General features: G+C 37.2%; 4 protein-coding genes and 1 long non-coding RNA gene across 10 annotated transcripts; all 5 read left to right on the forward strand.

Moving 5' to 3' along the window:
- Positions 1–372: 372 nt before the first annotated feature.
- Positions 373–1,819, forward strand: leap2 (liver-expressed antimicrobial peptide 2). The gene is made up of 3 exons (XM_062993226.1): positions 373–561; positions 784–953; positions 1,186–1,819. Exons 1-3 carry the CDS (start codon positions 487–489, stop codon positions 1,223–1,225), a joined length of 285 nt encoding a protein of 94 aa, XP_062849296.1. The 5' UTR covers positions 373–486; the 3' UTR covers positions 1,226–1,819.
- A 7,071-nt stretch (positions 1,820–8,890) lies between these two features.
- LOC134311581 (uncharacterized) lies at positions 8,891–10,886 on the forward strand. 2 transcript variants are annotated; one of them, XR_010011449.1, is made up of 4 exons: positions 8,891–8,934; positions 9,725–9,767; positions 10,067–10,110; positions 10,284–10,886. It is a non-coding gene; the product is annotated as an uncharacterized LOC134311581 (long non-coding RNA). The 2 variants fall into 2 exon arrangements; XR_010011448.1 differs by lacking the exon at positions 8,891–8,934 and having other exon boundaries at positions 9,647–9,767.
- Positions 10,887–15,604: 4,718 nt separating this feature from the next.
- On the forward strand, positions 15,605–45,395 carry phka1a (phosphorylase kinase, alpha 1a (muscle)). Of its 3 annotated transcripts, XM_062994197.1 has the most exons (33): positions 15,605–15,890; positions 21,257–21,415; positions 22,342–22,389; positions 22,995–23,163; positions 24,071–24,153; positions 24,257–24,337; positions 26,168–26,266; positions 26,499–26,645; positions 26,746–26,799; positions 27,366–27,488; positions 28,044–28,139; positions 28,247–28,354; positions 28,500–28,578; positions 28,668–28,802; positions 29,153–29,262; positions 29,911–30,055; positions 31,224–31,302; positions 31,387–31,547; positions 34,673–34,843; positions 34,972–35,060; positions 35,141–35,286; positions 36,609–36,762; positions 36,904–36,983; positions 37,148–37,226; positions 38,654–38,783; positions 39,682–39,783; positions 40,890–40,996; positions 41,151–41,189; positions 41,561–41,605; positions 42,233–42,394; positions 42,498–42,551; positions 43,538–43,738; positions 44,582–45,395. In XM_062994197.1, exons 1-33 carry the CDS (start codon positions 15,813–15,815, stop codon positions 44,753–44,755), a joined length of 3,687 nt encoding a protein of 1,228 aa, XP_062850267.1. In that variant the 5' UTR covers positions 15,605–15,812; the 3' UTR covers positions 44,756–45,395. The 3 variants fall into 3 exon arrangements, with proteins under 3 accessions (XP_062850267.1, XP_062850268.1, XP_062850269.1); XM_062994198.1 differs by lacking the exon at positions 41,151–41,189; XM_062994199.1 differs by lacking the exons at positions 42,498–42,551; positions 43,538–43,738; positions 44,582–45,395 and having other exon boundaries at positions 41,151–41,184; positions 42,233–42,322.
- A 4,179-nt stretch (positions 45,396–49,574) lies between these two features.
- Positions 49,575–60,549, forward strand: LOC134311582 (calpain-5-like). The gene is made up of 12 exons (XM_062993227.1): positions 49,575–49,739; positions 52,310–52,441; positions 52,892–53,103; positions 54,149–54,341; positions 55,084–55,277; positions 55,420–55,497; positions 55,633–56,107; positions 57,999–58,121; positions 58,211–58,407; positions 58,525–58,643; positions 59,942–60,078; positions 60,164–60,549. The coding sequence occupies exons 1-12, from the start codon at positions 49,575–49,577 to the stop codon at positions 60,326–60,328; spliced, it is 2,190 nt and encodes a 729-aa protein (XP_062849297.1). The 3' UTR covers positions 60,329–60,549.
- A 2,947-nt stretch (positions 60,550–63,496) lies between these two features.
- LOC134311583 (transmembrane protein 272-like) lies at positions 63,497–70,568 on the forward strand. Of its 3 annotated transcripts, none has more exons than XM_062993231.1 (6): positions 63,497–63,594; positions 64,142–64,295; positions 65,445–65,551; positions 67,822–67,872; positions 70,014–70,205; positions 70,304–70,568. In XM_062993231.1, exons 3-6 carry the CDS (start codon positions 65,485–65,487, stop codon positions 70,519–70,521), a joined length of 528 nt encoding a protein of 175 aa, XP_062849301.1. In that variant the 5' UTR covers positions 63,497–63,594; positions 64,142–64,295; positions 65,445–65,484; the 3' UTR covers positions 70,522–70,568. The 3 variants fall into 3 exon arrangements, with proteins under 3 accessions (XP_062849301.1, XP_062849300.1, XP_062849299.1); XM_062993230.1 differs by having other exon boundaries at positions 65,465–65,551; XM_062993229.1 differs by lacking the exons at positions 63,497–63,594; positions 64,142–64,295 and having other exon boundaries at positions 64,582–65,551.
- The last annotated feature ends 1,107 nt before the right edge of the window (positions 70,569–71,675 follow it).

Here is a 71,675-nt window from a genome sequence, read left to right on the forward strand (position 1 = left end):
TTATGAGAAAATGTCTTAATTAATCTATAATTTCTAAGACTGGGTTTTAACACTAATTCCACAGCCAAAAGATGACTTTGTAAAAAATTAAAAAGGATGATGTAAGCATTTTGCACATGTATTTATCAGTAACATTTTCTTGTCTTGCCTGCTTAAACAACCCTTGGCCTCTTGATAAGCCTGTGAATGCTGTATTGCCCCTCCATTCCGTTCTGCTGGTTCATCTCCTTTCCATAACCTGGAGAGCATTTTCACCCAGGCCTCTAGAGATCTGCTTATCCCATGTCACAAATATTAAGCAAATATGTGATGTCACACTTGGGTACAAAAAGAGTGAGACAGAAATGACAAAGCAAGAAGAGGGGTGTGAAGACTGGGGCAAACTGTCTGTGGTGATTTAGAAGTATATAAGACTACCAGTACCGAGTGTTGCTTAATGACAGAGTAGATAGTGTTCTGAGAAGTTGATAAACCCATTCACGCAGCATGCAGGAGCAAAGTCACTTCAGCAGAAAAGCTGTCGCAGTCTGGTGTCTGGTGCTTCTGGTTCTCACCCAACAGGTACATTTATTTCACTTTAAAGTGTTTTTAATGTGACTTTATCTGTAATGCTGTTGTTTATGTGATTACCTTTCATTTTAAGGTTTTATACATTTTCACAAGATATTTTATTAATTTAAAATAAATATATTGTTAATATATTGCTATGGTGATGAACCACACTGCTTTATAGTTATGTTTTTCTTTCTGTTATGTTCAAATATTTTATATTGGGTTTTTCAGGTAGCATCCAGTCCTGTTCCAGAGCTGGAGGACCTCTCGGGCTCTGTGCAGGGAGCTCAAAGGTCACTCAGGAGAGTGGTCCGTATGACTCCCCTTTGGAGAATTATGGGTACTAAACCTCACGGCGCCTATTGCCTGAATAACTATGAGTGTTCCACAGGAATATGCAGGTACTGTCAAGTTCATTAATGCTTTTAAAATTGATGTGCATAGTTTGAAGCTGTTGTTTAGTTCAGTTTTTTTGATTTTGCTTCTTAGCTACTCATAATGTAGTACAGTGCTGCTTAACCTGTGGCCTTTTAGACATGGAGACGCAGCCCCACACTCATACAACAGACCTATTCCTATACATATACTTAGTTTTTGTTTATGTATTTATATATGTTTATATTTGTTTTACAGGAAAGGACACTGTTCGTTTGGCCAACCTAAGAATTCCTGAGTGGAAAGCTTTCTTCTCCTGCTCAAGTGCTGTTGATTGTCTTACAATCTGCAGTTGTCCCATGGAATCAGAAGAAGATGGCTTGTTTGATAGTGATGGACAGGTTTTGCAATGTAAAAAAAAGTTAAGCCAGGTAAAGAATGTTGATTATGTAAAGATTGATGCATAATACATGTTGTTCAGTGGTTTAAGTGTGATCATATAGGTTTATAATACACATTCTTCTAGTTTACAGACATAGACCTCACACTATATTTCTAAACATTATGTTTATACTTTTTATTTAACATTTTATATTATCTTCAACCATGCATGGATTAGATTTTGGGTGGTGCTAGTGGTGAAAGTGTTATTGATAAAAAGACTGGCTAGAGCTGGCTTTCTTTAAATCCAGAAAACCATTAGTATTAGATCATTCCATGCTCAGATACTGTGTAAGTGGAGCTGGGAGTAAGTTTGTCTGTAAGTCTGTTCAGACTTTCAACCTGAGTGTCATTGAACTATCGATAGCTTTTAGCAGAAAGAGAGAGAAAGTGTGGTCAGATGTGCAAGGGTGACTTCTGTCGACTGAATAAAAATACTATTATTATTTTATTTTTTATTTATGTAAATTTTGATGAATCTATAATATATTTCATCTCACATAACATTGTCCTAGTAGTTTCCTGTGTCAGATCATCTATTTATTATATTTCCTTACTTATTTTGTATTCTTTATAATCTTTTGTGTTGCTCAGAAAATGTGAAATGTTCTTACTTTTGCTTTAGTTGTAGTCGTCACATCACAACTGTGTGTATTTATGTACTGTATATTTGCTTAGTAGCTACTATGCATGATGTTAAATCTGCATGACTAAATAAAAAAAACCCCAAATCTGTTTGTATATATGTATGAAGCAAAGTGTCTACAATAAAAAAGTCAGTTAAGTTGAATTGTACCAAATTCAACAGCATAAATGATCAAAACTTCTCTTTCCATTTATCCAAAATGTCATTAGGTATGTGTTTAACATTTAAAAATATGTTTAACAGATTACATGTCAAACCAGATGTTCAGGCAATGCACATTAGCCAAACCTAAACCAAACACGTTTGCAGAGTCTGTGTTTAAAGGAATCTCGGTGCAAAAAGTACTGCTGAGCTCGATTTCCATACAGATTTGTTAAAGGTCAGCCAAGCTTGTGCAACTTGGAGAAAGAATGAATGATCAGAGACCTATAAATCATAATGTTTGACTCAGCAGCTAATGTATTAAACCCTGTGGGATATTTAGAAATGCGCTTGATGTTTACTTCACTCTCTGCTACACAGAACTACACAGACAAATTCAATTTACCATTCACAGTTAAATCTGTTACCATGCTTGGAAATTAATGTAGAAACAATTTATCCTATCTGTGCAATCATCTGGAAACAAGTTATACGCAAGTTAATGAATGTAACAAGAGGAGCAATATTTTATATTTGTTTAACTTCTTTTAAAATAATTAAGTGAATGGTAAATTATATACTAGTTTAAATGAAACAGCTTACAATTACATCTAGAATCCAACGTTTTTAACGATTCCATTTATTAAAGCAAAATGCTGTTTAGCCCAGCTAAATGCCTACCAAGCCAGTGCCATTATTTACCATTATTCGGGCGACACAGTGGCTCAGTGGGTAGCACTGTCGCCTCACAGCAAGAAGGTCCAGTGTTCGATCCCCAGGTGGTGCGGTCCTGGTCCTTTCTGTATGGAGTTTGCATGTTGTTCCCATGTCTGTGTGGGTTTCCTCCGGTAGCTCCGGTTTCCTCCCACAGTCCACAGACATGCAATTGAGGGGAATTGGAGATCTGGAGATACAAAAATTCCCCAGGACTGTGTTCGAGATAACCTTTTGACCTGAAGATTTGATTTTGTTTGTTTGTTTATTGGGATTTTAACGTCATGTTTTACACTTTGGTTACATTCATGACCGTAACGATAGTTACTTATTACACAAGATTCATCAGTTCACAAGGTTATCAAACACAGTCATGGACAATTTAGTGTCTCCAATTCACCTCACTTGCATGTCTTTGGACCGTGGGAGGAAACCGGAGCTCCCGGAGGAAACCCACGCAGACACGGGGAGAACATGCAAACTCCACACAGAAAGGACCCGCCCCACCTGGGGATCGAACCCAGGACCTTCTTGCTGTGAGGCGACAGTGCTTGACATGATGTTAAAATCCCAATAAAACAAACAAACATTTACCAATTTTCACAAAGGGAGAAAACTTGGAACAGTGGTAAACCTTCTCAGGAGGGGCCAACCTAGCAACATTTCACCAAGAATGAAACAATGACTCATCCAGGAGGTCACAAAAGAACCCAGATGAACAGCTAGAAAACTCACTTGCCCCAGTAAGGGTCAATGTACAGTACATGATTTCACACTAACAAAGACACTGGGAAAAATGACATCCTTAGGATAGTTGCAAGGTACAAATCACCGGTAACCAAAAGGAACACAAAGACTTTTATCGCATTGGTCAAAAACATCTAAAATGACTAAGATTTTGAGATAATATTCTGTGGACAGATTAGTCAAAGTTTTTTTTTTTACATAAAGTTTATTGCACAGACATTAAATAAGTACAAGGTTACATAGCATTTATTGCATACAGTCATGTAAAGAAAATCCAAAAAAGAAACCCACTGAAATATTTCGTTTTTTATTAAGAAATATGGACATATCAACATTTAACCTCCTTTCAAACAATACAATCTACAGACTAAAGGGATATAATTGCATCACCTTAGCACAAAAAATACAAATTTGACTATAAATTTATGACATAAAAATTACGTACATTTTTTTCTCAGAATAAAGTGAGGACAACCTTTGCCCTAATAGCTGGTGTTTCATCATGTACCAGTCTGTGACATCAACTGGCATTTTTTTTTCATATTAATTTATGCAGAATTCTTCAGCTATGGGGGGTTTCTTTCATACACACCCCATTCAAATCAGTCCACAACATCTTAGTAGGATTAAGATTCAGGCATTGACTCAGCCTAAATGTATGAGGTCTAAATAACACTGGCTCCTCCAAAATCCTCTTCAGCTATGTTCTAATAGTTTGCAGCTGATGTGGTGCGCCTGATTCCAGGCATAGTAGCTCCCAATAAAGGTCAAATGTCCATGTTTAAATATTCCAGAAGAGACAAGGGTTTTCATGAAGTGACCAAAATTTTTTTCCACATGATTGTATATGATACACAAGTTTTTAGTTTGGAGATGTGAACTATATGTTCAAAACACAAGGGATAAGAAAGCCATTTACAATACTGTTGCACAATAATTGTAAAGACCTATGAATAGTACGAGGCACATGCGTTGAACAATGTGTTGAAAATACTGCTAATATAGCTAATCAATTCATTTGCATTAACAGCATATAACACAGAGTAAGAGTTTATGTACCGCAGTACAATAAAACATGACTGGGTCTTGCCTGAGGATTTTATTTTGCATTATGCAGATCATCTTCCTGCCTCAAGAAATCATGTGTTAAAATGTTATTTTATTTAATGGTTCCAAATGTCTACTATAAATCCAACATATAATAAAATTAAACTAATAAATAACACCCCTTCAAATTTTTCAAAAGTCACATCAGAATATAGTAAGACATCTGAGCTATGTTGGAGGAATTGTGGACAAGTGGGGGACTTGACCCATACATTTTGGGAATGCCCTAAACTACCAGAATTCTGGAAAAGTGTTCAAAAAGAGATTAACCAAATTTTAGGAATCAGCTTTACATTAGATCCTGCACTGTATATATTAGGTATACCACCTAATAACATGACTGACAGGGACTTGATATATTTATTTTAGTAGCAAAAAAAGTGATAACAGTGTGTTGGTTAAAACCTCAACCACCCACCATTGTGCAATGGAAAGATATGGTTAAAAAAGGTTATCATTATGGAAAAACTACAGCAAGATTACAGCTAAGATCAGATAAGTTTAACAAAAAATAGTTACCAATAATGCTTGAAATGCAAGAACTGTAATGACCTCTTTTCTTAATTATTTGTTATCATTTTTTTTCCTTTTGTGCTTATGAATGCATCTCATACATGTTGGAAGTTGTATGTATTGTTTTGTGTGATTAATAAAAAATTAATTCTCAAAAGTCAAATAATTAGTGGTGTAAAATAAATCTGGGTAGATAATTACAAATATTTAAAAAACTTAATTAAAAAGGATAAATTCTTTAAAAAAAAAAGTAAATAAATAAAAGTATAAATAAAGTTTAGTGTATCAGAATAAACTGGGCACAATTTAGGAATATACCTTGAACTGACCATAAGTACATACTGTATATCACATGGCATACTGGCATTTGAAAACATCAGAAAAATCAGAAAAAGTTATTTTTTACTAATTAACAATAAACAATGTCAAAAAATATTAACTGTTAGCAAAAAGACACTTTATTACACTGTAAACATAAATTACACTGTAAAAATAGACAAGATAGCGTTGAGAATGTCCTGTTCTAGTCAGCTATCTTCTTTTGTTCTGGCAAAAAACATTTAACTGGCAAGTGCATTGAAGTTTCCTAGAAATGCCATTAAATCATCTAACAAACTGATGAACTAATCTCCTTTGTTCTGCAAAATCGAAATATTTACAAACAATTGCAATCAGAAATATTCAACCACCCCAAAATGAATGATGTAGTGTTTTAGAGTAGCAGAATATTACGTTATTACTGCCATCATGTCAAATTATTTAACACCTACATAATCTTACAGATTTTAAAACCTAATGGGTTATAACATGGTTAAACCAGTGGATACTCAATAACAACTAATTTACATCAGCTTTTATGTGTTATAAACACTACCCAGTGATTCATGTGTTTAAGGTGTTTATATTGTTGTGAAAACTAAGAAGCTGTCACAAAAGCTGAAAGAGGAGAGAATTTTATCGCACTAAAAAGGCAGTGGGTATAAGAAGATTTCTAAGACCTTGAACATTCCAAAAGACACCACTGGGAGTATTGTTCAAAAGTTCCAAACTAGTGATGCAGCAGCTAACCTGTCTCCGTGGCAACTATAAGATGATTACTTAACAACCAAGGATGTCATAGCCAGACTCCCTGACGCACGCCACCTTTGACCAAGAAGGTAAGGGTAAGGGTCGACTGAAATACACAGGGTTCTGGGACACAGTTTTATAAAGAGACAAATCAAAACTGGAACTGTTTGGATGTATTAATTTTCTAGTGCAAGAAAGAGGAGGCAGGATGACCAAAACAATACTATCCTCACAGTTAGTAATGTGGAGATGTTTTTGTTTACAAATACGATCAGTCTTGACGCTCGGACAGGCATCATGGATTCACAGAAATGGCAAGTAATTTTAAGGAGATACGTTATGCCTTCTTCTTCTTCTTTTCCTTGGCCTTTGTCCCGTTCGAGTTGTGGGGTCGGCTCTCGGCGGATCACGATCCGCGCATCGATTTGGCACAATTTTTTACGCCGGATGCCCTTCCTGACACAACCCTCCCTATTTTATCCGGGCTTGGGACCGGCACTACAATGCACTGGTTTGTGCATCTAGCGGCTAGGTATCTATAGGACAATTCAGTGTTTCCAATTAGCCTGGTGGCATGTTTTTGGACTGTGGGAGGAAACCGGAGCACACCCACGCGGACACGGGGAGAACATGCAAACTCCGCACAGAAAAGAGCCGGACCGCCCCACCTGGGGATCGAACCCAGGACCTTCTTGTTGTGAGGCGACAGTGCTACCCACTAAGCCACCGTGCCGCCCATACATTATCCCTTCTGTAAAGAAATTAAATCTTAAAACCTTAAAAATAAAATAAATTAACTTTCTCCTAGCTACTGTTACAGGTGCTAACTAATCAAACCCTCACTGCACAGCTGAAGAGGATGAAGTGAGTGGTATCACAATGGCAAGAACCAAAGAGCTCTCTGGGGCCTCCAGAAAGAAGGTTGTAGATGCATATGGATGGCCAATTTACTGTTAAAATAATGTCTTCTGTACATATATTTAATTACTGCATAATAGAAATACAGCACACTAAACCATACACACTGTGCTTGTAATAATAGCTTTGCTATTGGTTGAAATCAAATTTAGCACACTGTTCATGATATCATTTATTTATTCATTCATTTCATTTGTTTGTACTAACTGCTTTATCCAGATCATGGTTGCAATGGGTCTCTTTGGCGCTATATGGCCACACTGAATGCACAGCAAAAACGAACTCACAAAGTGTGCCAACCCACTTACTCACTTACTCAAACCTATGGCAAAGATTAAACTAAGGTCCCATGACCTATATTGCTAGGTGATGTATACTATACCGGTGGCTCCATGTTGTCGCCCATGCTTCATCAGTTTATAAGTGCATAGTTGGCATCTAATCATGACCTCTTTACATATCATTGCTTTAATTGAATTATCTGTTTTCAGCAGATAGCTAATCTAAGCATAAACATTCTGTGGCTCTACCCTGTGAAAATTAATTTTTTACATACATAAATAACAAGGTAGGTGGGTCCAATGCCACAACCATCGATTTATCTGCATTTCTGTAATCTTCAAGTGAAGAATTTCTTAATTTCATATTTGAAAGCAGCTGTTGTGTCTTAGCAGTTTTGTCAGTATTGCCAGACTAACACAATATAAATATTTTTACAACACGCTTTAAAAAGTGTTGATGGGTCCCTCTTGCATACACTGTAAAAAATAAACATTTTTTTACAGGTTTTCCCAGTACATTTTTACAGTTTTTCCCTGTATTTATAAAAGACAGAATTTTTTTGTAAAATTACAAGAATAAACTGTATATTGAAAAGTGTCATGTGATTTACCATAAAAAATCTGTATAAATGAAATACATAAAAAAACTAACTGTAAAAATAAAGTAATCTTCATTGACAAAAATAGCAGAATCTTCTGTAATTTTCAAAAAAAAAAACTTTTGTTATACCGATATATCACTGTCAAATAAATAAAAATACTGTTAATAATGCATTTAAAAATGTACAATTGCAAAAAAAATATGTGAGCAAAGAAAGAAATATTTAGTAATTTTGCATTTCTTAACCACTACTTTACATACATAAATTGGAAAAACAAAGGTATTGCCTACCTTATTAGACAGGCAACAATACAATTTAAACAGATTTTAACTTTTACTTTATTTATGCATTTGTATTAATTTAAAGATTGAATTGTTAAATAAGTGCATTTATACAAACTGTGTAAAACCATAGTCAAATTTAAAACGTTATTAACTGTGATTTATTCTCACATTTATAATATTTAAATCAAGCATAATTTACCCATCCCCACATTCACAGGAAAAATGTATTACAGTTCATCTGTGTAACATGTTGGGTGCACATTCCAACCAGAGCACCACAGATATAAAATGATGCTCTAATTTACCAGTTACACACTTTTGAGTGCCTGTTGGTTTTGCATAAAGAATATATGCTGGTGTGACACAAATCAATTACATTTTAGATTTAAACATGACTGCATTGTGTTTATTAGTTAACTTAACTTAGTTGCTTTATTTCCCTGGAACTACTTAATGCAATAAGTTTATCAGGTGAAACCGGATATGACGCACCGGGGATTACGCAATACATCGTGAAGGCACATTGTGTTTCAATGGCATCTCAGGTAATGTGAAGCTTTACAAAATCTTTTTCCATATGTCTAATTGCATGCTAATCATGATGTTTATCTTATTATATTGTTTAATATAGCTCTTTAGTTGAATAATATTCAAGTTTTATTGCTGTACATGCTTTATTTGTTTAAAAATGCTAACGCTAATTCGCGCGTGCTAATGCTAACGGCGGACCTGCTTATAGTGATTTATTTATTAACATTTTTCCAGGGATTCTGTGAATAATATTGAAGTCTTGAGGCAGATTTTAATAGATTGCCGCTGGCTGACTGTATATTAAGTCCGGTTGCGCTGTGTGTGATAACGTTGCATTGCCGTGGTGCTAGCTAGTGCTAAGCTAGTCAAGTTCAACAGCCAGTATTCTCAACTTGTGGCAGTAAGATTCTTTCCCGAAAGGTAAAAATGGCTTAAATTACTTAATGCAGAAGTATATTAGAAGAAGGTAAAAAATAAAAAGATGTGTAATATTTGCTGTGCCAGTGCATTAAAAAACATGGACACAACCTAGCTAGCTAAGCTGTGAGCAGGCAGCTCGAGCCTGAGGGGAACTTCAGGCTTTTCGTTTGGCGCTCACGTTCTGCACAGACTTAAAAACAAAGTGATTCTGTAACGTTAGTATCATTACAAACCTGAGTTTTGTGACTGTTATCCTCGAAAGCACACACATGTGAACAGTATTGGATAATCAATGAATTTGTAATGTTAAATGTATTTACCATAGAAATAATATTTTAGTTATTTACAACAAAACAACTGATGTTTTGTATCTTCTGTTTACAGATGGTTGGAAATGTGTATTTGCAGTTGGACTGACCTTTTACTGGTAATTTTTTTTCTACATTTTATGCTAAATTGAAGAATATTGAGCTACTTTTGACTGAACTAACTGAAGTTAAGTTTAGATTAAGTGAAGAAGAAAAAATGTGGAAATTCTTATTATTTATCCTGTTTGGTTCTTTTACTTACTTTTTTGTTTTATGTATTTTATGTCTATTTTCTTATTTAAGCTGGTAATTTCTTTATAAATATTTGTCTTGCTGATTTTGATTTCCTTTAGTTTTCTTTAGTAATTTTTTTATTTATATATAATTTTAATAGTATCCAATTTCATCTACAATTTAGGATTCCTCCAATCACGCAATACCATCAGCGCTAGGAGGGTGAAGGTAAGCACAAGTTTCCTCTGAGTTGTTACAGCAACCACCCCATCTTTTCGGGCCAGTGTACATCTGAGTTAAAATAAAGGTTGAAGTGAGATGTCAGATATGTTAAGTCCTAAATGGAAATTTGTGTACTGTTAAGTTTAAGAAAGTGATTTCCCCCCTCTGTTCCATTGTAGGATGGTAATATGGCAGCAACTGAACTGGTGATTGAGGAGACTGGTCTTGGGATCTATGTGACTAGAGTTGAGGGAGCTGAAGCCATGGACCCCCCTGCCAATACTGGAGTGGTATTAGAAGGTGGTGTGGTTCTAGAAGACCTGGGCAGTGTGTTCCTTGCCTTTGCAGTTCGGGCTGATTTATGCCTTATATATTTATAACCTTATGATTTAGAACTTGAGTTACCCTCCTACATTCAGATACACTTTTGATGCACTCCAAAAACTGTTTCTGGAGCTAGATGCTAACAAACTGTCTCATAAAGCTCAATTACTAAATATAAAGCTATTCAGTGAGATGTGGTCCATACTGAGTATTACACTTGTGACGTACTGTTTATCGAATCCCACTGTGGTTGCACTTTCTGAAAACTTTAATGTTGGCACTGACTTTTGTACATAATTCAGATTTGTTCAGAAGTGTTTCATGCCCATGTAGACATTTCACTTAACTGTGTGCTGCTTTGTTAAACATTTTCCATTGAAATGAATAATGATTGCACTTATTGTATGCTGTATTGTGTTAGACATCTGATTTTTACACTGATCAGCCATAACATTAAAACCTCCTTGTTTCTACACTTACTGTTCATTTGTGTGAAAATTATTTGGGTCAAAAATAGCTGAACTGTGGTGGATTTTGATCCATTTTGAAGCTGAAATTAACAAAAGCTATTTATATACTGCATTTATAAAGTTCTATATATGTTCTAAAGTTCTATATAACATGTAACAGCTGCAAAATTTAACAGTAAGTATTATGCAGACAAATCTTAACCTACTTAAAATTTTTGTATTTTGTATATTTTTTTAAATGAAGAATAACAATTTAAAAATACAGTTAACTTATGTTTTAGAGAAAGAAAATGCTTTTATTTTGACAGTTTATTAATGAATTTAGATAATAAAAAAAGACAATTTAACAGATATTTTTTGCAATACCTCTGACAGTTCATTTAAAATTGGGCTTTTGCTAAGTAAAATTACATGGGTTTTTTTTGTTTTATATGCAAATATTTTGTGAAAACAGTAGTAATTATCTGTACTTAAACTTTTGTTTATCATTTATAAAGATAATTATTCTGTTTTTTTAGAGGTGTATGACACTTCTAACAATTAATATATGTTGAAAGTAGAAGATTTCATGAAATTATAGGACAATTTCCTGTAAAATTACAGTGATAGATGTTAATTATGGTAAATATAATTACCGTTTTTTTACAGTTTATCTCTGTTTTAAATTTACAGACATTCTCTGGCGCCCCTGCTGCCAGAAAAATACCGTTTTTTTACGCTTTTTTTTTTTTACAGTGTAGGAAAAATAAAATATTTTAACAAAACCCTTGGAAGTTATATTACTTAAATACTCTTTTAATTGTAGTATATTAAAACAGAACATTTTATTAACTAGATGTAATCAAACATTAGTTAGCTTTGTGAAAGACACATACAAACAGTAGGCCTATGTGAACTGTAAGCACTTTTTGTCACTTTTAGTGACTAAGAAGAATCTGTTTACCATTATTTTTATTTCTCTGTCCCAGATAGATAGATAGATAGATAGATACTTTATTAATCCTGAAGGAAATTAAGGCCTCAGTAGCAAGTTACATAAATCAAAGTCAAAAAGTAAGTAATAGTACACACTACAGAGATTCACATTATACAAAAAAAGTATCTGGGCCAGTGATAGCTCAGTGGTTAAGGTACTGGACTAGTAAACAGAAGGTTGCCGGTTCAAGCCCCGCCACCACCAAGTTGCCACTGTTGGGTCCCTGAGCAAGGCCCTTAACCCTCAATTGCTCATTGTCTTCAGCTCATTGTGTAAGTCGCTTTGGATAAAAGCGTCTGCTAAATGCTGAAAATTTAAATGTAAATGTAAATGTATCTGTATAACCACAACAACACTTGGACAACACACAACAACAGGACCTGAGGGTACATATGGTACATGTGGTACATATGGAGGTGTTATTTCAGTTAACATTGCGAGGCTAGTATAGATTATAAGTCACAGTTGTAAGATATAAATTATAAAGTTAATTATAAAATGAATTTAAAGTGAATTATAAAGTGAATCACAGTGCAAAGATAAGAAATGTAAGAAAAAAGTAAGAAAATTTGCAGATTTATGTACATAAGGTGCGGATGTGCCTGTCTGTGCATGTGCACATGAGTGCCCACAAATGTGAACACACACGTGCTCACCCACATACATAGATTATTGTACATGTGCCACAATTCTGTTACATTCATTCCTCAGTTCCTCCCCGCCCCCCTGCAAAGAGTTAAAGAGCCTAATGGCTCTGGGAACAAAGGATTTCCTGAGTCTGTCTGTAGAGCAGCTCTGTGACAGTAGTCTGCCACTAAACACACTTCTCTGTCGCAGAAAGGTTGTGTTCAGTGGATGGTTTTGATTGTCCATGATGGAAAGCACTTTGTTCAGAGTCCTTTTCTCTGTTACAGTTACAAGTGATTCCAACTCTATTCCGACCACCTTTCCAGCTTTCCTGACCAGTTTATCCAGCCGTGTTGCATCCCTCTTCTTAATGCTGCCTCCCCAGCACACCACACTATAAAAGAGAGTGCTAGCAACCACAGATTGATAAAACATCTGCAGGAGTGTCCTACCTATGCTGAAGGACCCCAGCCTTCTCAGGAAATAAAGCTGTCTTTGTGTCTTTTTGTATATATTGTCCGTGCTTTCAGACCAGTCCAATTTATCGTCCAGCTGCAGCCCAAGGTACCTGTAGGTCCTTACTAACTCCACATTAGACTCCTCAATAGAGAACGGCTGCAAGGGATGCCCAGATCTACGAAAGTCCACCGCCATCTCTTCAGTTTTCGATGAATTTATCTGTAGATGGTTCAACCGGCACCAAGCAACAAAGTCATCCACCAGGGTCCTATACTCCTCCTCCTGTTCATCCCATACGCACCCAATGTACACAAGTGTACATAAATGTACATAAATGTACCAGTACATAAAATGTACCAGTACATAAATAGATAGATAGATACTTTATTTAGGGGGAAATTATCGGCCTCCAGTAGTAAAACAAGCAAAAGAAGAAAAACTAATTCAAATATTAAGTAAGTAAAGTATATACAATATATATATATATATATATATATATTATATATAAGGGATACATATTACATAAAAATATAATATCAGATATAGGTAGAAATTAGTATAATAATAATAATAATAATAATAATAATAATAATAATAATATGTAGATAATAATAGTATAATTAAATCCCAAACATACACAGATAAAATGTATTGTACTATCATGTAGTGATTTTTCCTCTGCAACCAAAAGCAGTGCTCTCTGTGTCTACAGTACATTAACAGGTCGATTTCTTCAAATTGAAATTTTGGTATCTGGTCCTTGCAGCCATGACATAATGCTTGATTTTTTTCTGTATTTTTTCTGTATCAATTTCCATACGTTTTATATATTATAATTACTGAATAAATAAAGTAATTAAGAGTGAATGTTATACAGTTAAATCCTGTTGAACTGAGTCTAAGGCTGAATTCTGCTATAACACTTGCCTGAGTGATTGCTGCCACTTAGTGGATACCAGCAACAAAACAACAAAACAAACAACGTTGTTACAGGGTAGTTGTTAAAAGGTAGGTTACAGTGAAGGTCAGTGGATTGATTAAAAATAAATATTTTACTAATTATATAATACATAAAGCTAATGTTAATGTTATTTTTATTTTAATAGATATACAACAGTAGTTATTTTGATATTTACTAGCAGCCCAGGACCCTAGAGCTAAGTAGTTACCATATTATGTTTTGTAATTGAATGAATGTAGGCCAAACAAACATTTTGTAAATTTTTATAAAAAATTTGTGATTTGTTAATTTTCATATACATTACAAACAAATGACAAATAAATGATTTTTCATGGCAGATCAACTTAATTTTGTTTTGTAAATATTAACAGATTTTGACATAGGCAAAATAGTGAAAAGTTATATCGTTTCGAAACATTTCACAATAAGCAGGTAAATTGGTTGAGGGTCATGGTGGGATATAAATAGAGGATCAATGAAAGGCTCAGTGCAAACAAAGATTGGTTGTGGCTTTCCACGTTGTCAGAGGGTCAGTTGAAACAGAATATTTCTCAGTGAAAGAATGCAAATACATAGCCAAGTACTGTTTAGGGCAAAACTGAAAACCACTTTTCAATTTGTGTGCCTTTACAGAAACCGTTATGCTACTGTGATAAATATAGCCACATGGGCTTGGGGGTACTTGTGTAAACCATTGTCACACAACACAGTGCTCCACTGCATCAAAAATGCAAGCCATATATCAGTTATATGCAGAAATGCCATCGAGTTATCTGGCTCAAAATCATCTAAAAGACAGTGGAAATGTGTGTGATCAGAAACCAGGTTGTTATTAGGAAAAAATTGATGTTTAGTTCTCTGTGCCAAATACAAAATTTGACCATACAGATAGTTAGTCTAAGAAACAAAATCCAACATCTGTCATGGCAAGAAGTAGCCTAGTGGTTAAAGTACCGGACTAGTAATCAGAAGGTTGCTGGTTCAAGCCTCACCACTGCCAGGTTGCTGTTGTTGGGCCTTTGAACAAGGTCCTTAACCCTTAATTGCTTAGACCATACTGTAACTGTAATGTAAGTCGTTTTGGATAAAGGCGTCTGCTAATTGCTGAAAATGTAAATGTATGGTGTTGCATCTGTCCCTGGCATGGTGACTTGTGTATGTGTAAATTTTCAAAAAAATGGGGTTTCTAGTTTTAGTTTGTTTTTATTAATGTTTATTAGAAAAAGTTTACCCCAAAGTTTAATCAAGATTTACCAGCCTGTAACATGTTGAACAGCCATTGCTAAGGCTCTGGGACTAAAACTAAACTTAACATTCTTTATACCCCAATTCACAACTAGTTCGTGAAAAAAATTACAATGCCGGAATAATGTGCTGACAAAAACTACTGAAAAATTACTGATTTAATAGTAGCAAAACCACATTTTGTTCTGGTTTATGACCTTTATTGTGCTATTGACTTTTACATACTCCATACTTTTTAACTACAAATTAAAATATACCTATCAAAATACAAGCCTGCGTGTTTTTATTACAACCCAAAGGTAGGTCGACATTTTTCTGTAAATTTGGATCTTTTCTTGTTAAATGTAATGTTAATATTGTGCTTTATCGTGCACCGTATTGTTCTTGTTTACAGTAAAGTTAGCGTGTTTGTTTATAAACTGTGGTCGGTAACTCAGCCCAGTCAGACGGAAGAGGCTGGGAGAATGTAGAAGAGTTAAAGTATCCATTTGACAGCTTGATATTACTGGACACGCATGTCTGAAGTTTCACTTCAGTGTTTTATTTTCTGCAGAACTTACAGAATTAAAGTTTGCAAGTTTGTGAAGTTCACAAAACAATGTCGGTGGAACTAGGTGTGTAAAAGCAGCGCAGTGAAACAGCGAAAATGAGGAGTCGCAGTAACTCTGGAGTTAAACTCGATAATTATGCACGGATAGTTCAACAAACTATTCTTTGCCATCAAGTAAGTGCACAAACTGTATTAAACTGCTTTATTATGTGTTTTATGTGCTAAAATGTTTGACACTTGATTTTGGATATCAGTCTTGCTGTCTCGTTTCTGTACATAGCCTGAACATTACTCAAGTTCACTGGCATACTGAATGTACACACGTGGATTAACAGCTGATAGTCTATGTAGAATCATAAACGTGTCATACTGATACTGTAGTGCTTTGTATCCTCGCAGTTTATGTTTAATACTATATGTAAACATTAGATCATATTCAGTTTACCTTAAACAGAAAATTTAGTAGGTACCTTAAACGTAAAATTTGATCTTTGCCTATTTTTCTCGTACAAAAGCTTCCAGTTTATTGAGGTTTGATGGCTTTCGTGCTCCAATTACTTTTTTAAATCTCACCTAAGCTTTTCTATGGGATTTAAATCTGCAGAAGACTGAGAAGACCACTCCATGACATTCCAGAACTGAATTCCTAAACTTATTGCCTTGTTGGGTAGTTCAGTGGTAACCTAAATTAAATTTCACCACGAAATTCATTGCATTCATCCTCAAAATGATTTCTGTGAATCCATGATGCCAGTCACAAGGTCAAGATTGGCAGTCCCTGTGAAAGAAAAACATCATCACTGACCTACAGTACCTCCATGCTTAAATTTGGGGATAGTATTCTTCTGGTCATAGGCCTTATCTTACCTGTACCAGACAAACCGCTGATTTATATGGGCAGACAGTTCCAGTTTTTTGTTCCAGTTTTTTCCAGTTCCTAAATTTGTTAGTCCATAGACCAACAGAACTGAACAGGCCTGTTCAAATTGATGACCTATTCGTGTTGACATGTTGTTTCTGTGCTTTTTGGTCAAGAGTGGCATGCATTATGGAGTCTGGTTATCCATAAAGTCACATTATGTATTATATATACAGGGGTTAGACAAAATAACTGAAACACCTGGTTTTAGACCACAATAATTTATTAGTATGGTGTAGGGCCTCCTTTTGCGGCCAATACAGCGTCAATTCGTCTTGGAAATGACATATACAAGTCCTGCACAGTGGTCAGAGGGATTTTAAGCCATTCTTCTTGCAGGATAGTGGCCAGGTCACTACGTGATGCTGGTGGAGGAAAACATTTCCTGACTCGCTTCTCCAAAACACCCCAAAGTGGCTCAATAATATTTAGATCTGGTGACTGTGCAGGCCATGGGAGATGTTCAACTTCACTTTCATGTTCATCAAACCAATCTTTCACCAGTCTTGCTGTGTGTATTGGTGCATTGTCATCCTGATACACGGCACCGCCATTGGATGCACATGGTCCTCCAGAATGGTTCGGTAGTCCTTGGCAGTGACGCGCCCATCTAGCACAAGTATTGGGCCAAGGGAATGCCATGATATGGCAGCCCAAACCATCACTGATCCATCCCCATGCTTCACTCTGGGCATGCAACAGTCTGGGTGGTACGCTTCTTTGGGGCTTCTCCACACCGTAACTCTCCCGGATGTGGGGAAAACAGTAAAGGTGGACTCATCAGAGAACAATACATGTTTCACATTGTCCACAGCCCAAGATTTGCGCTCCTTGCACCATTGAAACCGATGTTTGGCATTGGCACGAGTGACCAAAGGTTTGGCTATAGCAGCCCGGCCGTGTATATTGACCCTGTGGAGCTCCCGACGGACGGTTCTGGTGGAAACAGGAGAGTTGAGGTGCACATTTAATTCTGCCGTGATTTGGGCAGCCGTGGTTTTATGTTTTTTGGATACAATCCGGGTTAGCACCCGAACATCCCTTTCAGACAGCTTCCTCTTGCGTCCACAGTTAATCCTGTTGGATGTGGTTTGTCCTTCTTGGTGGTATGCTGACATTACCCTGGATACCGTGGCTCTTGATACATCACAAAGACTTGCTGTCTTGGTCACAGATGCGCCAGCAAGACGTGCACCAACAATTTGTCCTCTTTTGAACTCTGGTATGTCACCCATAATGTTGTGTGCATTGCAATATTTTGAGCAAAACTGTGCTCTTACCCTGCTAATTGAACCTTCACACTCTGCTCTTACTGGTGCAATGTGCAATTAATGAAGATTGGCCACCAGACTGGTCCAATTTAGCCATGAAACCTCCCACACTAAAATGACAGGTGTTTCAGTTATTTTGTCCAGCCCCTGTATATATATATATATATATATATATATATATATATATATATATATATATATATATATATATATATATATATATATATATATATATATATATAATATATAATTTGTATATATAATATATATAATATGTATTATATGTATATATATATATATATATATATATATATATATATATATATATATATATATATATATAATACATAATGTGACTTTATGGATAACCAGACTCCATAATGCATGCCACTTTTGACCAAAAAGCACAGAAACAACATGTCAACACGAATAGGTCATCAATTTGAACAGGCCTGTTCAGTTCTGTTGATTGAGTTCTGTTATATGTATATATATATACAGTATATATATATATATATATATATATATATATATATATATATATATATATATATATATATATACTGTATATACTGTATATACACATACATATCATGAGTGAATTGCATATGTTTAAACATACTCATTCAGACCTCATTTTGCACACACTACAACAGCATGGTTTTGTAGACACAGAGTGCATATGCCTTTCTGGCCTGTCTGCAGTCCAGATCTATCTGTTATTAAAAACATATGGTGCTCTATGTAGAAGAGAATCACACAGCAGTGACCACAGACTGTTTATGAGATGTCTTGTGTCAAGCAAGAATGGGCAAAAAGTCTATTTGCAAAACTGCAACAATTATGGTTATGCAACACATTGATAAACATGTCTCTGTCCCAACTTATTTTGAGTGTGTTGCAAGCATTTAGAACAATTAGAAAAGAAGAGTTGGAACAACTTTTAAAAATACAGTAAAGAAGTCGGAAGACGGAAGTCTGTAATTTGTTTGTTTACTTGAACAGACCAAAGGACAAATATGTTTTTAATGACAAACTATTTGTTATAAATAAACACATTTAAAAAATGGATTTCTGCAAATATGCTAGGACAGATGCATGTTTACCATTGGATAACATCACCTTTTCTTTTAATTATACTTAGATAAATTGTTGCAGTTTTTAAAGTGGAATTTTAGCCCATTTTAGTCGCCATTGTCTGATTCTCTTCTTCATGCTGCGCCATACTAGTTTAACTGCTAATTGTGAAACCTTTCAGAACAGTATAACTTGTATAACTTTAGTATAACCCTAGTGTTATTTTGCCTCTGTCACAATTTTTTGAGTGTGTTGCAGGCATCACATTGTATTGTTTTTTTATATTTACAAAATGCAATTAGTTAGCAGTAAAAACGCTGAAAATGTTTTCTATATGTTTTAATAGATTAGATAACAGAAAATGATTTAATAAATTACAGTTTTTAGTTTCATTGCATTTTAGAAAGTGTCTAAACTTTTCTGAATATGGGATTTAAACGTTAAAAATTGTTCTGATAAGAATTGTTGATGCTTCTTTTTATAAGGGTGTTGAAGTTTTTCTGTGGCTTCCTGGAAGGACAGCCTAAATAGAAAAATCTTTAGGGTGTTAGATGGAACCTTTTCTAATGACTAAGTATCTTGTTGCAATATAAATAAATGACCTCTTCTGGCTGCTTCCAGTGTAAATGGCTGGCTGGTGTAAATAAACTGTTTCACTCAAAGATGCTATAGCACTGTTCAGTTTATTTAATTGTAATTCTCCATTAAAAATTAAAACAAGAATTAAAATGTGAGCATGACAGTGCATCTTTAGTTTTGGAACTCTGTGCAGGCTATGCAGTGTCGTATGGCAGAATTCACTAAAAGCCATTACAGAGAATACCCAAGAGATCTACATTTGAAACCATACTCTCGGTGTTAGCAGTGATGCAGTTAGCTGAGTAGTAAGTCTGTATTTCAGGCAGTACAAGGTATATTCTCTAATATAAGGTACATTTCTGTTCATAGAATTGCTCACGTGTAATTCAAGCTAGAAAACAAGTCTAACTTTTATTTTTTAAATAGTATGTTTTAAGTATACATCCATGTTTCTTTTCATTAATAATTAAATTATGAATTCACCGATCCAGTTTTCTCAATTTTATTAAATAATTAAATACAGCTTTATGCAAAGGTTTGACCACCCTTAGCTAAATTACATACAAACCCCATTTCCATTCAAGAGTTGTGATCTTGTGTAAAATGCAGTAAAAAGAACATTCTGGGATTTGTTAATTCTCTTAAATTTGTATTTAACTTTGTATTTAACTTTGTATTTAAATGGAAAAAGTAGAAGAAAAAGATTTTAAATTTTCAATGTTTTCACGGTTCAACTTCATTGTTTTTGTAAATATGAACATGTAGAATTTGACACCTGCAACATACTTAAAAACAGTTGGGACAGAGGCATGTTTAGCACTTTCTTATCAATGAGTTTTTAATGGTTCGGGAACTGAAGACACTAATTGTTGCAGTTTTGCAAGTGGAATTTTTCTTTGTTCTTGTTTGATTTGAGACTTCAGCTGCTCAACATTTTGTAGCCTTTCCTGTCTGATTCTCCTCTTCATAATATGCCGTAAATTTTCAAAAGGAGACAGGTCTGATCTGCAGGCAAGCTGGCATTGTCTTAATAAAATAACCATGGCCTTTCCAGGAAAAGACATTGCCTTGATGGCAGCATGTGTCTCTAAAATCCCAATATACACCTCCTTTACACATATGCAAGACACTCATGTTGTATGTACTGAGGACATGAAAGATGTTGGTTTTTGCACCTTTTGCTGATAAGACTTAAATTACGTATTTTTTAACTGATTGATAAGTCTCCCACAAAGTCTGCCACATGACTTACCATTGCTTGTACAGACTGAGTCTCTGATGGATCCTCCTATTATCACCAATTATCTACAATCATGATAAATATTGTATCTTTTTGCATTTTTATTTTGCAATTTTTTGCTTCTTTTTACTTTAAAGGGTGAAATGTGTAATTTGACCAGGGATGCCATAACTTTGTCATACAACTGATTTGGCTTCTTTTGTTAATTTATGAAAAACAGCGTAGGTGCGATAGCAGTACGTTTCATGACATCATATGGTCCAAATCTGTACTTGTCAACATCATGTGTGTTTATGGCATAAAATGTGTAAAATAAAACCAAAGAAAACCAAAATATGACAAATCAGTTCCATTATCTGCAATAAAACTGATACTTAGATCAGTGAATCCTCAATTTAAATTAATTGTTCATATTTATTTAATAATTCCTTTAAAAAATATATTTTATTTGTAGGACCCAGTGACTGGTCTTCTCCCAGCGAGTACAGAGCAGCCAGATGCCTGGGTTAGGGATAACGTCTACAGCATCATCTCAGTGTGGGCTCTGAGTTTAGCCTACAGGAAGAATGCTGATCGCGATGAGGACAAGGCCAAAGCCTTTGAGCTGGAACAGGTAGAGTCAGTGGCATAACATGTTAATTGGTTTACATGTGATTTTCCTTTAAAGTATTACCTGTCAGAAATCAATTAAAGAAAAAAAAATGAGAATACATGTGGTTACTTGAATGTACATTCTTAATTAAGAAGTAAAGGCAGTTTAAAGGCAATTCCTCCATACTGTAAAAGACAATCACAAATGTTTGATTGCAGTTGTAACTGCCAAGGGTGGCACAATCAGTTATTAGGTTTAGGGCACAATTAATTTTTTATGTCGGTAATAAAAGTTTTGAATAAATCGTTGCCTTTAATAAATGGAAAAGCTGCATTTTGTTGACATGTGTTGTCATATTAAAATTAGTTAAATTATCTAAAACACTGAAATGCAACAAATGAGGAAAAATAGAAGAAATTGGATGAGTGGCAAATACGTTTTCACAGTACTGTAAGTACAGTGTCATTATTGTTTACTCGTTTAGTGTAACTGGATTTGAAGACATATGGCACTGTGTGTGAAAATAGCTGGGGCTTGCCTGGCCTGTCCTAAATTAGGAGGCAGTGAAAAGGTCAAAGTTGACTGTGTTCTATGTGTTGTTATAGAGATATTTGCAACCAGTCTAATGTTTATACACACCTGACTAAATCACCTAATTGTGGGAAGGTAAATAAACCAAACTGTGGCCATAAGCAGTGGAAGCACCTTTAAAAGTGGCAATGCATTGCAGGGAATCATTGAACAAAACTGGTTAAGAGACAGCTAAATCTCAAAGAAAGTAATTTTAACATGTTTTTGATTTGTTTAAAACATTAATAAAAAAGCTGTCTTTTAGTAGGCGTGTTTAATCTTTAATACATGGGGTTAGTATATAGGTATCAGTTATTATTAAAGATGTTTATCAAAAAAGTAATTTTCATTCTAATGATTTTCCTCTGTTTTAATAGAGTGTTGTGAAGCTCATGAGAGGCTTACTTCAGTGCATTATGCGACAGGTATTCCAGCACTCCCTCTGCTTTCCTATCACACCACACTTCAGTGACATTAAGAACCATTTAATGACACCAAACACCAAAGTCCAGGAGATGACATTTCCCACCTCATTTGTTTTTAAATAAGCATGTTATTTCATGTCTTCACTACAGAATTGTACTTTCTAGAATTGCCTACTCACATATAACAAATGTACATTGCTAAATGTTAATGTGGGTTTGGGGCTCAGTGGGTAGCACTGTTGTCTCACAGCTGGTCCTGGGTTCAAAACCCTCGGTTGAGGCGGTCTGGGTCCTTTCTGTGTGGAGTTTGCATGTTCTCCCCGTGTCTGTGTGGGTTTCCTTTTGAAGCCTTGGTTTCCTCCCACAGTCCAAAGACATGCAAGTGAGGTGAATTGGAGATACAAAATTGTCCATGACTGTGTTTGACATTAAACTTGTGAACTGATGAATCTTGTGTAACCAGTAACTACCATTTCTGTCATGAATGTAACCAAAGTGTAAAAAATGATGTTAAAATCCTAATAAATAAATTAATAAATATTGTGGGTTTGTCATATCCAATGTTTACCCAGTGTACATGGTTGACTTTTACTTCTGCTCCTCAGCTGGACAAAGTAGAAAAGTTTAAATACAGCAAGGCCACCATGGACTGCCTCCATGCCAAATACAACACTCATACCTGTGCCACAGTGGTAGGTGATGCAGAGTGGGGACACCTACAGATGGATGCCACCTCGCTTTTCATGCTTTTTCTTGCACAGATGACTGCCTCAGGTATGCTGGACAAATATGAGCGGGTATCTACTACAACACTGTCAGACATACTCACCTGCCATCCTTGCATTATACTTATGTGTATACTTTTGTTTAAGATATTCAGGCCCCAATGAAGCCATGTCTAAACAAAATCAAAAACAGTGTTTTTACTCAGCGTCAAGGTTCTGGTGACATGTGTTTAAACCATGCCTCTAGTCAGTGACTGTAAGGAGACCAGTGTCACAAAAACAAGCTTATAGGTGGATTGATTACATTTTATGCCCATAGATGTGAGTGAGTGAAATAAGATGAGTATGTGATTGACAGTAGCCTTTTGCAAGAAGTAATTAGAATAAGATTGATGTATGAAACCAAAACTGAGATTTTAACACAGCTAACAATGATTTAATTAATTACGTGATAGGTTTGCACAGTATGAACTGTTGTAATAACATTCTTGAATTATTATTCTTTATAAAACTACTATGTCTGGCTAGTTTGAGCCACATCAATGCAACAACTATACCAGAAAGCATAGTCTATCATTTGGAATGTTTATCTGTATGAACAATGTTTCCTAAATTAGGCCTGACTGGCTTTATGTGTATTGGTAAAAGCTTGTGTTTGTCTTTACATTTCTCGGGTTTGTAGCCATTATTTGATAGGCTGCTCATACAATAATAATTACTGGGAATTGGTGCTAGGAACATTAGGATAAAATTGAGTAGTAAATGCTTGCTTTTTTTATTTTCCTTTAATAATTGTAATTGTTATGGCATGGCATGGGGATGCAGAAGTCTAGTGTTGGGATCATTCAGCACCAGGATCCCAGGAACAAGGCTAAACTGTAATTCCTATCTTGGAGTTTGGCATGTTTTACTCATGTATGTCATTCATTCATATACTTAATTTTGGGCGTTTTTAGGTTTGCACATTGTGTACACTCAGGATGAAGTGGATGTTATCCAGAATCTGATGTTTTACATCGAAGCTGCATACAAAGTGGCGGTAAGTCTCCTGGCTGATATGCATGAGTGTAGATGAGAAATTCCACATTAGCAATATTGCTGTTATAGTGGTTTTGTTTGTATGATTGTTTTCTGATTTTCAGGACTTTGGGATGTGGGAGCGAGGTGACAAGACTAATCAAGGCATTCCTGAGCTCAATGCCAGCTCTATTGGCATGGCCAAGGTAGGTCTGCTTCCCTAATGCACATTGATATCGATATACAGGGGTTGGACAAAATAACTGAAACACCTGGTTTTAGACCACAATAATTTATTAGTATGGTGTAGGGCCTCCTTTTGCGGCCAATACAGCGTCAATTCATCTTGGAAATGACATATACAAGTCCTGCACAGTGGTCAGAGGGATTTTAAGCCATTCTTCTTGCAGGATAGTGGCCAGGTCACTACGTGATGCTGGTGGAGGAAAACGTTTCCTGACTCGCTTCTCCAAAACACCCCAAAGTGGCTCAATAATATTTAGATCTGGTGACTGTGCAGGCCATGGGAGATGTTCAACTTCACTTTCATGTTCATCAAACCAATCTTTCACCAGTCTTGCTGTGTGTATTGGTGCATTGTCATCCTGATACACGGCACCGCCATTGGATGCACATGGTCCTCCAGAATGGTTCGGTCGTGGTTTTATGTTTTTTGGATACAATCCGGGTTAGCACCCGAACATCCCTTTCAGACAGCTTCCTCTTGCGTCCACAGTTAATCCTGTTGGATGTGGTTTGTCCTTCTTGGTGGTATGCTGACATTACCCTGGATACCGTGGCTCTTGATACATCACAAAGACTTGCTGTCTTGGTCACAGATGCGCCAGCAAGACGTGCACCAACAATTTGTCCTCTTTTGAACTCTGGTATGTCACCCATAATGTTGTGTGCATTGCAATATTTTGAGCAAAACTGTGCTCTTACCCTGCTAATTGAACCTTCACACTCTGCTCTTACTGGTGCAATGTGCAATTAATGAAGATTGGCCACCAGACTGGTCCAATTTAGCCATGAAACCTACCACACTAAAATGACAGGTGTTTCAGTTATTTTGTCCAACCCCTGTATATAAATGCATTAATTTTAATCATATCCTAGCCATGTATTGTGTTTTTTAAACTTTAACCTTTCATGGTTAGTTTTATCTAGTAAACAAAAATGTGGGAATGTCTTTTAAAAAGACATTTTACATTTGTACTGAAATAAGTACGCTTACACGAGTGGTGCTTTTATCATGTGTCTTGTTGCCTAAATTGTGGCCTACATTTGTTGTCCAGGAGTCACATGGAGCCTAGTTTGGTTCTCCATACAAGATATGGTGAACCAAGAAAGGAAACAGCCACATGTGTGGGGAATCCGCACTGGCAGGTATTAGGAAGCACACTCAGATTGGACATTCGAGGGGGCGTGTAGTAATTTCGAATTCAAAAGATTAACTAAAATCATAAAAATTAATTGTGCAAATAAATAATAACCACACTCACATTTAAACAATGACATAAAGAAAATGCTGTACATCAAATTTATTCTTACTTAATTAGTCTGTCTGGTTTTCCGTTTCCAATATTCTCCTGTGCTTCAATGATTTACACTGGACAGACAGGTGCACACACACAGGCATATACACACTTTTCATTTCTGACCCGAGCAGCTGAGAATGCAGTGGAGTTTTTCCATGACAGATTGCCTTATGGATATGAAAACCCATATGCCATTGTTGCTAATGTGCTTGACCTAATATACTTTCTACATGCTTACTCTGGTCACAATGCCAGTGTCCTTTCAGCCTGCTGCCCATGAACTCCAGCCAGCAGCACTAAACTGTGGCTGTTTCTTTTATTCATATTGTCTCACTGCAACAATTTAAGATAAACACGCAGTGAAACAGTTGCTGTACTGTTGTAAAAAATGATCACAATGACACTCTGTCAGTGACCAGCACTTTTAAATGTGTGCAGTGAATTTTACCTTTGTATTTTTTTCACAAACTCTAACCCCAGTCTTTGTGGCCACAGGCAGCGTTAGAGGCACTGGATGATTTAAATTTGTTTGGAGCTAAAGGAGGGCCCAGCTCAGTGGTCCATGCCTTACCAGACGATATCCAGCATTGTCAGGTATATTTAATGAAGCCAAATTATGTCTGTTTTACTGTTGTGCCTTAATAAATATGGTTTATTATTTTTTTTACTTTCACTTGTCAAAACATATCATGTTGCTTCCACATGGTAGCACAAACACATAAATACATTTAGGAAAAAATTGTCCTATTAAACTATGTTTTGTAGAAATGATTAGTCATGACTCCCTATAATCTGGTTTAAAATCCTACATTTTCTTTGTGTTTAGTCTATTCTTAACTCCATGCTGCCCAGAGCGTCCACGTCAAAGGAAGTAGATGCAGGTGTTCTTGCCATTATCTCATACCCAGCTTTTGCTGTAGAGGACATGGAACTAGTCAACATCACCAAGGAGGAAATTATTTCCAAGCTGCAGGTTGAGCTGTAGTTTACTTAAATTTGCCTTTATCATGTGTTTAATGGATTTGAATTTGCTGTTCCTTTCCTCTTAGCACTTTGCTCTTTATCTCCTGTAGGGGCGATATGGCTGCTGTCGGTTTCTTAGAGATGGCCATAAAACACCTAAAGAGGTAAAAAAAAAAAGTTACTAATGAGTACTCATCATCATTACATAGATTGTGTTTAATAAGTATAGTTTTAGCCACTTATTCGGTGAACTGGTAAATTAAGCTCACCACTGCGGAGCTGTGCTATCGGTTGGCCAGGTGTTTGCACAGACATAATTGGCCTGGGGGGAATGGCTGAGCTTCTGCAATGGACTGGTGTCCTGTCTAGGGTGTGTTACTGCATTGTGCCCAGTGATTCCAGGGAAACTGGACCCAATGTAAGGCTTAAATAGATAAAGTGGTGGTAAAACATGAAAATTAAATCAAATTTAAAAAGTCATTGTTTAGTCCACAGAAATGAAGAGTTCTTTAATGTTTTACTTTTACTTCAAGTCCCAATTACAATGCTGGAAACTTCCTACTTCTAATCTTAATCAGCTCATTAAAGGCTTGATAATTAGCTGATGGTGACAAATTGTAGTACATTATTATTAGCAGGGGAATTGCAAACAATGTTCTAAGTTCAATGTTTCCCAGCCTTCAGTGTCTTCCCCATACCTCCACATACCCTTTCTGTGTCCTCTCACTAGGATCCCAATAGGCTGTACTATGAGTCTGCTGAGCTGAAGCTGTTTGAGAACATTGAATGTGAGTGGCCTCTTTTCTGGACCTACCTCATTCTTGATGGCATCTTCATAAACAGCCCTGAGCAGGTAAAAACACTAGTTTTTAAGTCATTGTAAAAAACATATTATACTGTAAGTCATGTTATATGTTGTCTAAAAGATGTAATAACTGTTAAGAGTAAATTATTATGTTGGCCGAACGTTTACATACAGACATGATTGGCTATGTTGGTGGGGTGGAGGGTTGTTGGCAGGTTAGCCGAGGTCCCGCGATTGATTGACATCGTGTCTGTGGTGTGTTATTGCAGTGTGCCCAGTGATTCCAAAATTATTATTGTTACTACTAAACTATAGATAAAAAATTACAAAAGAGAAGTAATCATATAATAAAAAGTACTTAGCAGTAGTTGGATTTAGTAGTGTTTGTGGTCATCTCTGCATTGTGTTTACTACAGTAAGGTGTCAGGACGTGGACGTGGGTTTACCCCAGTAATACTAGATAGTACAATAGTATGCAGTTTGGGATAAAGCCTATGGTTTAGGAGAGTTCTTCAGATGCAGCATTGATCAGTAGTGACTAGAGCTGCGTGATAATCGTTTTTCTTTGTTAAGTGATTAATGTACGTTGGAATGGGTACTCAGGTGCAGGAGTACAGAGAGGCACTGGATGGTATATTAATCAAACAGAAGGATGGTATACGCCTGTTGCCTGAACTCTACAGTGTCCCTCCTGATCGGGTAAGATAGATTTGTGTGGAACAGTTTGAATAGTAGAAAAGAAATTAGTAAAATGTTTACATGAGGTTCAGTTAAAAGTGATTTGGAGTTAAACAATCTTCCTTTAGGTGGATGAAGAGTATGTCAACCCTCACTCTGTGGAGAGGATCCCTATGGGCAAATGCCCTCTGAAGTGGGGCCAGTCACTTTACGTCTTGGGAAACCTGCTGGCAGAGGTAAAAGTTCAGTTACGTTATAGTATGCATGTCTTTAATAGACTTTGAGAAACATACTTTCTTTCTCTTGGGTAGTATTTTAAAAAGCAGATAGTGTTTATGTCTGTCTAAGATTAAACATTTTATCCTGTAAAATAAAATTCAGGGCTTCTTGGCCCCCGGAGAAATAGACCCACTGAACCGTCGTTTCTCCACCATCCCCAAACCTGATGTGGTTGTCCAAGGTAACCTATATTGTCCTTTTGTTTTAACGTAGTAAATAAATTGTGATGTTTTATGATATCTCAAATGTTTGGTTGTTTGTTTTGGGCAGTGTGCATTCTGGCTGAGAATGATGAGATCAAGGCATTGCTGTTGAAAAATGGAATAGATGTGGAAACTGTGGCAGATATCCACCCCATCAGGGTGCAGCCTTCTAGAGTACTTAGCCACATTTACGCCAGGCTAGGTAGGTGCCATTTACTATCAATAATATTTTATTACAGGTCTATTACAGTAGCCCAGTACTGCTAAGATCTGGGTTTAAACCTCAGTGGTGTTTTTTGCAAGCCAGGTGTCTAGAGGATGGTAGGGGGGTAGCCAAAGACCTGCGATGGTTTGGCACCCTGTTCAGGGTATATCTCCCTTGGGCCCTTTCTTCCCAGTAAAACTGAACCTGCTGTGATCCTGACCAGGATAAAGTTTGATAAAATTGAAATGAAATTGAATTAGACCACCATAAAATATTAGACCACCATATAAGATTCCATGTTCACATTGATGAAACATATTTTTTTATATCATGTTACTTTTTTAAAGGACGCAACCAGAGGCTGGGGCTGACTGGCAGGCCGTGTCGCAGGATTGGTGTTTTGGGAACCTCTAAGCTGTATATAATCCGCAACACAATATTTACCTTTACACCTCAGGTAATATATTTATTGGGAAACAGAAAACAACAAATGTTACTTATTACATACATTATATGGCCAAAATTATTCGGACACCTGACCATGAGCTTGTTGGACATCTCATTTCAAAAACAAATGGTATTAAAATAGAGGGATTGTATGTGATCTTGTCAGCTGCCACAACAGCCACTGTTCTGAGAAGGCTTCTCACAAGACTCTGAGGCAAATTGTGCCCATGTAGTCAAAAGAGGATTTGTATAACTGGATGCTGATGTTGGTCAAGAAGGCCTCAATTGATGTTCCAGTTTATTTCAAAGCTGAGGTCATGGCTCTGTGCAGGCCACTGGACTTTCTTTAAACCAAGCTTTTCTTCATAGAAAACCTTTATAGACCTCACTTTGTGCACAGATGACAGTAATTCAGGAACTGTAAATGACTTTTCCTAAACAGTTGCTGCAAAGTTTAAATATAATTTTTTATATAATTGATTTATTACACCTGTTAGCAATTGTGGTTGAAACACATGAATTCAATCATTAGAAGGGGAGTCCCAATACTTTTGCCCTGTAGTGTATTTATTTTCTATAAACCTGTTGAAATGCTATCAAATATTGATATTCTGTATTTTATAGCGTTTTCTTATTTTCATGTTTATTCTTCTGCTAGTTCATAGATCATCAAGAATTCTACTTGGCTCTTGATAGCAGGATGATTGTGGAGATGTTACGTGCTGACTTGTCCTACCTGTCCTCTCGCTGGAGAATGATTGGCCGGCCCACTGTTACATTCCCAGTCTCCCAGACCATGCTCAGTAAGTGGTACTGAAGTATAAATCACACTACCGTACAGCTGAATTTCTTTTCAAAGCTGCATTTAGGGCGAGGAGAGCACTAGGCAATCATGCACCCCATTCAACAATCACAGTCGCCAACTGCTTCTTTTTACCTGCCTCAGAGAGCAGTACAGCACACGAAAAGTCACTCACTGCCAACTTTGAATTAACCATCTCTCAAATTAACCCATTTGACTCCCTCCCCCAGACACAGTCAGTGGTCTATGTGGCCACTTGGCTGGTTAAAGTGGTGGGCTAGTGCAATTAACCACTGTGCTGACTAGGTGCCCCTACCTCTTTTATACTTAGGTGGCAGGAAATTTATTCTGACAACATGACATGCATAATTGCTCCCACAGGCTAAGCCCCCCATCACACAACAGCTAATATGTGGGAGTGTGAGGCTAGCACACATTAAGCCAGCTACCATTTCTTCTTCATAAGTTGTGGCCCGTTTAATGTCATTAGGTGGGCTCTTCCATACACATTTGCTTAAAGATGCCTGATTGATTGGAAAGACAGGAATGCCTCCTTTTTACCCAAAGAGTAAAACCAGTAAGCTCCTAGCAACCTCAGACGCAAACACTTTTCTCACTTGAAAGCTGCTGCGAAATTAAGTATTTTACTTGAGTGTGTGGAGGGCCTGATGGATGTGATGTGCAAGACAAAAGCACCACTTAGGACAAACTCCCAGAGACTTTCAATTAAATGTTATAAAAGTTTTTGAGGTAAAAGACGCTAGCACACCAGAGCTGACATCTCGAACCTGTGAGTTTGCATCTAAGCTCTGCTACCGGCAGGCTGGCCGCCTACACAAACAATGATTGGCTGATTCGTAGGGAGGGTGCCAGAGAGATTCCTATTACTAATGCAATTATGACCACTGCTGGCTGATTGATGGTGCCTGCACAGAGACAAGGGATAATGGAGATCAGTGCGTGACTCTCTGTGGGCGAATCTGATCCAAAATGAAAAGATGCAGTTGGCTACTGCACACTTGTTGGAGGGGGCATGTGTTAGTCAGGAGTGGAGGTCAACATCAGTAGAGAAAATGTAATGAAATTGGGTAACTGGGTACGACTAAATTGGGGGAAAATGCAAAAAATGTTGTACAAGTTTTTAAATATCTGAGGTGACTGTTTTGCAGCTGAGGATCACACAGACCTGAATCCTGCAGTGCTGGCCACACTAAAGAAACTCCAAGATGGTTACTATGGAGGAGCACGGTATAAGCATGAATGTGACGCATCTGATTAACAGATTTTTATTGTCTTTGTAGCAGATATTTAATTTGTGTTTTCTTTATTTAGGATACAGACAGGAAAGCTATCAGAATTCCTGACCACATCCTGTTTTGCTCATTTGAGTTTTTTGGATTGTGGTAAGGGACGTGCCAGTAGCATGAGCTGGGATGAAGAGGATGATGAGTACAGTAATGAAGGCGCTGTGCGTGATCTTAACTTTGATGATGGTAAGAGAGAAATATTCTTCATATTGTTCATAATGAGACTAAGATTTTAGATAAATATTTGCTTACATCCAAGCAATAAAATATTAGATGGGAAAGGTATTTAGCCCCTAAAGAGATTTTAAATGTTCTGTCTTTGATAGTCCATTTTAAATACACTGATCAGCCATAACATTAAAACCACCTCCTTGTTTCTACACTCACTGTCCATTTTATCAGCTCCACTTACCATATAGAAGCACTTTGTAGTTCTACAATTACTGACTGTAGTCCATCTGTTTCTCTGCATGCTTTGTTAGCCCCTTCATGCTGTTCTTCAATGGTCAGAACCCCCACAGGACCCCCACAGAGCAGGTATTATTTAGGTGGTGGATCATTCTCAGCTCTGCAGTGACACTGACATGGTGGTGGTGTGTTAGTGTGTGTTGTGCTGGTATGAGTGGATCAGACACAGCAGCGCTGCTGGAGTTTTTAAATACTGGGTCCACTCACTGTCCTCTCTATTAGACACTCCTACCTAGTTGGTCCACCTTGTAGATGTAAAGTCAGAGACGATCGCTCATCTATTGCTGCTGTTTGAGTTGGTCATCTTCTAGACCAGGGGTGGCCAATTAAATTTTCCAAGGGGCCACATAAGAAACTCGGACTGTTGTGGAGGGCCGGACCAATAAGGTGAACTTAATTCTGCTCAATATTCATTTTATCTTTTTATTTACAATTACATTACATTTTCAGCATTTATCAGACGCATTTATCCAAAGCGATTTACAATAGTTACAGTATACAGTCTGAGCAATTAAGGGTTATGGAACTTGCTCAAGGGCCCAACAGCAGCAACCTGGCAGTGGTGGGGCTTGAACCAGCAGCCTTCTGATTACTAGTCCAGTACCTTAACCACTAGGCTACAACTGTCCACTCTTTATGAAAAGCAGTGAATTGTACAGTTCTAATAAGCTGTTAATGTTTTGATGTTACATTTAGAAAATTAGAAGTATGCAGAGTAAAAACATCAACATTATTTCACTATTTAAACAAACAAATGCAAAAACAAATGTGAACAAAATGTGCAGGTTTTTAAACTTTACACTATTTTGTTTTGAGTCTAATTACCTCATTTGTTTTTCAGTCCTTTGTTATTGTTTAATATTATTTTTAAAATCACTGAGCTGGTCCTGGACTGCTTCAGTTCTGGACGTGTTAAACTTTATAAAACAGTCTTTATTGCTTTTGCAGTTTAGTTAGAGAAGCTTCAGGTGTGACGCTCCGCATCGTTCATATGCTTGTATTTCTGTTTAGTACCGCAACAGCGATTTAGAGCCTAAATTCTGATCCTTAACCAGCGTTACATCTGACTTTAGTAAATAAACAATTCAGAAGTTCGTGTCTTGTTAAAAACTCCACCGTCAATCACACTCAGTTCTGTTCGCATTACAGTGAAGCTGATACACTCGCGCGCACACACGCGCATACGCAAATCGAAACTTGCGGATATTTAAAGACACAGCGCTCTCCTCAAAATCAATCCTATTATATTGCATGTTTGATGTACATTTATTTACATCTCATTTTTAATTGCCACGAACCTCACACGCGGGCCGGTTGGGGATGTCTCGCGGGCCGGATGTGGCCCGCGGGCCGTACAATGCCCAGGTCTGTTCTAGACCTTCATCCGTGGTCACAGGACGCTGCTCACAGGGTGCTTTTGGCTGGATGTATTTTTGGTTGGTGGACTATTCTCAGTCCAGCAGTGACAGTGAGGTGTTTAAATACTCCATCATCATTGCTGTGTCTTATCCACTCATACCAACAGTCCAGGGAGAGTCCTGACCATTGAAGAACAGCATGAGAGGGGGCTAACAAAGCATACAGAGAAACAGATGGACTACAGTCAGTAATTGTAGAACTACAAAGTGCTTTTACATGGTAAGTGGAGCTGATACAATGGACAGTGTGTAGAAACAAGGAGGTGGTTTAAATGTTATGGCTGATAGTATAGTACTTTTCCAGTTTATCTAGAAAACAATTCATTAATTTGTTAATAGCCGACACCTGTGTAGAACATCTGTGGCTCAACTTTTTAAAATGACTATATGAGGATACGTAGCCCATTTCTTTGTGAGGTCTATCGTTTCACAAAACACCTCAAAATGAAGTCAAAACAGATTACAAGGTCGGACAGGGTCTCTCCCCACTGCTGCTGTGGTAGGCGGGATATCTCTTGGACTGGTTTGGGTGCCTGCGCGAGTGGGGGGAGTCACATGGAGCTTTGTGTGGCTCTCTGTAAGTAATCCAGCTCTGTGTGAAAACCAAACCCTGGCAGCTGATAAGAAGGAACCTTTATTTAAAAATATAAAATGTCACTTGGAAGACCCCCTAACAAAGTTTCAGAAAGTCATGTTGTTGGATGGATCTCATGTTGAACCTCTAGCTTAAATTTGAAATGGCATATTTGGTATAAATTTAACATGGTACAGCTGCCAAGTAACACCATGCAGTCATTGGGTTTCTTAGAACAGTTCTTGTTAGTCTGGTCCAGAGATATCTTGGATGAAAACCTACTTCCTTGTGCCAGAAAGCTTGAAACGCTTTTAGCAAAGCAGTGACCCAAAGCACACTGCCAGGGAAACACTAGAAGGGTCTGTGAAGTGAATGAAAATTGATGTTCCCGAGGGGCCCGGTTAAGGTCTGATTTTAACCCCTATTGCATTGGCACTGACAAGAGCTCAAGATTTCACTGCTTCTTCCCAACAAGGAAGAATTTTGTCAGGATAATTAAGACTATTAGGATGTTAAGATAATTAAGTTTGTCTTTTAAACGACTTGAGACTATTGAGAAAGGAGATTTAAAAATGTAAAATTCTAGTCAAATTCATACAAATCTGACCATGATTGTGACTATGGTCATGTCTTATTATTAACATTTCCCAGAGGAGGAGTGATTATGTCCTTTAATGTGCACCTATTAATTAGGGTTTGTGTAAAAGAAATGTTACTTGAAATGCAAGTTTTAAAAAGTGCTAAATGTTTTGCTTTGTGAAATTAACCTAAACTTAAATTTTATTGTTATATTTACACTTATTTTTACACTTATCTTTGTATCTGTGTTATCTTTTATGTGTATTGATCAGACACAGATGATCTGGCTCAGTATTTGGATCAGCTCCTGGCCAAAGCAGTACCTCAACGTAAGTTAAGAGTGGACGGGAGGCCCACAGGGCTTGGTCGCTTCAAGGCTGCAGCCAATCAGACGAGAGAGATTGTGTCTCTGGTAAACAAGGCCAAAGAACTCCAACTGCAAAGTGAGCATTGCTCTGACTATCTCGTTGTTGCAGACTGGTTAGGGTCTGTTGTGTGTGGTAATTTAATAAAGTTGTTTTGTGTTTATGTATGAGGCCTGTGTTTTACATTTTGTTCATGTTTATTTCAGATGTACAGTTGTATCTGCCCACTAAGCTCTTTCGATGCTCTCAACCATCTCTCAATCTAAAAAGCTCCTCTGGACCAGAACCAAGCCAGGTATATGCACACTCATTCATACACACATGCAAAAAAAAGAAAGACTCCCTTTTTCTTCTTACTTCATTGTCATGTTTTAGGCCCCAGAGCTGTTTGTATCATCACATAGTGACCTACCCCGTGGTGCTGATGGAGCTATAGACTATGTGGCTCTCTCCCAGCTTCTTAAAGATATGCAGGGTCTCCAGGACCAGGCAGACATCCTGTACATTCTCTTTAAAGACAAGTAAGACATTGCCTTTTACCTTTATACATGTAGTATATGAACCATTTCTATTCTTCAGAGAAAGTATAAACTTGTTAATCTAAACCATTAATTTAAAAAATATTAAAAAAATGACAACATTCCTTTTTTGTCGTTATACTTGATACTGTTTTTTACAGTTTGTTTGATTTCAACTGAATTTATAGGCTTATGTAGGAAGAAAGTTTACATCTATAATATCACTCAGGATGACTCACACTCAGCCGAATTAATAATACTAATAGTCTTATAAAATAGTGTTGTAAATTCTAAATTAAATATCTTTAAAGTATTAAATAAATGTCTGTATTTATATAACATAGTAAAGTCTTTATTTCAAATTAATATGCAGTTGACTTGCAATATATTACATAGCTTTAAAAGCATCACAGTAAATTTCAAACTTTACAGAACCACCCTTGTTCAAAGGGGTCATGCAAAGACTGATCAAGTAAATCCCAAATTATTACACACAAATGTCTGCGCTAAGATTAAAATGATGTCACACAGTCAGCAATCCTCCTCACTTAACTAAGCTGGCATTTTTCTTCCTGGCATCTGTTCTTTCAATACATTGCATAATGCTTGGTATTTATTTTTTATAGCAAAACTAGTAATTCTTGGAAAGATACAAATACTTACTGCTTTCATTTGGTATGCTACCCATTAGGAATTATTCGTATGTAGCATGTTTTGTTTTAAATAATAGGGCTGTGTACAAAAATGACATTTACTGTTTCTGATTAGGAACATAACCCTCGACTGTTACACTAGGCTTCTCTGCTTGCAGTAATATTGAAATGTACAGTCAGTAAAATGCCTACATATGTGGACAATAAAATGCTAAAACAATGAATGCACAATAGCATAAACCACATAAAATACAGTATTTCAGAACTCCGATGTTTTTATTTGCTGTTTGGTACCCTCCCATCTGCTTTCATGCTACCACCCAACAATGGCTTTATGTCATACATAGAGGAGAAGGTTGACTAAAGAGCATAATAATCAGGCAAGGTAATTCCTGGCTTTGATAACTGCCGAGACCAGGCAAACTATTTGCTCCCCCAAAAAGCGAGTCTGTTGAAAAAAAATTTAATTAAATTGTAAAATATAAAAAATTCAACTTCAAATCTGACATGGTCAAGTGTATGATGATTTAAAGTTAACATTACTATAAAACATTGTTCTAAGCTTCCCCGACTTAGCTTCCCTGCTGATGGCTCCAGTATAAAACAAAACAAAGAGTATTAGGTGCAGAATGTGTATGTTTTTGGATTGTTCACCAAACAATATTTTCTCAGGGGAATGGATTGGGACACTCAGCTGTACGGTAAAGGTACCACAGTGCGCAGGCTGCTCACGGAGCTGTATGAAAAAGCAGGTGACCTTCGTTGCTGGGGCCTCATCCGTATGATCTCTGGTATGCTGCGAAAAAAAGTGGAGGAGCTTGACTGGGTGAGTGAATATTACCACATTTTTGTAATATTAAAGCATTATTTCGCCATCTGCTATTTGTTGTGGTCTTACCATAATAGTTGTAAATTACTGTATGTATTAGTAATTGTTTATTGGTCTTGTGTAATTGTATCTTTGCAGGCCTGCTCTGATTTGCTGGCTCATCAGAAGCACTTGACAGTGGGCTTACCTCCAGAGCCCAGAGAAAAGACCATTACTGCGTGAGTTCTCCTCTGACTGTGTCAATGTCGATTTTACTTAACATTAGCGTGTTACCAAACTGTGGTATAGTCAGTTATTGGCAGTTCTGCTTAGATTTTATATAATAACATTAGCTGCTACAGCTCTGGAGGTTTAGAATTGTCTGATATGTGTCCTGATTTAGGCCCATGCCACCTGATCAGCTGGCCAAATTAATTGATCAAGCCAGTGAGAACAACATAACAATCTCTATCCTTACACAGGTATGTATTCTCTGCATTCTCACCTTAAATGCCTTTATTATAAATAAATTAACTATTTACCTCTGAACTCTTCAGTTTTTTTTGTTATTATTTTTTTTATTTTATTGGAAATGTCTAGAGAACATGCAACAACTATTAAAAAGCACCTGACAAAATACAGATCCAGTTGGCACTCATGGTTTTGGTTCATTTCCTTCTTACATTCACAGTGTAATTAATTAATGCGCTATTTTCTTTAAATCTACTAATTTCCAATTCCAATTGAAAATACTATGTTGCTTGCACCACACCCATGATGGCTGAGGTGCCTTGACTGCCATTGTGTGGTCTAGAACTAAACCGATTACATCAATAATTATGGTAGTGTACTTGCAGTTTGTAGTACAGTAACTGCTCAATTTAATAGCAATGGTGCTGCACAGTGAATATAAATCTTACCTCAAGTCATTTAGGGAATCTCTTGGGAGTTTTCATGTCTACATCATTTTCGTTTGGGTATTCTGGTTTCCACCCACCTCTCAAACACATGGTTGCTTTAAATTGTGTGTGTAAATGGGTGGGTAATGCCCTGCATAGATTAAAGCACTTTTTAAAGCACTTTTTCCTTCTTGCACCCAGTGTTCTGGGTAGGTTCTAAAACTGTTGCAACTCTGATTAGGATACAGTTATTACTAATAATTAATGAATGCATCATTCACCATTTACTACACACCCCATTTACAGAAAAGCTGCGGATTTTTGTAAAATGCAATAAAAACAGTGATTTGTTAAGTCTCTTAAAGCGATATTAAACTGACAAAGGTACAAAGAAATGACTTTTAATGTTTAAGCTCAGCAACTTAATTGTATTTCATAAATATAAAATGAATTTAGAATGAGATATCTGCAATATGGGGTGGCACTGCACCACAGTGGGTGGTGGACCCATGGCAACCCTGACCAGAATAAGGCAGTCATAAAGTGGTGGGTCATAAAGTGGTGGGAGGATCCCCTGGATCACCACTTTGTGCCAAGCATCATGAGAGAATTGTACATCAAAGAGTACATCTACAGTACATAATATTGTAAAAAGCTGCAGGGAATTCCGGAGAAATCTGCTGTTAATGTTTTTTTTCTGAAAACTTTATGGTTATTTTAGCAACACAATGTCAGGCCTCTTTCAGCATGTGCTACAACAGTATTGCTTTGGATAATGTATGTGCATGGCATATCAAACTCCTATTGAAAATTGATGCATCATGAAGAGCAGAATTAGAAAAACAGCAACCACAGACTGTTAAGCAGCTAAGAATGTTGCAGTTTTGTAAGTGAAAGTGGAATTTTTGCCCAATCAGTATTCTCAGTTCCTGAACCATAAAGCTTGTGTTTTTACTGTCATGTTTACTGTATTAGTGCGGGTCTTATGACTGTATGTTTGTGTGATACAGGAGATTATGGTGTACCTGGCAATGAACATCAGGACTCAGCCAGGACTGTTCAGTGAGATGTTCAGGCTCAGGATTGGCCTTATCATTCAGGTCATGGCTACTGAACTGGCCCAATCACTTAACTGTTCAGGTAATAGTGTTAACAGATTTTTAGTGTTTTATGTGACTTTTTGATATGGGGTGGCACAGTGGTCCTGGGTTCAATTCCCAGGTGGAGCTGTCCGGGTCCTTTCTGTGTGGAGTTTGCATGTTCTTCCCGTGTCTGTGTGGGTTTTTCCAACAGGAGCTCCGGTAACCTCCCACAGTCCAAAGACATGCAAGAGAGGTGAATTGGAGATACAAAATTGTCCATGACTGCACTGATGAATCTTGTGTAAACAGTAATTACCTGTCCTGTCATGAATGTAACTTAAGTGTGTGGAACATGACGTAAAATTTCTAATAAATAATAAACAACTAAAACATATCAGTATAATTACAGCGTAGCTGTTAATGCTGTTCTTTAATATCTAGATTTAATTATCATATAATTTTTTTCAGCAGTTTCTTTGCATTTTTTTAAATTATTGAGCTTTACTATAATTAATAATAATAATAATAAGTTGTATTTATATAGCACCTTTCTTACACCCAAGGTTGCTTTAGATATTAGACTTTAAGTGTAAAAAAAGCTTGGATTATTTTACATTATTAGTGATACATTTCCTGTCTATAGCTTTACTTAGTGTTTCATGTTTTCTCCCACTTTCCAAAACAAGCAACAAGTACATTGGATACTCAAGTATAAATCACCCCTAGATGTGAATGAGTGAATGTTTGCTGTCCCATGATGGACTAACACCCTTATCCAGGGTGTTTCCTTCCTTACACTGTTTTCAACATAGGTTCTTTATCCAAAATCACAAATCAGTTAGTGAGAATGGAAGTCTTTTTTTTAAAAAAGAAATAGGATATTGAAAGAAATAGGATATTGTGCATGCTGTGGTTTTAATAAATAATGCAAACCGGTTGTGTGATATGTGTTTTAGATGAGGAGGCCACAGAAAGTCTGATGAGTCTGAGCCCATCTGAGCTGAAGAATCTGTTGCATCACATTCTCAGTGGCAAAGAGTTCGGTGTGCAAAGAAATGGTCAGTTACTTTCTTTTTACTAGTGTGTGGACACTGCTCCTAATTACTGAATTTGTGTCCCAGCCAAAGCCATTGTTAACAGGTGTAAGTAATGTGGGAGAAAATGTTAATTTATACAATCAAATACTATATAGAACATGTAGATATGCTTAGGGCATGATTGCCAGTAGTCATATTCCAATATTCCAAGAATAGTGGTACAATGGAATGTTACTGGAAAGTAATGTAAGTGACAAGAAGTGAGTCAGTCACATTGTTGTCCATAACCCAGTTCTAGTTGGTTTAGATCAGTTCCTATATTCCAGCTAAGAAATCTCAGTTAATGATGAAATCTTACATTGTCCCACAAGGTCACTGATGGGAGTATAAAGGGTGATTATTTTATTTCCATCTTATAGCATTTATCAAGTTTCTGTGTGAGAATATGTTAGTGCTCTTTTCTACTCATAATCCTGTCTCTGAGGTATTTCATTAAGGATGTTTTCACCACAGTAATCAAAAAGTGAAACATTGTTGCTAGAGTTTCTGGAAGGCATTTTCCTTAAGTCCCATAAAGACATAGTTTGATGAGTTTGATTGGATTACACATTTGGAATTTAATGGAACATCAGGCCTTCTCCTCCCAAAATCAGTTCCTGACCTCACATATCATTTGTCGACTTATCATTTGGCACAAATCTCCACAGACACCCTTCAACACCTTGTGGCAATGCTTCTTAAAAAAGTGAAGTTCTGTCATAGCTGCAAAAAGCTTCAACTTTATATTTATGTCAATGGTCGTGGTATGGTGTCCACATACTTCTTCTTTCCCCACAGTGTGTTGTAAATGAGTTATGTAATTTGATAAGCTTTGTGCACCTGTGTGTTTTAAACACAACCCTGTGCTTCTTTGGTTGGTTTGTACTGATTGTGTACTGTGTTGTGTTTACTTGTTTAGGACAGCATACAGTCTTTAGCCTGTTCTCTTGACTATATATATTTTTAAAATTCTTTCCCTGTTTTTATTGCTGTTTTATGCTGTTTGTATGTTTATTCTTTTATGTACGGTGACCTTGAGAGTCCTGAAAGGCGCCTATAAATAAAATTTATTATTATTATTATTATAGTGGAGACAGGTGTGAGTCCTGCCATTTCTATCCATGAGGTTGGACATGTGGGCGCAACCAAAAGTGAGCGTGCAGGCATTAGCAAACTAAAGAGTGACATGAAGTTGGTAAGTAACTGTGGTGTTTAACACAAAGGATGCAATATGCAAATTATTTCATATTACATGTGATAGCTTTGTGAGCTTTATCCAGGGACACTGTTACAATAGTTAACACTTTGTTGATTTAGGCTGTAAGAATAAGATATGTCTCCATTTACAGCTGGAGGAGAGAAGGATGTCTTGGTCAAGTCAGAGTAAGGTGAAATGTAAAACCATGCCATGCTTTGATGTGGTTGACCCTGGCTCAATTGCCAAATCTTCAGATAACATTGAATAATGACTGTTTGCAAAAATAAGAGAAACTAATTGAAATAAATGTAAAAAAAGAAATAACAACTCGACGATGCTGGACTGAAATTTGCTGCTGCTGATTTGCAATAAAAAAGTACAATGTATATGGCTTAAAAGCAATTAGTGTCCTTGGAGCTGCAGATGCATGATAGTCTGTGTGATTGCCCTAGCTGTAGTTATTTAATTCTTACAAACATTGTTTTTTACTGAACAGAATTGAGACTCTACAGTGATTTTACCCTGTTTTCTTTTTTTTTTTTCTTTTTTTTTACTTTATAGACCTTTCCAGGACAATCATTCGACTTTGATCCCAAGGAGTCTAGTGTAAGAGCTTAGTATTTTATTCAAAATTTCTCAATTGTATTTTATATTTTTGCATTTCCAATACATTTCTTAAAAACACTGGGTAATTGATGATGGGTTTAATGGATAATGAAGTAAACCACAGTAAACTTAAGGCTTGATTTTAGGGGGTTGAAAGGGATGCCAGCCCTAGTTTAAAATAAATAACTAAAGGTAATCTTAATACTATGAAAACTATATCGACAAAAAACATAAAAGGTACTGACAAAAACCCTAAAAACCTGTTTAAAAGAGCAGTTATTGTCGACTACTGCTCCAAAGTGTTAAAATCCTTTTTTCAATACAGTTAAATCTAGGGAAATTAATGTGTGGTAGCTACCCCTTTCACCTAAGAATATTGTAGCAGTTTTTTAAATACTAGAATATTACTAATGGTGTTAGATTTCTTAACAATACACACCCGCTTAGATATTTATACACCGAATCACACTGCATGTATTAATAGGGCTTCCTATTATACCCACAATCCTTTATTGACCTATGATTATGCTAAATGCTTTACTGTTAGCATGGTTTAAACACCAGACCGGTCATATGAGTTTATTCCACTGTTCCTATTATGTTTGTGTGTTTTGATGTGATCACCAGCGGCATCCTCTTAGTTCGTTTGAATCATTTGATGGCTCTCTGAGTGTTCCTGTGGCATCAGACAGTCGACAGGGCCAGTGGCTGCGCAGGAGGAGATTGGATGGAGCCCTGAACAGAGTGCCAGTAGGCTTCTATCAAAAAGTTTGGAAGATTTTGCAGAAGGTTTGTAGAGTGTATAATCAATGAAACCAAAAATCATTTACATTTTTATTCAAAAAGTTACCATGTTCTATATGTAAACATACATATCATTTGTTTCCAATAGTGTCACGGGTTATCGATTGAAGGCTTTGTGCTCCCATCATCCACAACAAGAGAGGTTTGAACAAGCCGTTCTTACCGCATTGTCCTTTGTAATAAAATAAACTTACCACTAGGGGGAGTCATGTTTGCACACACTGCACATATTGCTAACGTATTGAATTTATTCTTTCAGTGAGAAGGCCGAGGTAGGCACTGTGTAATTTAAAGCTTTTTAAAACGGGATTTTAGATGCTTTGCAGGTTTTTGGGATGGGCACTCTGAAGGGGAATGAAGGCCTGATTAATTGCCCTAACCAGCTCTAGTTTAGTGGTCACGTGACTGAGTGGGTTTCTGACAGAAATTTCTGCACTGCGAGCAGTAGATGAACCGTAAAATACCAAGTCAGAAAGTATATTACTCACATTCAGAATAGTCTTATAATAATAATAATAATAATATAGATATTATAGATAAATGCCTTCTCATCTTCCTGTTTTTTTGAGTACCTGTGAGCAATGCAGCATACTTTATTCTCTACATTTTATTGTGTACTCAGGGTGTGGGTTTGTTGTTTTTAATAGAATCTAAAGATTTTTAATAGACAGCTATAAAGAATAAAATATGGTTCATGTGTAGTGTAAGCACCAAGGACATTAAGTGATAGTTGAGAATCACATGATTAAGCTGCACCACGAAGTGATTTAAATTATTCAAATATGATTTCCCATAATGCACAAGATTTCCAATTATCTGTAATCTAAGCCGTAGCCTAGAGGTTAAGGTACTGGACTAGTAATCAGGAGGTTGCTGGTTCAAGCCCCACCACTGCCAGGTTGTTGCTGTTGGGCCCTTGACTCTCAGTTGCTCAGACTGTATACTGTAACTCTAATGTAAGTTGGTTTGGATAAAGGCGTCTGCTAAATGCAGAAAATGTAAATTTTAGTGTAAGTTGACAGCTGGGCAATGCTGCCCCAAGTGTATTGTAACAAAGAACATGTGCTGGAACATCTTTTGTAGAGTTCTTAAAACAACTATCTAACCACTCTGTATCTCTCTCTTCAGATGACCCCAGGTGAGATCAAATTTGCAGTGCATGTGGAGACCGTGCTGAATCGTGTGCCTCAGCCCGAGTACAGGCAGCTGCTGGTGGAGGCAATCCTGGTGCTTACCATGCTGGCTGATGTCGACATCCACAGCATCGGCAGCATCATCCATGTAGAAAAGATTGTCCACATAGCAAATGATATGTTTTACCAGGACCAGGTATGTATAAGTGTGTGTGAAAATGTGGTGTGTTTTTCTGCATTAGTAATTGTTTCGTAGGATGAGATCTAGATAATACTGTAGCAATCAGCAACAAATTAATTGGAAGGAAATATAAACATAAGTAAATCATTGCAAATTTATTTAGAAATTTCCTTGGAGCAGTAAGATATGGTTTATTTTAATGATGTTACTTCATGTGCAGAACCAAAACAAACTGAAAAATATACACTTCTGTTTAAAATGGCTCTAAAATAAAAAGGGGATGAAAGATCTTCTCACAACCATGTAAACACATTTAAAACTGTCTTTGTATACTTATGTATAGTATTTTTAGGACTTTCTCATTTAAGAATCATAGTAATCCAATACCCATATTACTGAAGATGTAATTACCTCCCTTGCTTCACAAATGGTTACACCAACAATGAATGCAACTAAACCCTTCATAGATTTAATCTGCATCTTTTACTGTTGCACAAGTGCAGCTCATTTTTCTTTGCAAAAGTGTTTTGTCAGACATACTGCCACAGTTTCCGACTGCAAATTGTAGATCTTGCCCAAACATTTTAGGTGGGTTAGTTAGATTTAAATGAGAAGAGTTACTATATATACTTTTATTGAATTAACGTTTTTTATTATGGTGATATGAGTGTTGGATAACTGTGTTTTACAAAATGTGATATGTTTTCACTTCACTTTTATCTTTGTGTACTGTGTAAAATCATGTTTTGTTTACTGTTCTGAAAACATTTAGTCCCACAAAAATCCAGTAACATCCAGCACTGTACATTTCTTTTACACTCTAAAATTAAAAACAGTTCTTATTCTCTTCTTATACAGAAAGCTCTAAATGCTGAGGAGCACATTCTTGAAAGAGATCCATCCACAGGCATCTGCCGACTCCTGTATGACAGTGCACCCAGTGGCCGGTTTGGAAGTATGACTTACCTTACCAAGGCTGTTGCTATCTATGTGCAGGACTTTTTGCCCAGTGGCTCATGTGCTTTGCAGTGATGTATTGTTTTAACAAGTAAGAAAAGAGGTACCACGAGTTTCAATAAGTTAGTTTACATAATTTTACAATATGTCAAAGTTATGCAGCAAAAGGTAGTATCTGTAATGCAAGAGATAACAACAAGAGATAACAAAGGTGCTGTGTGCATCTTTTGCTTTTACTTATAACAATGTAGCTATTAAGATACCTGACAACAAATCTATCCTAAGTTACCTTTGTTTAGATATTGTTGATGAAAAAATGTCTTGAATCCTGTACTGTCTGTTTACTGATGTAGATACCTACAGAAAAGGTTTTTATGAATGTACTACACTGAGGTGAGCATGAAGTGTTTCTTTTAAATACCCAGTAGGTTTAAATAATTTGACACCAACCATAACATCTTACTGTTAAATAAACACTGAAAAGCGACAGCTGAATGTTTTATATTAGGACTGTTCGAACATTTTTAGTTCTCTTGTAATCTTAATTTGTGTAATTAAGGTCTTCAGCACTTAAGTAAAACAAATTGTAATCCGTCAGTTATAGCCTGAATGCCAGTAAATTTTAAATAATGTATTTAAAAAATAGCATGCTGTTAACTGTAATACTGAGGTAAATAATTTGTGGTTTCTCATATGCAGTGTGTATTGTGTTGTCTTGACTGAAATAAAAAATATGATTTTAAAACGTTCTGACTAAGTTCTGACTCTGCATCTCAGCTCATTAGAAATTTTGCTTTGGCTGCTTTTTTACTATTTTATGAATATTGAAGACTTGGACAGACTCAAGTTGTCTTTTTAAGGGCAGTAAAATAACACACAACTCAGTTCTTATCTTATTAATAGGACTCCTGACTTGGAAAAACTGATGCTCAGAGATTCACATATTTCAGATCTATTTGTTATTGTTTTGGAAAGAACAATTAAAAGTTATTTAAGCAGAATGTATTGATATTTTACTCTGACTCTCTGTATTTTCAAATTGTACACAAAACTTATTTTGCCACTGTTTGCAAGTGTATGTGTGTGTGTCTGTGTGTGTGTGTGGTTGCATGGGCTGAAGGGCTCTAGAGTACTCAGGTGTCATTGCCTCAAGTGTAATGTCAACAGATATGGCATGATGGACTTACCAGGAGAGTGAGAATGAGAAAAACGGGGAAAGAAAACGTGAAGACGTAAGTGTAACTTGGCATTTATTATATTATTCTATGTTCTATAAAGGGTTGTTTTTGTGTTTTACCTGACCTGGTATACAGAGAGAAATCGAGAGGCACTTTTTGCTCAGCATGTTGCTTTAGGGTCAGCGAGGGGACATTAGATGTGTTAAAGCAAGAGTAAGAAAGTGTGTGCAAGATACGCAAGTAGTGAATATTAAAATAAAGACCAGAGCAGCCTGTACTCCAACATGATCTGTATGGTTATTCTACCTCTTTTATTGTATTCTGCTGGTAATACAACAAACTGTTTAGTGGTTTAATAGTTTCAAGCTCTGGCTGCTGATGAGTTATAGTTTCGTGTCAGATAAAGTTTGCATTGCTATAGACTTATAGCTAGTGTGTCACTCCTAACAGTCTGCCATGTCATTGTACTCTGAGATAGTGTGACAGCAGGGATTATGTTACAGATGTTACCAGTTGATGGACACTTTATGTGCACTGTTTAAAAGTGTTTTACAGATATACTAAATTAATGAAAAAGTTCATATTGTAAACTACAGTACACATGCATGACCAATATGATTAGGTGCACGGTAGTCACCCAAGTGTTATAATTGACCCCTATTACCTTAAGGCATAGTTGTATACGATTATGTTTTTATATCAGAATTAAGACTATTTCCACTTCCTCTGGTGAACAAATCTGGTTGTTTGGGAGTAGACAGGTAATGGAAAAGAGCATCGCAATACTGCAGCCCAATAAAGAAAACAAAGAAACAGCACGGTGCTTCTACAACATGCCATGAAAAACTCATAAAAAGACATAATGGGTCCAGATACTTTCACACTGCAAGTAAAACAACTCTAGAAGAAATAAATAGCAAGGTATTACAACAAATCATATTAATTTATAAGTAATGATCATTTTCCAGATGAGCAACTTCTATGATAACATCAACTTAAAATTCTGACGACTGGTTTTATTAAAGAAAAAAAAGGCCCAGGTAATGCAGCAGTAAATTATGCTAGCCCACTACAGCTAGAACCCAGGTTTCAAATCACCAGCGGTGCAATCAACTGGTCGACCATCATCTACATACAGCTGTAATCAGAAGGTTGCTGGTTCAAGTCCCAACACTGCCATGTTGCTGCTGTTGGGCCCTTGAACAAGGCCCTTAACCCTCAATTGCTTAGACAATATACTGTTACAGTACTGTAAGTTGCTTTAGATAAAAAGCGTCTGCTAAATGCTGAAAATGTACAGCTGATGGACTGGCGTCCTGTGCGTCCTGGATGTGTTACAGCACTGCACCCAGTGATTCCAGGAAAACAAACCCACTGCAACCCTGACCAGGATAAAGTGGTGGAAGATCACTCATGTGGCCTGTAAATTATCCTGGCATATATACTGACAGAATCGGTGCTACATCATATTCTGACACTCTCTCTTGGCCACTGACCTGCCTTTTTGCTTTGCCAAAATTGTAAATGGCTCCTGCCTCTCTTTACCAATTGTATGTATTAACATTTCCACCTTGTTTGATAGTAGTTGTAAGACATTTGGTGATACTGAGATATAGTGGAGACAAGAAACTTGATTTTTTAACTCCCAAGGGGATTTCCAAAGCAATCATCACTCACCCTTTTAGAGCCCAGTGCAAAATACACATTGGTTTAAAAATAAACTTTGTAACTGAATCACCTCTGTAACTAGACTAAATCAGAGGTCACTTGGCTGGTCAATTTGTAGAAAGCTTACAGATGTTCTGCGGCACAGCAGCTGGGTGTTATCTATCACCTAGGAAGGTAAAAGAAAGGGGGATGAATGTCACCTTTAAAAAATTTAAAGTATGGTAATGGCATATGTGTTTTTTTATAAGCGCTGGAAATCCAAGGGTTGAGATGTTATAATATACAGTGTATCACAAAAGTGAGTACACCCCTCACATTTCTGCAGATATTTAAGTATATCTTTTCATGGGACAACACTGACAAAATGACACTTTGACACAATGAAAAGTAGTCTGTGTGCAGCTTATATAACAGTGTAAATTTATTCTTCCCTCAAAATAACTCAATATACAGCCATTAATGTCTAAACCACCGGCAACAAAAGTGAGTACACCCCTTAGTGAAAGTTCCTGAAGTGTCAATATTTTGTGTGGCCACCATTATTTCCCAGAACTGCCTTAACTCTCCTGGGCATGGAGTTTACCAGAGCTTCACAGGTTGCCACTGGAATGCTTTTCCACTCCTCCATGACGACATCACGGAGCTGGCGGATATTCGAGACTTTGCACTCCTCCACCTTCCGCTTGAGGATGCCCCAAAGATGTTCTATTGGGTTTAGGTCTGGAGACATGCTTGGCCAGTCCATCACCTTTACCCTCAGCCTCTTCAATAAAGCAGTGGTCGTCTTAGAGGTGTGTTTGGGGTCATTATCATGCTGGAACACTGCCCTGCGACCCAGTTTCCGGAGGGAGGGGATCATGCTCTGCTTCAGTATTTCACAGTACATATTGGAGTTCATGTGTCCCTCAATGAAATGTAACTCCCCAACACCTGCTGCACCCATGCAGCCCCAGACCATGGCATTCCCACCACCATGCTTGACTGTAGGCATGACACACTTATCTTTGTACTCCTCACCTGATTGCCGCCACACATGCTTGAGACCATCTGAACCAAACAAATTAATCTTGGTCTCATCAGACCATAGGACATGGTTCCAGTAATCCATGTCCTTTGTTGACATGTCTTCAGCAAACTGTTTGCGGGCTTTCTTGTGTAGAGACTTCAGAAGAGGCTTCCTTCTGGGGTGACAGCCATGCAGACCAATTTGATGTAGTGTGCGGCGTATGGTCTGAGCACTGACAGGCTGACCCCCCACCTTTTCAATCTCTGCAGCAATGCTGACAGCACTCCTGCGCCTATCTTTCAAAGACAGCAGTTGGATGTGACGCTGAGCACGTGCACTCAGCTTCTTTGGACGACAAACGCGAGGTCTGTTTTGAGTGGACCCTGCTCTTTTAAAACGCTGGATGATCTTGGCCACTGTGCTGCAGCTCAGTTTCAGGGTGTTGGCAATCTTCTTGTAGCCTTGGCCATCTTCATGTAGCGCAACAATTCGTCTTTTAAGATCCTCAGCGAGTTCTTTGCCATGAGGTGCCATGTTGGAACTTTCAGTGACCAGTATGAGAGAGTGTGAGAGCTGTACTACTAAATTGAACACACCTGCTCCCTATGCACACCTGAGACCTAGTAACACTAACAAATCACATGACATTTTGGAGGGAAAATGACAAGCAGTGCTCAATTTGGACATTTAGGGGTGTAGTCTCTTAGGGGTGTACTCACTTTTGTTGCCGGTGGTTTAGACATTAATGGCTGTATATTGAGTTATTTTGAGAGAAGAATAAATTTACACTGTTATATAAGCTGCACACAGACTACTTTTCATTGTGTCAAAGTGTCATTTTGTCAGTGTTGTCCCATGAAAAGATATACTTAAATATCTGCAGAAATGTGAGGGGTGTACTCACTTTTGTGATACACTGTAGGTCTCTTGCTGATGTATATAAAAATTGTTGTTTACTTGTGCTATGAAATATTGCCTTTTATTACCGTCTCCTTTCCTATCATCTGCCTTTCCTTTTCTTGAAACTTCTTTGCCCTTTAGGATGCCAGATAGTGTGTGCCTGTTTCATGGTCAGAACTATGACAAGCTGAAGCGGGCATGTTTGAGAAGAGGGGCTCTCTTTCAAGACCCATACTTTCCTGCCTCTGCACAGTCCCTTTTCTACAAGAGAACACCACCTCCAGGACTCACTTGGAAGAGACCAGGGGTGAGGAGATATTTTTGTTGTTATCACATCATTACTTGAAAAAAATTTAAAACATGCAATATTTCATACCTCAGGCTCAGATTTGCCTGTTTTACATTTGCACACAAGCATTTAGACAGCTTTCAACAATGGTTAGATGAAATGAAAACATTACCATCTTGGTAAGCTTCTTATGTTTGAGTAAAGAAGTGTTGTCGTAAAACAGTACACTTAAATTGTCATATGGGAGCATCATGATGGGTGGCTGCTTTTCTACAAACAATACTGGGTCATTACATGTCAATAAAGTCATATTCTCTTTGGACATAAATTTGTGTAATAAATTTTAAACTCAATACAAAGTTAAGTGTTTCACTGGCTGGAGTGGATATCATACAAAATGTTACCTGTCCATCCAGCAGCTTAAGAGTGTGCTTTACTATATTTAATTAGTATTAATATTTAATTAAAATAAACCGAACTACGAGTATAGCCCAAATTCATCCTGCTGGTATTGCCCAATCAAACAGAAATTCCATAAGTATTGCTCATGTTAAATGGTTAGCATTTGTATATACTATTGCCCTGCAAACTAACCCCATGCTAGCAGTGGCCTCAATAATTTTTAAGACTGGATGAACTTTCCCTTCTAAATGTTCTTTTATTAGAAATAATCTGGTATTTGGAGTGCACTGTTATTGAGTTCTTGGCGATTTCTTAATTTACGGCTATAGCTAGACTTGACTGTGTCTTTTTGTGGATGTCTAGCTTCTAGTCTAATTGTGGCTGCTCAGTCAGCAGTGCTTTAACAGATATGTTTAATTAAAGCCTATCTGACGTGGTGAGACATCATTCCTTTGCTATTTGACACTTTGGGGCGCGTGTGTGTCGCGTGGTTGCCTTAAGAAGTCGTAAAAATATTGACTAAAATAGTGTGCTCTGACATTTGGCATGTTTAATATAGCTGTTGATTATGCAGCAATAAGCATTTCAACAAGTAGTTATTTTCTGTATGTAGTGATGGTGTTTTGCATTGTGAGGTCTAAAAATCAGTAGTGCTTACAATCTACCTAATGCAGGTGTAGATTTTGTGGCCTCGGTGTTAGCTAATTAACTTTTTCTGGCCATCAGAAAACATTATCAAGCTAAGCAACTATAAGCATTTATGGTCTTCTGTTTGTAGCAAGCAATTTAATAGTAACAATTATTTTATTATTTAATCTATAGCTTACAATCTGACATGTATTACAGTATGCTAGAAATGTCATAACATAAATTGAAAGATGAAAGATGAAGACATTTTTATCTGTGAATGCCTATATGCAAGACAAGTCAATGCCAGGCCTCATTTTGCATGCACTATAACACTGTGGCTTCATAGTGTGCATGTTCATGACTGACCTACCAGCTGACCAGATCTGTCTCTAATTGAAAATGTATGGCACATTGTGAAAATGAGAATCAGATGACAAACACAGACTGTTGAGCTTATTATTTACAAAATATAATAAGTTTTTTGCATTTGTATCAATTAAATAAAGGTTGAAAATGAACAAATCAAGATTTAGTTTTATTGCATTTTACAAAATGTTCCAACTTTTGAGAAATGGGGTTTATAAAATGACAGTGTGATTTCACTTTAAAATGACCAGCATACAAGAGATCTTCAAAATGTTTCCACACTTTTATATTTTTTATGGAAATGGTGAGGGTGGGAGGAGTAGTAATTGGTATTGTCTGAGAGAGCTTATAGTCTGGATTTAGTGCCTTCTAATTTCCACCTTTTTGGACACTCAAGCTTTAAGGGGAAGAAGATTTTCATGTGATGATGATGTGAAAGCAGCGGTGCATCAGTGGCTACGCTCTCAACTAAAAACATTTTTTGCTGATGGCATTAAAAGGTTAGTACGACACTGTGGAAAAATGTATCGGAAGATGACTATGTAGAGAAGTGATGTCATTTGTTTTTGAAATTCTTAATAAATAAAGTTTTAAAAGTGTGGAAACTTTTTGAAGAACCCTTGTATGTACAATGTAGAATTCAGTTCTAATTTTCCTTCTTAGACTAATTTGTGTAACGTAAAAATGGAACAGTCTTATTTTAATTTATTGTGTGTGTCTTCATGTTGTGTCTGACTGTGTGTGGGCTCTATAACCTGACACTTAGTGATACTTGGAGATGGGATCCGATGTCAAAGCATGAATTGACAAGTTCCAGCAGACAGCACCTCTTTCTTTTACACATTCATGTGCACACATACACATCCAAACTGAGTGTCAATGGCTATTGTTTAATTAATAATTCATTCTTAAATAATATATTTGATATTATATTATATACTTAATGTGTGATTAATAATTTTAATTTTAAAATATAATATAATATATAATATGAACACTTAGCTTAGTAATTTTACTACACTTTATTTAAATATACAGATTACAAATAATTGCAAATGGTCAGCCTAATCCCAGTTGCTTAAGAGCTGACAAATGATCTGTCTTTCATCTGAAGTGTTTTATGTAAATCATTAAAATATTGGACTAGCTTAGGTTAAAACTACTTCACTTTCTTTTCATTTGGGGCTAAGGAGCTGTGTAAGGACCCTCGACTTTTCGTGGATGGTATCAGCACCAGAGATTTGCATCAGGGAAGTCTGGGTAACTGCTGGATGGTGGCAGCTACTTCCTGTTTGGCCACAGAGCCATCACTTTGGAAAAAGGTGTGTTTGTATGTGTGTGAGATTAATTACGATGGCATAGTATGGCATAATTGATGTGGGACAGTGGTAGCCTAGTGGGTAGAGCTTTGGGCTATCAGTCGGAAGATAATCGGTTCAAATCCAGGTTCTGCTATGCAGCCATGGTTGGGTCCTTGAGCAAGGCCTGTATCACTGTCTGCTCCAGGGGCGCCGTACACTGGTTGACCCTGAGGTTCCTGACAGGTTAAGGCACTGCCACAAATTCTTCCCTGCAATCTGGACAGTTTTTGTTTCATGGGGTCATCTTGGGCTTCCTGTCTATTAAGTGTTCTTGGAATCACCCATTTCCTCCAGTTACAAAACCCCACTAGACAGTTCCCCAATCAGTAAAATAACCATTTGGAAAATCGTGGAAATCATAATTTCTTTGTCACAGTTTCTTATCCCGCTCTCTGTACCATCCATGTTCAGGTCATCCCAAATCACATAGAGCAGGAGTGGAACCCCAAGCGTCCAGACCTGTATGCAGGAATTTTCCACTTCCGTTTCTGGCGTCTGGGTCAGTGGACAGACGTGGTGGTGGATGACCGTTTACCGGTCAGTGAGGATGGGACTCTACTCTTCTGTCGCTCAGCCACACCAAGGGAGTTCTGGAGTGCCTTGCTGGAGAAAGCTTATGCCAAGTATGATACAATAGATAAAAAAGAATACAGACACAATACAGAAACAAGCAATATTTAATTACAAACAGATATAAATTTACTTCAATTCTGTTATAGCATTTTAAGCCTATATGTATACACACACATTAAGTTGTCAGTTTATAATTTACACTTAATTTGTATCTAAATTTATTTTGTTTGAACATTTATGCCTATACGTTGAACTTTTTGTAGATGCATTTGCCTTTTATGGTATGGTCTGCATATTTGGTCATACCCCCAGTACCTCGTCTAAAAGACCACCATCAATCCATCACTGACCTGATATTATCTGTGTAGTGAATTTTTGTAATCACAGCCGGTGCATTGGCAAAATTGTACTACCCCTCTGGGGTTGAGAATGAAAATTACGGTCTAATTATGGTCTCCAATCAGTATCACAGCTATTATGTGTACACATAGTTTCAATAACTCCAGCCAACAGTGCTTCTATAACTGATAAACTTATCTCAGCTTGTTGCCGTTCTGTTAATGGTCCACCATGAATGAAAAAGAAAGGTGGTTGGGCTAAAGTCAGTAATTGTATACATCTGAAGTGTCTACATACACTTATCAATGTTTTTTTTGGGTACACCTACCTGCTACGTACCTTCATTGATTATGTTTAGGCAACACCTACCATACATCTGTACCTTACAAAGTGTTCAGTAAGTTTATGTCATAGGTGTACATTGTGGTTGCTTGGGTTCATGTGCAAAAAAAAGGCATTTTTAAGGACAGTTATTATTTTCTTAAAGCAATTTTTATCCTTGGAATAGACCCCCATTAACATGCACCAGCACATACATGTGGGCATACACCACACACCTATCCTCCTTTCTATAATGGAACTACACTTCACCAAGAGGAGATATTATATTAGCGGACAGTATGTCTCTTAAAAGTCTCTAATTTCATTATTTCTGAAGCATACAGTCATTCAGCTTTTAGAAACATGAAAGAAATGTTTAAACCTTCCAATAATTCATGATAGTCCCTCTGTTTGTTTTGTTTTTCTTTCTTTTAGACTGAATGGCTGTTATGAAGCTTTGGAGGGAGGAAACACTGCTGAAGCTTTGGTAGATTTTACTGGAGGAGTGTCTGAACCACTTAGTCTGGATAGAGAAGCCTTAAGTCATCATGCTGACCAAAGGAGGGAGTTGTTCCAGACACTAGCCAGAGCACACAGCTGCAAAGCTCTCATCACATGCTCCATACGGGTAAAAAACTAAAATACATTGGGGTAGACTGTACAGAAAAACTGTATAGTTCCTCGAGGAAGCTAATATAGAGTAGGTTCAGTCTTTATCTGCAGAACAGATGTGTTCTCTCATGGAATGTTCTCAAACAAGTCTTTAATGACTGAGAAAGGCGCATGATTTTGTTATGGTGTTTATCAAATCATACTTAAATCTTTTCAACTGAATGTTTGGGGGAATCAATGGGAAATATGAGTTATCAATACAAAAGTGTGTTGGTGCTTCTGGATGTGTAGGATGGCTGGTTGTGCACAACCTTGCAAAACAATTCCACACCATGCAAATCCATTGGCTTTCTCTAAACATAAAACCAAATATATGAAATGTGGATTTTTATTTTCTTTATTGCTCAGGGTCCAGGTTTTGAGCTCTTTAAACCAAGTGATCAGTCTTCACATGCTAGCCAAAGTTTCTATAGGGCAGCTTTGCCATTAATTTCAACACTGACAGCTTATAATGTATATATTTTTTCTAGAGCCCGGATAACAGAGTTTTATTTAGTTCTCTGGCTATTTTTAAGGGTTCTTTTTTTTTCCCCTAAAAAACTACTTCACTGATTCTTTCATTCATCTCACAATGTGTGCTGTTATCTTGGAGCTGAATGCTTACTAATCAACTTTCTGGCTTGCTGATGTCGTCATTAACTTTTTTAATAATTTATGATCCTCATTCTTGATCACACCTATTATACTGTATGTTTTAGCCTGCAGAAGGAGAGCAGGTGGAGTCTGTTTTGGAGTGTGGTTTAGTAAAGGGCCATGCTTACAGTGTTACTGCAGTTAGGAAGATCCGTGTGGGGGAGAATCTGCAAGCTGTCTGCAGAACATCCCGGATGTGCATGGTGCGCATGAGGAACCCATGGGGCACAGCAGATTGGACAGGGGCCTGGAGCCAGGGGTAATTTTTTTAATGTAGCTAAATCTTGATGTATCCATGAGACTGATATTACTGATATTTGTAAAGTGGTCTGTAGGCTAATGATAAAAAATGTATAAAATCTGTCAAAATTAATAGCTTGATATTTTGATGTCACCTGCAGGTCGCAGCATTGGCAGCAGTTGGTTCGCAGTGAAAGAGAGAAGATGGGGCTTATCGTAAGGGATGTGGGAGAGTTTTGGTAATGATACTTTTCTATTGTAGTAATGCATTTCTAGATCTGTGAATGTCACACCTATTAAATATCCCACATGGGCCATATTTTCTAAATACAATAAAGACCCATTATTTAAAACATCTGTGCCTTTTTCCCCAGGATGGATTTTGAAGACTTCTGCCACTACTTCACAGATATGGTGGTGTGCAGGCTGGTGGAACGATGCTGGCTCTGGCCTTTGGGTCACTGGAGAGAAACATGCTGTCATGGAGAGTGGACTCATGCTCCCCAAGACTCAACAGCCCCAGTTGCTCCTTTCCTCTTCAACACCAGGAACACAAGTTCCCAATGGTCCCTTCCTGCTAAAGCTCCAAGAGGAGACAGGAAGGAAGAGAGGCTACATGAGAAGAGGGACCACCAAGTAAAAGAAAGAAAGGAAAAGTGTGAACAGAATGCTAGAAAAATGCAGAACTCTGGGATTACGTACAGAGAAGCTCCGATGCCAAAGAAACAAAGGGAGATTCAGAGAAATAACAAAGTAGTGGTGGAGGAAAGATGGGAGAGAGAAATGGACAAGAGAAGTAGATGCGGGGGATGTATAAACCATCAAGACACATTTCTTAATAACCCACAGGTATTGCTTCCTTATGTACAAACACTCACTGAGCAGGTACACCAATCTGTTAAGTCATTTTTTTTATAAGCTACACCTACCATACATTGTGGGTATACAGTTACTGACTGCAACCCATCTGTTGTTCGGAACATTTTGTCACCCTCTTGTACCCCATTTATCAATTGAAAGTGGCCCCATAGTACATTCAGTGGTGCTTGTGAATGAGTCTGCTTAGGAGAGAACAGTATAAAAATGTATTTTAATTTTATTGTAACATTATAATAAAAAGGATTTAAATAATACCATAATAATAATTTTTGATAGTAACCAAACATATCAAAACATAACATATTAATGCAGACAACAAACAGGCTAGGTAACAGCTAATAAACTAAGTTATTTAAATATTTTGCAGAGTTATGGGGGAAAAACTATGATCTATTATTTTAATCATACTCTGTATCCCTGTTTTATTTTATTTTCTAAATAAATAAATCCACAAAAATCTATAACTCTATATTATTCAGAAGAAGATCAACTTTTTCAGTACAAGGTGTGGTGGAAAAATCTGCAGTAAAGGATCACACCAACACAGAGACTCTGTGAATGTGATAACACAGGAAATAATAAACTCCCTTACTTTCTTCGGTGACCTTGTAGGACAGTGGAAGATTCCACCATTCATAGTAGTAACTGATTATGTATTAATACTTCTAGTGTAACGTAACATTTTTCTCTCACAAAGGTCACCTGAAAATTGCTAGATATAGCTACAGCGTGAACCATAGTGTATTGCAACATTTGTTTTATTGTCCAGCATTAGATGTCCTGTAGCAAACTCTCTCACCCCTATGGACTGTCTGCTTGCAGATTCTATTTTATTGCACATGGCAAATTGTAATCATAGAATAAAAATAGTGTTAACTGCATTATTGATTTGTGTATAATTTGTGAATAATTAACAACAAATACCTGTCTGTTTAGACACTTTGATGAGCCTCAAAATCTATGATGTTAGTCTAATTAATTATTAAATAAATCACTATCCCTGCCAGGGGCTGTGTATAGTTTCAGAAATTAGCTAGGTTTTAATTGTACTTCTCTTGCTCATATACAAAACCCATTTCCAGTTGGGATAAGTTGTAAATGCAACAAAAAAAGAAAAAAATTCAATGTTGTCACAGATCAACTTTTTTTGTATTTTGTAAATAATAACACATTTAGATACCTCTAACACAGTCCAATATATAAATAAATATCCAACACATACAATATACAAATATATTATAAACTTTCACTCTTATTTTGCCAACTTTTAGGAGTGTGTTGCAGTCATCACATTCTAAATGTGTTTCTATTTACAAAATACAATGATTAGTGAAAACATTGCAAACACTTTCTTTCTATTTTTGTCAGTTAGATAAAGATTCAAGAGAATTAACAAATTACAGATTCTATTTTCAGTGCGCTTTAAAAAATGTCCCAGTTTTTTGGAAATGAGATTTGTAATAGTGAACTCCTTCACAGATTATAAATAATACTGACACTGTTTATGCCTTTCCAAGAACTGCCCTTGATATGTGTTGTGTATTTTTAACGTCCACCTCAGCAGCAAGTGTATTTTTAATTGTGATGTTTTTAATCACTCCTTTGGCTCCAGCTGTTTTTACTATTTACTACTGAGGGCAGTTGTAGCCTAGTGGTTAGGGTACTGGACTAGTAATCAGAAGATTGTTCAAGTCCCACCACTACCAGGTTGCTGCTATTGGGCCCTTGAGCAAGGCCCTTAACCCTCAATTGCTTAGACAGTATACTGTCATAGTACTGAAAGTCGCTTGGGATAAAAACGTCTGCTAAATGCTGAAAATGTAAATGTACTATTCTGATTTTTATTCTCAATGGGTTGTAGTTCATGTTTGACGTAGAAGGTGAAGAGGATGAAGTGCTGATCTGCCTGCAGCAAGAGGACAAAAGAATGAAAAGAAGGGAAGGAGGAGGTGAAAATCTTCCAATAGGCTTTGAAGTGCTCAGGGTGAGAAACATGTTAGATTGTAAACAGAATGTGTTTATGTCTGCAGTCTTTTTTTTTTAACAAAGTCCTCTGCTTCTTTTCTCATTTAGGTTGAGGTAAATCGTGTGAGTAGGGTGCAATGTTTTATCGAGCAGACAGCCAGTTCTGTGTATATAGACTCCCGCAGCGTTACCCTGCGTGTGACCCTTAAGCCAGGTCGTTATGCCCTTCTGCCCACCACTTTCCAACCTGGAGCCACTGGCAGCTTTTTACTCCGAGTCTTCTCACACAAGCGTATTAAGCTCAGGTAAGTTATGCGAGATATGAAACCATATATTACTTTGTATTTCAGCAAAGAATACTTTAGAGTGTTATGATGGTGCTATGAGAATGTATAATACACTTAAATGGTCTCCTTCTGTAGGGAGCTGAAGGAGGAGTTGCCTGCTCCATCTATCTGGCACTGTTGCATTCCTCCGCCATGTGCTGTTACAACAGTGCACCTGCACAGAGCTTCCAGATTCAGCAAACCCAAACAACCAGGTCACTGTCAATCTAGATCTGGCTGTATTGATCATATGATGTTGATCATTTTAGTTAATACAGTGGAGCCTCAATTTAACAGACTAAAAGATGGTTGCACTGGTCCGTAAAATGCGATTGTCCGAAACAGTGAGGTATTTTTTCAGGGGGTGCAAAAATATACAAAAACACAGCACTAACATCCACAAAAGTGCTAAACATTTAAATATGATCAACAGTAAAAATATTAAAATTGGTGTACTATACTACTGGGGAGAAATTTAATTTACCTTGTGTGGTGAAGATATGTTTTTTGCTGTGATCGTATAGTGGGGACTTAGAGTATCTATTATTCTGAGTCTGAAGCACTGCTGGTGGCTACTGGAGCAGTACAGGTGCATAACTAAGCACTAGAACTTGCAAAAATTAAGCATACAACACAGAGAAAAAAGCGAGAACAAAGTGAGCCTCCTGACAAAATAAAGCCTGTCACTCATGTAAACAGAGAAACATGCACTGGCTAGTGGACATTTACTGAACTACTGGTCTTGGTAGGCTACTCGCTGGAATTTTAAACAATCCGACTGGACATTTGGTTTTACAGATTTTGTTTGGTAAATCTAAAATTCGTTACATGGAGGTTCATAAAATCAAGGTTCCACTGTCATTGTTTTTCACTACCTATGCTTTCTACAGAAAGAATATGTTTTATTCCAGATTCTACATAGTGCACTACATACTAAATATAAAATTTTATTTTTAAATGAAGAGTAAAATGTTGGTTTATAAATTTCATTAAGTGAAAATATTGCACTGCTGAGCCCACTCCTGCCTACAGAATTGCTAGAATAGAAAATAGCTATCAAAATTTTATGTATGTTATACTGTAGTATGGCATATTTTATGTTTACTATAGTATAATAAACTGTAAATATATTTAAATATTGTCAGGAAAATAATAATATAAAATAAAGAAATAACCAGATTTTTTGACAGGCTGGGCAGTTTAAATAGATGAACACAGCCTCTAATTCCCATCCACAACAACACAGTGTATTAGCATTTGCTATCTGGATGCTAGCATGGTTGTAATTTTTGTTACAACCCAAACTCAACATACTACAATGATAGTGAAAATGTAACTTTATCTACATTGCAGTTGTAAGCTGATGGAGCGGTTACTGGTTGGCTAGCCATCCTAGTATTATAGGATGTGCGTATTCTTGAGCACTGATACAGTATATCCACTGCTGCAATACTAGAAGTTCAGAATGTTGTTATAAAACAATGAGGTCCTAATATTGTTATTTTTGCCCCAGCTCCAGATGTGTATGCTGTTATTAGATGTGAGGAGGACACTGTGAGGACACGTGTCTTTAAAAAGGATGGAAGTCCTGAATTTAATACCAAAGTGATTTTCTACAGAAGAAGACCTAAAATGAAAATCTACATAGTGGTAAAAATGTTTTCACCAGTTTGTACATTACAATGAGAGTAATAAGCAAAGATCTTAGTCAGTGTTTGTGTTCATGTGCATTTAGCTGTGGAGGAGAGGTTTACTGTTTGACTCATTCCTTGGAGGAGCTTATCTTCAGACTGGGGCCAATGAAATAAGCAGGAACAGAGTGATTGAACTGCAAGGTGGACAGTGCCATGGCTACATCTATGTGGAGACTTCCACCAGTCAGTGCCTGACTGATTTATAACTACAATGGTGCTGGTGTATTAGTGACAACTAATTGGGAGAACCAGTGAGGGACCAGAATTAAGAGTTTGGGATGCTTTGGAATTACCTGGATTTTAGCAGTAATTACTCATATAATGCTGTCTATATTTCAACCAAGTCAATGTACATTACAAATACATCATAAACTAACTACACACAATTGTTTACACACTGATTACATTAGGATTAAGACTGTGATTGGGATTCTTGCAGCAGCATCTCATTTGTGTTAAAGTATGGACCATTCCAAGCCCATTATTAAAAAACAAAGTAACAACAAAATGTTTGGGGGTTTTGTAGTCATAGTCTTGATGCATTGTCCAACTTTTATTATGTTGGTGGACCATTATTTGATATTCTTATCTAAAAATGTCTTGAAGAAATTGTTTTCATTTTATTTTAATCAACCAATCAATTTTTGTGTTGCTTAGGTGGCGCAGCGGTAAAAACACACGCTGGAACCAGAGCTGGGATCTTGAATACGTCGTATCGAATCTCAGCTCTGCCTTGCCGGCTGAGGATGAGCGGCCACATGAACAACAATTGGCCTGTTGTTTATATGGGCGGGACTAAGCCGGATAGGGTCAGTCTCTCTTATGACTGGTGCAATTATTACCTCTGCTGGCTGTTTGATGGCGTCTGCACAGAGATGAGAAAAAGAGTGCTCTTAAGGTGTGTCCCTCCGTACACGCAGCTAGGCTGCACTGCACTCGTCAAAGTTTAGGTGATAAGATGCATACGGCATGCTGCCCACGTGTCGGAGGGGGCGTGGGATAGCTTTGTTCTTCTCAATCAGAGCAGAGATCGGCATTGGTGAAGAGGAAGCATGATGCAATGGGGCAATTGGACGCGCTAAAAAGGGAGAACAAAAAGGGGAGAAAATGCATAAAGAAAATAAATATATATTAAAAAAAGTCTGTTATTGTGAGTGAAAACCAGAGCACAGTGTGCAAAATGAGGAAATCCAGGTAATTCCAAATGGTTCACAAAGTCTTTATGCCAATATGTTCGCCAGTTAGAAGAACTACCCTTTGGTATACTGGCATTGCAGCTACTATAAAATGTACAGAAAAATGTGTGGGTGAGTATGCATTGTTGGGATTGTGGGTGGATGGAATGTCTGACCTTTGGTTGTGAAATGTAGCTGTTAAAAGAAACTTGACTAGATGTTCAAACCTGGTGCTTTACATTTCCTTAATTTAAATAAATTATACCGCTGTCTATTGAGCTAGCAGTAAGTTGATGTATGAAAATGTTAAGGTTATCTGCTGGTTAGATAACTTTTATCACAAATATCACATACAGACAACATCAATACTTTAATAACACTGACAATCTAGGCTGTAAAACCAGTTTTAAAAAAAGGAAGAAAATTATTTTGTTTTCTCTGAAGTAAATGTCACATTTTATACTGTCATTTATAGTCAACAACTAGTTCATCCTGAGAATGTTGTAAGAGTATACACAATTTGTACAGAATAATTGGGACACCTACACATTACACCTAGAGGAGCTTTATGACATTTTTTTCTAAATCCCCATACATCCAAAAGAACATTTGTAAGGTCAGACACTGACACAAAGGTGTTTCATGATGTGAGGTCAGGGCTCTGTGTGGGTCAGTCAAGTTCTTCCACATTAAACCCACCAAACCATTCCTTTATAGACCTCGCTTTGTGCACTGGGGCACAGTCATGCTTGAACAGAAAAATTATCCCAACCATTTTCCACAGTTATAAGCATACAGTTGTCCAAACTGTCAAAGATTTCCCTTCACTGAAACAACCCCATAGTATTATCTCTCCTCTACTAATATTTACAGCTGGCACACTGCAACCAGACTTGTCGATCAGACTGCCAGTTAGAGAAGCGTGATTTGTCACTCCAAAGAACACATTTCCACTGCTCCAGAGTCCAGTGGCGGTATGCTTTACACCATTCCATCCAGTGCTTGGCATTGTACTTGGTGATGTAAGGTTTGCCTGCTGCAGCTTGGGCATGAAAACCCATGCTGATGTTAATGCCAAAGGTTTGGAACTCTGCACTGATTCAGCACTTAATGGCTGAGATGATGTGGTTCCTAAACACTTCAACTTTTTAATAATAACACTCACAGTTGATCTAGGAGGGAAAAAAATCATGAACCCTGACTTATTACAATGGTGGCATTTTGTTACAGTACCATGCCTAAATTTAGTGAGCTCCACAAATGTTTGTAAAGACAGACTTTGATATACCTGTGACAATGGGACTGAAAACACCTGAATGTACTGATTTAGAAGAGTGTGTCACAAAAGTGTCACAATACTTTTGTCTATACATTGTATGCATCCATGTATGTCTATGTACAGTTTAAATGATCTTTAAATTATCTTCTGCAGCTGTACTTTCTGTCAGTGAATAATTAAAGAACCAAACATTTATGAATTTCACATATTTTATATGTTTATTGTGGGTTTCTGAAAATCTGCTGGGCCAAAATTACACATAGAGCAACTCCAAGTTATTAAGTTGTTAATGTAAAAAGTTCAGTATAGTGTCATTTAACTTGTGGAATGGCTTTCTAATGAGTTGTTTGTGATTATGGAACAGTGATCTTTTGTCAGAGACAGAAGAAAACCTTGACTGTCAGGTAAAGGAATAATAATGATGTAAATCAAATTATAAAATAAAATGTATCTAAATAACCAAATGTAATACTAGAAACACCAAAAAACATCTGCCATTAATTAGAAGCTCCTGGTGGCACTGTCACTATCATTGTGGGTATTTGAATTACTTGGCTTATTAAATGTTTTACTTCTTAATATTCCTATTGACATTTTTAACATGTTATGCAGACGTTTGGGCCCTCATGGTCAAATTTTATGTTTTGTTGCTTAGCAAAATAGGAAACACATTTTCTACAAAAAAGACAATTACTGTTTTTTGCTGAATTCATTGTATCATTGGGAAAAAAACATTAAAACATCTTTAAAACATATGGCACATTTGATATTTTATGTTTATTTTTCCCACATTATGTTAAACTCTGTCAAAATCAATACTGTGCACTATTTATAAAAAAAAAAACCTGTTCATCTTGTACTTCAAGTTGCAGAGTGAAAAGACAACTACATGAAAAGGCATGACTGAGTACAATCATAAAGCAGCAGTCACCGTCTTTGTTATTGTACCTGTTACATATAGACAATTTGCACTTCTGAATAGGACTGCACTCAGGAGGTCAGACAAACTTAAAAGCTGGTGAGTAAATCTTTACTTTTCCTTCAGGTGTAGTAAAACAGAAAAGTGGTGTCAAGGCTGTAGTTAAAGTTATGACTAGATGAAGTTACAGTTTGAATACGAACATTTTCTTTGTTGAGACTGTCTGTTTCAGCTGCACTGTTTGCAGTTTGCTCTTTGTGTTCTGCTGGCTAAAAGCCTTTTTATTCTGCTTCTGCTCAAAACGAGGACAAAGTTGAAGAGAAAGCTTTACTAAAATATAAAGCTTGCTTACAGGAACACAAAATAAATATTTCAACAGGGCAAAGAAAAGATTAAAGAAAATGACAGAACTATTAAAAAATGGTGATGCCACTAGTTTAAATGGATATGTCTACAGCAAGTGAAAAAGTAACATACTAACATACTAAAATATGGGAAGACTGGAAAATGTCTTTTAAAACATCTTTAAAACATATGGCACATTTGATATTTTATGTTTATTTTTCCCACATTATGTTAAACTCTGTCAAAATCAATACTGTGCACTATTTATAAAAAAAAAAACCTGTTCATCTTGTACTTCAAGTTGCAGAGTGAAAAGACAACTACATGAAAAGGCATGACTGAGTACAATCATAAAGCAGCAGTCACCGTGTCTTTGTTATTTTACCTGTTACATATAGACAATTTGCACTTCTGAATAGGACTGCACTCAGGAGGTCAGACAAACTTAAAAGCTGGTGAGTAAATCTTTACTTTTCCTTCAGGTGTAGTAAAACAGAAAAGTGGTGTCAAGGCTGTAGTTAAAGTTATGACTAGATGAAGTTACAGTTTGAATACGAACATTTTCTTTGTTGAGACTGTCTGTTTCAGCTGCACTGTTTGCAGTTTGCTCTTTGTGTTCTGCTGGCTAAAAGCCTTTTTATTCTGCTTCTGCTCAAAACGAGGACAAAGTTGAAGAGAAAGCTTTACTAAAATATAAAGCTTGCTTACAGGAACACAAAATAAATATTTCAACAGGGCAAAGAAAAGATTAAAGAAAATGACAGAACTATTAAAAAATGGTGATGCCACTAGTTTAAATGGATATGTCTACAGCAAGTGAAAAAGTAACATACTAACATACTAAAATATGGGAAGACTGGAAAATGTCTTGGAGTCACACTGGGTCTGGAAATATACTGTGAATATTGGGCTTGAGGCTAAAATATATTTTTGGCATTCAGTCTATTGCTGAGCATAATATTTATATTGATTTCTAAATACACCCAAGTTCAATTTAGAGTGGTGAGTCTACCTACAAGCCTGCTTTTGGGAGGTGGTATAAAAACCTGATGGACATGCGAAGGACAAAACATAAGTCCACATATGCAGGAACTTGAGCTCAGCATTATATATAAGAGATGACAGGCCCATCCTTAAAGTGAACTAACATGATGCTATTTCAGATCAACCAGAGGTGAGCGTAAGGTTTTGTTTTTTTGTTTCTTAAAATTACAATCTAGAATAATCTTTATTATCATAGACATAAGTATTATTTTACATGGAACCTTGGATGAACTGGTTGATGGGAAAATAATATGAATCCATCCATACAAGAATAGTCTACTTTGTGTACATCTGAAGACTAACAAATTCAAGATGTGCCTATTGCAAGAAGCTGGGATTTAGGGAAAGAGGAGGACCAGATCTAACTAGCTTAGATAAGGGATTTACAAGACTTCATCAGAGTATTTTACACATGTCTGTTTTTTTCTCAGTACATGGAATATGTTTGTCAGTGGTAAACACATATGTAAGTCAGATGCATTGACCCATCATGCTTTTCTACAGAACAGTTAGCATTCTTCTATTTGGTGGTTAACTTTTTTATGTCTGGATTTTATGAGATTTGGGTCTCTCCACATAGGTGAAGGCATACATTTCAGCATGGCGGCAGCAGTGGATACACCGCGTCCCCTAAATGTGGTCCCAGCTACAAATATTCCATGCTTAAGTAAGTTTTTCATGCTTAATAGGCAGCCTTTACAATGTAAGCTCTAGATTCTACATAACATTTAATGGATCTGTATTTTCCCTCTTCAGAAGCTAAATAAATCATTTTGCAGTTGTACAGATGCACTATACATATAAGATCCTAAAGTATTTTTATTTAGGTTTTATTACAGACACTGGCCAGGGCACCTCCACAACCCACACATCCAATATAATCTCATGAATTGGTCTTGTCTTTAGTTTTGAGGTTTACATACATTTCCCCCAGTATGCACTCAAATGATTAATACATGTTTTAATGAAAACCATAAAGTACACTTGTTTGTGCGTTGCTATTTTAGGAGTTCATTTATTTTCACTAACTATATCAACCACCCAGAAATTCTAGGCAAAAAGCTGAAACACCTACACCAATCAGGCATAACATTATGACCACCTTCCTAATATTGTGTTGGTCCCCCTTTTGCTGCCCCTTACACAACAAACTGTGATGCACTGTGTATTCCTTGGACCACTTTTGATAGACCGCAGACCGGGAACACCCCACAAGAGCTGCAGTTTTGGAGATGCTCTGACCCAGTCGTCTCGCCATCACAATTTGGCCCTTGTCAAACTTGCTAAAATCCTTACGCTCACCCATTTTTCCTGCTTCTAACACATCATCTTTGAGGATAAAATGTTCACTTTCTGCCTAATATATCCCACCCACTAACAGGTGCCGTGAGGAAAATATAATCAGTGTTTTTCACTTTACCTGTCAGTGGTCATAATGTTTTGCCTTGTTTGTGTATTTGACAGGCTACAAATTCTTTACAAGGCACCACACACATATTCATACTTTCACAGAGAGGGCAAGATAAGAGAAATTCGTTTATTTTCTGCAAGTTTTTGGTAGTTGGGACAAAATCAAAGTACAGATACTGTATAGAAAGAATACAAACCGCTACAGTCCTAAGGGTCCATGTTGTTTTGTGGCACTTTACCAGATCCTTGTGCTCTCACATCCTTGTGTTCCCCTAATTGTTATGACTGGGATGAATGCAGAAATCAAGGTCATTCTACAACAGCGGTGTCAAACTCATTTTCACTGAGGGCCACATCAGCATTATTGTGGCCCTCAAAGGGCCGATTGTAAAGTATCCTGCTGTGATTGCAGTCTGTTGTTTTTCTTGGAGGCTAAATTCTGCATTTATATTGTCCTCCTTTACCACAGACACGGCCTCATAACACAAGAGACGCACCGGTTTCTCTTCCTGAAGCACAAACTTGTTTTCATTTTCATTAAATTTCCTCCTTCTGCTTAATTTTCTTACTTATCTTCTTGTACATTTTGGGATTATGTGTAAATATTTCTTAACATCATCTACTGGCGGGATGTGTCACTTTGCAGGTCACAAAATCAGCATGCATTTTGAGAGTTGCAGTTAATGTAGGATTTTACAGTGTATTTTAAGACAATTGTTCTGCCCTCACTAATAGTTTATCCCCCTTGCTCAGCTAGACAGACAGACAGACAGACAGCTCCCTTCAGAATACAGTCGGTTTTATTTGCTTCCCAGCTGTGTGATACACTGTGTGCACCAGAATGAAGTAAAAATACAAACAATAAAAACAATAAAAAACTTAATACAGTAAAAGCACATAGCTGTAGTCAAGTGTTACATCTGGTACAATATGAGATTTAACCAAACGTAAAATAACGCTAACGAGTTAGCATTTTGTGTAAAGATACTAATTGCTATAGTAACGGTAACAACAGTATTTAATTACGGTAAATTTGTAACTAAAACGCTGTGATATACTCACTAAACATTTACAAACAACTGAGAATATAAACGCCACTACTTACAGATGATGCTTTGGTATTATACTGCAAGATAATTATTTATATTTATTATTATTGTTTACATTACTACCCGCGTTCTTTTGCCGTAAAAGTCACATGGCTTCTCAGCAAAGGTCAAAGTTAGTTGCCATGACTTAATGATGCCAACGGTTGCCGCTTAAAGGCGCAGGTGTCCCATTAAATTATAACCGCGTCTCTGTAACGACTTGAACCATCACAACAATTATACAGTCGTTAAACCTCTCGCGGGCCACATAAAATGACGTGGCGGGCCGGATCTGGCCTGCGGGCCGTGAGTTTGACACCCCTGTTCTACAAGAACCACCAACAGTGACTCTTAACTTGTAACCGTACTATGCACACTAAGGAACAATATAAAATGACATTTTTGTATTAATATGGTGTTGTTTTTTTCTTAACCACAGTATTATCCAAGTCAGTCCTAATGGCTTCAACCATTGCACATATCACTATAGGTGAGTAGCTGTCTTTTTTCACACATTACTATACATGTATAGTACATATACAGTGTATCACAAAAGTGAGTACACCCCTCACATTTCTGCAGATATTTAAGTATATCTTTTCATGGGACAACACTGACAAAATGACACTTTGACACAATGAAAAGTAGTCTGTGTGCAGCTTATATAACAGTGTAAATTTATTCTTCCCTCAAAATAACTCAATATACAGCCATTAATGTCTAAACCACCGGCAACAAAAGTGAGTACACCCCTTAGTGAAAGTTCCTGAAGTGTCAATATTTTGTGTGGCCACCACTATTTCCCAGAACTGCCTTAACTCTCCTGGGCATGGAGTTTACCAGAGCTTCACAGGTTGCCACTGGAATGCTTTTCCACTCCTCCATGACGACATCACGAAGCTGGCGGATATTCGAGACTTTGCGCTCCTCCACCTTCCGCTTGAGGATGCCCCAAAGATGTTCTATTGGGTTTAGGTCTGGAGACATGCTTGGCCAGTCCATCACCTTTACCCTCAGCCTCTTCAATAAAGCAGTGGTCGTCTTAGAGGTGTGCTTGGGGTCATTATCATGCTGGAACACTGCCCTGCGACCCAGTTTCCAGAGGGAGGGGATCATGCTCTGCTTCAGTATTTCACAGTACATATTGGAGTTCATGTGTCCCTCAATGAAATGTAACTCCCCAACACCTGCTGCACTCATGCAGCCCCAGACCATGGCATTCCCACCACCATGCTTGACTGTAGGCATGACACACTTATCTTTGTACTCCTCACCTGATTGCTGCCACACATGCTTGAGACCATCTGAACCAAACAAATTAATCTTGGTCTCATCAGACCATAGGACATGGTTCCAGTAATCCATGTCCTTTGTTGACATGTCTTCAGCAAACTGTTTGCGGGCTTTCTTGTGTAGAGACTTCAGAAGAGGCTTCCTTCTGGGTTGACAGCCATGCAGACCAATTTGATGTAGTGTGCGGCGTATGGTCTGAGCACTGACAGGCTGACCCCCCACCTTTTCAATCTCTGCAGCAATGCTGACAGCACTCCTGCGCCTATCTTTCAAAGACAGCAGTTGGATGTGACGCTGAGCACGTGCACTCAGCTTCTTTGGACGACCATCGCGAGGTCTGTTCTGAGTGGACCCTGCTCTTTTAAAACGCTGGATGATCTTGGCCACTGTGCTGCAGCTCAGTTTCAGGGTGTTGGCAATCTTCTTGTAGCCTTGGACATCTTCATGTAGCTCAACAATTCGTCTTTTAAGATCCTCAGAGAGTTCTTTGCCATGAGGTGCCATGTTGGAACTTTCAGTGACCAGTATGAGAGAGTGTGAGAGCTGTACTACTAAATTGAACACACCTGCTCCCTATGCACACCTGAGACCTAGTAACACTAACGAGTCACATGACATTTTGGAGGGAAAATGACAAGCAGTGCTCAATTTGGACATTTAGGGGTGTAGTCTCTTAGGGGTGTACTCACTTTTGTTGCCGGTGGTTTAGACATTAATGGCTGTATATTGAGTTATTTTGAGGGAAGAATAAATTTACACTGTTATATAAGCTGCACACAGACTACTTTTCATTGTGTCAAAGTGTCATTTTGTCAGTGTTGTCCCATGAAAAGATATACTTAAATATCTGCAGAAATGTGAGGAGTGTACTCACTTTTGTGATACACTGTATATCAGCTATTGATGACAAATTCTTGATGCAGTGCCGTCTGAGGGATCAGAGATCATGGGTGTTTAGCTTAGGGTTGCACCCTTGCCCTTTAGACACTAAAATTCCTTCTAATTTCTTGAATTGTTTAATGATATTATGCACTTTAGATGAAGAAATATGCAAATCCCTTTCAATGTTTCTTTGAGGATCATCGCTTTTAAACATTTTAGTAATCACACATTTGTTGACAAAGACTCTCGCCTTTCATGGATACTGTTTTTGTACAAAATCATGTTTAAAATTATGATTTTAAAATCAAATCAAATGAAGTTGACCAGACAAAACATAAAATATCTTGGGTTCCAACTGTCTGCAATCAAATAAAAGACAATGTATGAAACCAGACTATACCGGAAGTATACCAGACTTGCTCTTATAATCCAATGCCAATCATTTCTTTCTCTCAGGGGCAATATATCTGAAAGAGTGTCCCCAACAGAAATACATCCCTGTGTATCTTCTGGTGTGTGGAGTGTTTAGTGTCATCATGGCCCTGCTCACCTGTCTGCCATGTAATCAAGATTCTGTGAGACTGAAGTTCCTCTGTTCCGCTTGGAACAGCTTGGTGTCTATGTTCCTCTTCTGCTGGTTCATCACTGGTAAGCACAATGAGAAAAAACATTAGAAGAATACTTTTAAAAAATACAATGCAATGTTTATAATATAATTTCTTCCTATTTCCCACTGTCTTTTACAGGCAGTGTGTGGATCTACTCCATCTATCCTCCCAATTACAATTCCACTGTGGCTGCTGTGCCCTACTGCAATAAGACCCTCTATCAATTTGCCTTTTGGACTACCACAGCAGTGTACATTGCACTAGCAGTAATACTTGTAGGAGGTTGTTGTTGTTGTCTTATATGTCTGTGCATATCCAAGCCGGAAGAGGAACCCACAGAAGCTACACAAGCTTGATGGAATCCAGAAAAAATAAAAATATGCTAAATGGCAACAACATTTAATTACGTTTATTTATTCCATTTGTTTAAACTTGTGAATACCTTTAAATGTTTTACCTAAAACTTGGTACATTTAGCCGCTCAGGTGGCGCAGCGGTAAAAAGAAACGTGCTGCAACCAGGGCTGGATTCTGAGAAGCGTCGTATCGAATCCAGCCTTGCTTTACCGGTTCGAAGCTGAGTGGCTATATGAGCAACGATTGGCCGGTTGCTCATGCGGGGGGTGGGACAAAGAACCGGATGTGGGTCTCTCTCTGTCAGAATGCGATTGCGTTCTCTGCCGGCTGATTGGAGGCGCTTACACAGAGATGGGAGAGGGTGCCCTTAGGGTGTGTCTCTCCGCATGCAACGCTAGGTGGCGCCAAACTCGTCAATGTGTGGGTGGCAAAGATGCATCTGGCTGCTGCTCGTGTTTCGGAGGGGATACGGGTTAGCTTCAATCACCTCCGTCAGGGCAGGGTTCGGCATAGACAGAGAGGAAGCACGATGCTAATTGAACAATTGGATGCGCTAAAAAGGGGAGAAAAAGGGGTAAAAAATAAAATAAAATAAAAAAATTCTGGTAATTATGATTTAGAAATTATTTATAACAATCTTTAGACCCTAATTCTATTTTATTTCAGTAAATGCTGACAGTAGATGCTGTGCAATGATTGTATTTTTAATTTATTATGTAGTTGTACAACAGTCTCCAAATCACTAAGGTGTAGTTGGGTATGACATGGTATAGCACGGGTTTATCTGTCTAGACTGGTTAGACTGATGTAGTGCACCTGCATCTTAATGTGGACATGTAGCCATAATATGGACATAGTTCCACAGGGAACGAAGTTCCCTTGTCTTTATAGGAATAAAAACATCAGGCTTCTCTAAGTCCGCAGAGGCAGCAGCAAAGAAATGTACATACAAGAAATAAAAGAAATGTTCATTCATATAATGACACACAAAACAAGGGTCCAGCACTGCTAAGAGCTCCTTTACCTTTCTTGGCCTTGGAGAAACTGATGACTGTAAAAGCCCATTATAGCTAATCAGACTAGACATAGGTGGGAAACAAAGTGCTTAAGTTGGTGTGTTTATGCATTAAAAAGACACTAAGGTCAGTGATTCT

The sequence above is a fragment of the Trichomycterus rosablanca genome, chromosome 4 (assembly GCF_030014385.1).
Source record: "Trichomycterus rosablanca isolate fTriRos1 chromosome 4, fTriRos1.hap1, whole genome shotgun sequence".
Taxonomy (NCBI): Eukaryota; Metazoa; Chordata; class Actinopteri; order Siluriformes; family Trichomycteridae; genus Trichomycterus; species Trichomycterus rosablanca.

What these genes read in the sequence shown, in the direction of transcription:
- leap2 (XM_062993226.1), top strand. Translation starts at nt 487, where the DNA reads ATGCAGGAGCAAAGTCACTTCAGCAGAAAAGCTGTCGCAGTCTGGTGT. An exon ending in TTCTGGTTCTCACCCAACAG is followed by an intron (nt 562 to 783) that starts GTACATTTATTT and finishes TGGGTTTTTCAG; the next exon opens with GTAGCATCCAGTCCTGTTCC. An exon ending in TGTTCCACAGGAATATGCAG is followed by an intron (nt 954 to 1,185) that starts GTACTGTCAAGT and finishes TTTGTTTTACAG; the next exon opens with GAAAGGACACTGTTCGTTTG.
- phka1a (XM_062994197.1), top strand. Translation starts at nt 15,813, where the DNA reads ATGAGGAGTCGCAGTAACTCTGGAGTTAAACTCGATAATTATGCACGG. An exon ending in AGTCTCCCAGACCATGCTCA is followed by an intron (nt 30,056 to 31,223) that starts GTAAGTGGTACT and finishes ACTGTTTTGCAG; the next exon opens with CTGAGGATCACACAGACCTG. An exon ending in AGAGAAAAGACCATTACTGC is followed by an intron (nt 36,984 to 37,147) that starts GTGAGTTCTCCT and finishes GTCCTGATTTAG; the next exon opens with GCCCATGCCACCTGATCAGC.
- LOC134311582 (XM_062993227.1), top strand. Translation starts at nt 49,575, where the DNA reads ATGCCAGATAGTGTGTGCCTGTTTCATGGTCAGAACTATGACAAGCTG. An exon ending in AGGGATGTGGGAGAGTTTTG is followed by an intron (nt 55,498 to 55,632) that starts GTAATGATACTT and finishes CTTTTTCCCCAG; the next exon opens with GATGGATTTTGAAGACTTCT. An exon ending in AAATGAAAATCTACATAGTG is followed by an intron (nt 60,079 to 60,163) that starts GTAAAAATGTTT and finishes ATGTGCATTTAG; the next exon opens with CTGTGGAGGAGAGGTTTACT.
- LOC134311583 (XM_062993229.1), top strand. Translation starts at nt 65,440, where the DNA reads ATGAGATTTGGGTCTCTCCACATAGGTGAAGGCATACATTTCAGCATG. An exon ending in TACAAATATTCCATGCTTAA is followed by an intron (nt 65,552 to 67,821) that starts GTAAGTTTTTCA and finishes TCTTAACCACAG; the next exon opens with TATTATCCAAGTCAGTCCTA. An exon ending in CATTGCACATATCACTATAG is followed by an intron (nt 67,873 to 70,013) that starts GTGAGTAGCTGT and finishes TCTTTCTCTCAG; the next exon opens with GGGCAATATATCTGAAAGAG.